At 39.6% G+C, this 72,089-nt stretch overlaps 2 protein-coding genes and 1 pseudogene across 2 annotated transcripts; 1 reads left to right on the forward strand and 2 right to left on the reverse strand.

Moving 5' to 3' along the window:
• Positions 1-2,133: 2,133 nt before the first annotated feature.
• Positions 2,134-5,994, reverse strand: LOC119540529 (annotated as a pseudogene).
• An 11,191-nt stretch (positions 5,995-17,185) lies between these two features.
• RFPL4B (ret finger protein like 4B) lies at positions 17,186-17,983 on the forward strand. The gene is made up of 2 exons (XM_037844633.1): positions 17,186-17,347; positions 17,432-17,983. The coding sequence occupies exons 1-2, from the start codon at positions 17,186-17,188 to the stop codon at positions 17,981-17,983; spliced, it is 714 nt and encodes a 237-aa protein (XP_037700561.1).
• A 36,681-nt stretch (positions 17,984-54,664) lies between these two features.
• Positions 54,665-55,363, reverse strand: LOC119540531 (ret finger protein-like 4B). The gene has a single exon (XM_037844635.1). It carries the CDS (start codon positions 55,361-55,363, stop codon positions 54,665-54,667), a length of 699 nt encoding a protein of 232 aa, XP_037700563.1.
• Between the last annotated feature and the right edge of the window lie 16,726 nt (positions 55,364-72,089).

Here is a 72,089-nt window from a genome sequence, read left to right on the forward strand (position 1 = left end):
AGCTTAAGGAAAGGAGACTGAGGAAGGTCAATGAAGTATGATAGAAGAATATGCCAGAAGCCAAGTGAAGAATCACTTCAAGAAGGAAAAAGTGATCAACTGTATCCAATGTACCAAGGTCCAGTAAGATAAAGATGGAGAATAGGGTAGATTTGTAAAATGGAAGTCACAGGTGGTCTCCACAATAGCAGGTAAAAGGAACAAAAGCCTGATGAGAATTGATTAAAGAGAAAATGTGAGGTGAAAATGTGGACACTAAGAGATATTTCCTTTGAAATGTGTTCTAGGAGGTACCATTCACACAGAATATAATTCTAAGCATATTCCGTAGAGCTGCATGTAGCATGGCAGTACTGAAAGTATACGGGTTCTGGTGCAGGTAGGTTTATAGTTTTGGTGGTGGGAAGATGTGGAGTTCTCTTTTGATTGCTTCCATTTTCTTAGTAAAATAAGAAACAAGCTCATCAGATAAGGTAGAATAGTGAGAAGGGAATGTTGTTTGAGGAGAGAAGAAAATGTATGAAATAGCCCCTCAGAGAGTGGGAGAGCAAAATGGAAGTGAAATTTTAGTGGACAAAACAGAAGACCCATTTGAGATATGCACTAAGGGTTGGCATGGTTTTGCATTTTCCTCCAGCTTCATTCAAATCCCTGAGTTTTGAGAGATGGGATTGGTCAACATGGATTGCGAGGGGGGTTAGGGTACATGCCAGGGAACATCATTAGTGATGGACTATGAAAACCAGGAGGTGAGACTGTGAGGAGGTTCCAGAAAAGGCAAGAAACTATATAAGAAAATTTCAAGCCTTGGAAATATAGGCCTGTGATTTCTCAACACATAAATAATTGCAAGGGCCCCAAATCCAAAGGAAGGTGGCCATGAATAGAGTAATCACACCCCCAGTTTCCAGGAGTAAGTCCCATTTTACACACATTCTCCTGGACTAAAAGTTAACAGCACCCACTTTCACTCTCAAAATAGTCTCTTCTGGATGGTAAATTATATGCTCACCCTAGTGTGGGAAGGACAGCCCACACCAAGTGCGTGCAAAAATAAAAATAGTTGTGTTGCAGTGGAAGAAAGAAGGAGACCTCAAATTTCTTAAATACTTGCAAAGAAACAGAACACTGTACTTGGTGGTTTTCATATTTAATATGTAATTCAATCTGATTTGGTCTTTAAAACAACTCAATGAGAGTAATATTATAGTCCTGATTTTACAAATGAAGATATGGAAAAGGCTAGCCTAATACTTTGCCTAAGTCATAGACTTACTAATCAGAACACTTGTGATATCAACCCAGGTCTGAATGACTCAAAAAAAAAAAAAAATGTGTTTATAAGTGGTATATAGCTAAATAAACAGACAGAGATGTATGCGCAACCTAAAAATTTGTATTTTTAAAAATTTTAAATATTTTCCTTTTTCCTTTAAAACTATTGTTCAACTCTGTTGTTAGAATGTTTCTTATACTAAAGAAGTGGGAAATAGAGGATAATCCCTCTTGACATGGCTTGGAGACTTTAAAATTGAACATAATCCTCAAGAAAACCATCATTGAACAGCTGTCAACCGACAACTGTGGCAGCCTTGGTTTAGGAAATTGATAATAGAAACCAGGTAGTTGTATTTTGCAAGTTCATAGTTTCAATGAATGACTTTAAGGATGAAGAAAAGGTTCACTATCATGCACCATGACTGAGCCATTTAAAACCTACATAGAAAATGTGAATTCAATGAAAACTCCAGAGACCAGAAGGAAGGAACGGAGGAAAGGAGGGAGGATGCAATTCTATAGCAATCCAAATTAAACTTTATTAAGTCAATTATCCCATTGCTGCACTATAACCTTTTTTTGCCTGAGATTAATCATATAAAGATTTTTGTTGTAAGTGAATTTGACTTGTGCAAATTTCTAGTCAAAATATGACTTCCTCTCACATAGATCAGTAGCAGCTCCCATGATGCCAGTTGTCCTCCCACAAAGAAAACTGTGACGCATCGGCACTGAGACAGCCTGCTGTGGGAACTTCTCCTTGTCCCCAGACCCAGTCTCTGCCTTGCTAATCCTCTGCTCACCACAGCTGCTTAGACCAGAATAGGCCCCCCACCCTCCTACAAACTGACCCGTTTACAAGTTCTGCCAAACAGGAATTAGAGTGATTATTTAGCCCAAAATATCTCCTCAGGAATTTTAATATGGCAGGAAATTTTTTAAAACATTCCTCTTTATTTTTATTATTCAAAAAGCTTCTTTTTTTTTTTCTTTCTTTTTAATTTAGCTTTCTGACTCTGGGCTTGTGACTTCAACACTTTCACAACCATTTTCTTCTCCTCAGTCAGGAAAGCAGGCTTGATCCTGCCACGGACACATTCAGCACACATGGAACCACCATAGGCTCTGCTAACGTGTTTTTTTTTTTTTCTTTTCTTTTTTTTTTTCTTATTTTTATATTTTTTATTGAGATTGTTCACATACCATACAACTATCCAAAGATCCAAAGTGTACAATCAATTGCCCACAGCACCACCATACAGCTGTGCATCTATCAACACAATTAATTTTTTTTCAATTTTTAGAACATTTTCACTACTCCAGAAAAGAAATAAAGACATAAAAAGGAAACTCAGGTCCTCCAATACACCTAATCACACCCCCCTCCATTACTGATTCATAGTTTTGGTATAGTAAATTTGTTACTGTTGATGAAAGAATGTTAAAATACTACTAACTGTAATATATAGTTTGCAGTAGGTATATATATTTTTTCCTATATACCTCTCTATTATTAATTTCTAGTTATAGTGTCATACATTTGTTCTAGTTCATGAGAGAGACTTCTAATATTTGCAGTTAATCACGGACATTGTCCACCACAAGATTCACTGTTCTATACATTCCCATCTTTTAACATCCAACTTTCCTTCTGGTGACATGTGTGATTCTGAGCTTACCCTTTCCACCACCTTCACACACCTTTCAGCCTGTTAGTCATTCTCACAACATGCTACTATCACCCTGTCCATTTCCAAACATTTAAGTTCACCCTAGTTGAACATTCTGCTCATAATAAGCAACTGCTCCCCATTCTTTAGCCTCATTTCTATATCCTGGTAACTTATATTTCATGTCTGTGAGTTTACATATTATAATTAGTTCATATCAGTGAAACCCTGCAATATTTGCCTTTATGTGTCTGTCTTATTTCACTCAATATAGTGCCCTCCAGTTTTCTTCATCAACACATTTCTTTTAAGATGGTTCTGTTCACACACCATACATTCCATCCTAAGTAAACAATCATTGGTTCCTTGTATAGTCACATATTTATGTATTCAGCACCATCACCACTCTCTATATAAAGACATCTCCATTTCTTCCACAAAGATGGAGGAAGAGTCAAAGAAGGCAGAGAGGCAAAAGAAAAAGGCAAGAGAAAGAGAGAAAAACAAACAAACAAACAAACAAAAACCAAAACCTGATAGCTAGAAAGTGACAAATGGAAAGATAGCATTAACCTAAAGTAGAATAGAGTCAGACAACATCCCCAATGCCAGGAGCCCCATACCTTTCCCCTATTCCCCACCCCCCCATATTCATTTAGCTTTGTCTTTGTTATATTAAAGGAAGCATAATACAATGTTTCTGTTAATTATAGTCTCTAGTTTGCATTGATTGTATTTTCCCCCCAATCCCACCCTATTTTTAATACCTTGCAATGTTGACATTCATTTGTTCTACCTCATGTAACAACATATTTGTACCTTTTATTACAATTGCTGAGCACCCTAGGTTTCCCTGAGTTACACAATCCCAGTCTTTATCGTTCGCCTTTTGTGGTCCCACATGGTCCCAACCTTCCTCTTTCAACCGTATTCACAGTCATCTTTGTTCAGTGTACTTACATTGCTGTGCTACTATCTCCCAAAATTGTTTTCCAAGCCTCTCACTCCTGTCTTTTCCTTTCTGTCTGCAGTGCTTCCTTTAGTGTTTCCTGTAGAGCAGGTATCTTGTTCACAAACTCTGTCGTCTGTCAGAGAATATTTTAAGCTCTCCCTCATATCTGACAGACAGTTTTGCTGAATATAGGATTCTTGGTTGGTGGTTTTTCTCTTTCAGTATCTCAAATATATCACCCCACTTCCTTCTTGCCTCCATGGTTTCTATTGAGAAATCTGCACATATTCTTATCAAGCTTCCTTTGTATGTGATGGATCGCTTTTCTCTTGCTGCTTTCAGGATTCTCTCTTTATCGTTGACATTTGATAATCTAACTATTAAATGTCTTTATGTAGGCCTATTCAGATCTATTCTGTTTGGGGTACGCTGTTTTTCTTGGATCCGTAATTTTATGTCTTTCATAAGAGATGGGAAATTTTCATTGATTATTTCCTCTATTATTGCTTCTGCCCCTTTTCCCTTCTCTTCTCCTTCTGGGACACCAATGATACATACATTCTTGCTTTTTGTTTTGTCCTTAAGTTCCTGGAGACATTGGTCATATTTTTCCATTCTTTTCTCTATCTGTTCTTTTGTGTGTAGGCTTTCAGGTGCCTTGTTCTCCAGTTTCTGAGTGTTTTCTTCTGCCTCTTGGGATCTGCTGCTCTATGGTTACATTGTGTCTTTCATCTCTTGTGTTGTGCCTTTCATTTCCATAGATTCTGCCAGTTGGTTTTTCAAACTTTCAATTTCTACCTTATGTATGTCCAGTGTTTTCATTATACTGTTTAGCTCTTTCACCATATCTTCCCTAAACTTTTTGAATTGACTTATTATTAGTTGTTTAAATTCCTGTATCTCAGTTGAAGTGTAAGTTTGTTCCTTTGACTGGGACATAACTTCATTTTTCTTAGTGTAGGTTGTAATTTTCTGTTGTCTAGGCATTGTTCCCTTGGTTACCCCAATCAGATTTTCTCAGTCCAGAACGGGCTCAGGTCCCAGAAGGAAGAAATATTCAGTATCCAGTTTCCCTGAGTGTGTGTCTTAGAAAATTGGTACACCCTGTGAGGCCTCGGGTCACTGTTCTTTTCTGCCAAGCAGGTGGCACCTGTCAGCCTGTAATTCCAGACTGGTGTAAGGAGGTGTGGCTGTGGCTATTTTCCCCTAGGCTCTGGGGTATGGTTCTGAATGGAAGACGGGTAGTAGAGCTTGGCCACGCCCCTTTCCTCTTAGAGAAGATAGACCTCCTAGGGGGGTGTCATTAACATTTCAATGGTCTCTCTCTGCCTGTGCTATCTCCACCCTTTTCTGGGTCAGAGCACTGGGGACTGAAAATGGCTGAGGCTTTCTCCCCTGAGCTGAAAAAGGAACCAAAATTCCCCTTCAGGGCTAGTTCACAGCAATCCTCCAGCTCTCCAAGGTTAGTCATCACCAAAAGCCTGTGTCTGCTTGTTGGGGATTCGTAGCTCATGAAGAGCAGTTCGCACTCGCTAATGAAAACCCCAGTTGGAGCTCAGCTGAGCTATATTCACTTGCTGGGAAAGAGCTTTTCTCTAGCACATGAAGCTTTGCAGCTCAGGCTGTGGGGGGAGGGGTCTCCTGGCTTGGATCCGCAGTTTTCACTTACAGATTTTATGCTGTGATCTCAGGCATTCCTCCCAATTCAGGTTGGTGTGTGATGAGTAGGCAGTCACGTTTGTACCCCCACAGTTATTCCGGATTATTTACTAGTTGTAAATAATCTATTTCTGGTTTTTTAAGTTGTTCCACGGGGACTAACTGGCTTCCACTCCTCTCTATGCCACCATTTTAGATAGCCATCTAACATGTTTTTATTTTGTTTTTTTTTAGATAACCTCATAAGAACTCTAGGTCTCACAGCATGATCCCTCGACGTCTGCTTGGGCACATGCCACAGGTGAATTTCGGTTCTTTCTCAACCTTCTTGGTATAAAGGTAAACAAATCTATTCCCAGGGGTCCGGGACAGTCTAGTTTTGTTAGAAGCAGAATTGTAGGATAGCCTACGATGCTATATCAAATGCTGGACCATTTTGAATGCCACTAGAAACTGTCCCTGAAAGAGGAAAAAGTGGGAAGAATTTTAATGTGAAATGCAGAAAGAGCTGTAATTAGAAGCAGGTGAAGATTTAAAAACACCAAAAGCAGACATAAAGCAGAGGAACCATAAAGGAACCATAAAGGAGCCAAATTATAATCAAGCAGAAACTTAAAGTGAGCAGCAAATATACCATAGAGTAAAGCTAAATAGTGTAGAGAGAATGGTAATTAGGCAGAAGTAGTAAAATCAGAGAGAACCCAGCAGAGTATTAAAGAACTGCCAATGAAGCTCCCATGAAATGTCCTCTTCCTCAGACTTGCCTTGAATCCTGAATGGCTTTTCCTTCTAGTGAAGTCTGTCAGTCGTGGCTAAAGTGTGGCTTCCATTTCTTTTGCATGATTAGGTTGTTCTTGCTCTTTGCCTTATGTCACACATACAACCTCTTAATAAATTCCCACAGTGTAAAATTTGACTCAACGCTCCTATAAGCAAATATCCTAAATATGTCTTACTCTCTATTTTGAATGGCTTCCACCTTCCCATTGACAGTGAAATACGTAGCAATTGCAAAAGGTGTAATCTTACATTTTGTAGGGATTGAGGAAAAAATTGATGCAAGAATGGGAAAGATGGGTGGGGAGAATGAATGATTTAGGATTTCACGGGTTGGGGTTTGCAATAGGTTTATGGGACTATGTTGTTTATTTGTATTGTCATGTTCCCATTATGCTACTTTTTATTTTCACAGCCAATTAAGCTCTAGAAGTTGGTACAAGTTGCCCGCAAGTAGAGAAGGCACCCAGGTTTTACATGGACCTGGTTTCTGACTCATAGTTCGGACAATGAGTGACACACGAAAGATCTTCCTAATTTCTTTCAGCCTTGCAGGTTTGCTCAGCATCTTATTTTACATAAATCACAGATTGTTTTCTCAATCTAGTTTCATTAGCCTCATGGGTAATATTCTTCACAGATCCTAACAATAAATTTACTGACAGTTCTAGTCTTCTGTGTGGTGGAATTGAATATTTTGTTAAAATGCCTTTCTCTATGCATTCATATGTAAACAATGCAAGTCTCTTGCTCTGTTTCTTTCCTTTCTTTCCTGCCTTTCTTTGGGTCAGGTGGAGGGGATGGGTGGAGATAGTGAGGGAAGGGGTGAGTTAAATCAGTCTTATTCATGAGGTGACCCAATAATCCCCTGTTCACTTGGCTGAGGGATCCTATCCAGGCAAGGACCCAAGGCACCTTCATTCAAGTCAAAATGAATTGAAGAGAGTCAAAGAAGAAGAACGCTGAATATTCCTGAGTCCATGGGATAGAACAGAAGACCCAAGTCCTCCCACAATTGCCCTCTGATGAAGGTTCTGGGGCAACCAGGAACACTCTGCAATTGACTCATGGCTACTTGTCTTCTCAGCTGGAGATGTGTTGCAGTCAGGAAAACTCCATCAGGCAAAGCCTTAGGGCTGATTCATCACATCTCCTGAATGGCGGACCTTTGCCCCTTCAATATTTGGAGCTGCCCAGGGCACCAGCCCTTCAGCAGGGATCCTATTCCAAATTTGGAAACTTCAAGTTAAGTGAGAGAGAAATTTGGAAACATGAATCATTATTTACAATCCACTTGTATTATCTATTGGACTGTAAAACTGCTATAGTCCCCTGAATTCGGCAGTCTAGGCAGTAATGAGGGCAGAAATCCTCAAATGAGTGCTCACCCACCCTGATGTTCACCTCACGTATTTCACTGACATTGGACATTTAGTCCCTTAAGAAGCAATTTCTTGGGTTCTTCCAAAACCGTGACAAATACTAACACACAGTCAAGATTCACTATCATTTCCAATCTTCCATATCCCCAGGCACCCTCTCTGTCAGCCACAAAGTTGGGGCACAGGAAATATCCTAAGGCATCCTGTCTTCTACACCCATTTGCGACAATTATCAGACAAGACCCACTCCTCCTAAAACTTATTCAGAAAACCACCTTCTCTCTATCAAATAGTCAAGAGCCCCTGCCCTCACTGTATGGGGCACTGGTACATTTTCGTGTATTTGCTAAGCCTAGGTTAATCTACACACAACTCATTTGGTCTCGTTTCTTCTGCTGCTTCACAATGAAGGATGGATAATAGAGATTCTGAGAAATAGTTATAAATAATTATTTAATATAGAACTACAAATTATTTGTGGCTTGCAAGTCAATCCCTCCAGACTGCTCCCTCTACAGGCTGGTGTATTGTGATTTTATTCGATATAGTTTAGCTTTAACACAGCTCGCATTCCACTCGTGAAAAGGCAAAGTACCGTATTCCTGGCTCACAGCACCTCTTTTAAACTTAGGCACTGCGAAGCCACTAAAGTTAAAGCTACACTAAAGTTAAAGTTAAAGTTAAAGGTAAGAGAAAAGGTACATCCTCATACACTTCTACTCTCACACCCACCTTCTATCTCACACCTCAATGTTTTAAATTTCAGTGATTTTAATGTAGTAGAAATGAATAAGACCCTAATGACTCTATCACCTCCATTTATATTAGACAAATATACAATCCAATTTACATAAATATGCATACATTCTTTAAAAAGGGAGCAGTAATGTATCATACTAAAAAGAATAACTCAAAAGAGGTATTTTAGGATAATGTACATAAATATGCAACAACCTATCACACTTTATCTGAAATTATCTGAAATCATCAGGCACTCTCCATGTTTAGTGTCAGAGAGTTTCTGAAATTTTGAAGCAAAAAAATTATAACACTAGGGAACACTTCTGACTATTCTACATTCATATTTTTGAAATCTGCATTATCAACCCAAAGTATGCTTTCTTGCTTTTCAAAATCAGGTATTAATTCTCAGGAGACTTTAAACAACTATTAAGATGTGTTTTTTATTTTGAATATTCAGAGTGCTAATGTATGCATTGAATGTCACTACCAGCAATTAATCAGGTCCATGTATCTGCACAGATACACAAGGTAAATAATTCAGTCTCATATTCAAATTGCAGTGCAGTATAATTTGATCTTGAGATTTTAATTAAGACAAGCCCTCAAGCATGAATTGTAATACTTACATTCTTAAATAATCAGAATATAAAAGTCACTGAGTGCCATCAAACCAACCAAAGGGATTCAAAGTCAACTTTGTGTCAAGTCCTTTGAAAAGCATCAATGACTGGTTCTGATAAACCGTACATGCAGAATCAAAATGATGCCAATCTTCCCTTTCAATTTATGCAATTTTATTAAATTGTTTTGACTATATGTACCAGATTGTCAAAAATCTCTTTGATGCCTTATTTAACAGCCATCTGTCATGCTTCAAAGTGATTCCAACTCCAAGTTGGATTTTTCACTACCACCAATATCCAAAATATTTACTGAGGTCTATTGTGTTAAAAGTATCTTTCATTCCGCTATCCTTTACTCTCTTGTTTATAATTTTGGTGGCCAACAGTGCAGGAGAGTTTTCCTATAGAAAATTGTCAAAGTCTATAAGTACTGCCAAATTTCTGTTTTTAAAGAAAGTGAGCTATCAACCTTGTTGCTAAAAGGTGGTTATTTCAGAGTGAAAAAGAATGAAAGGTTTGAAATGACAATGGAAAATATGTTCCCTTTGCCTGTAACAGCTGCACTTTAAGTTGATGTGTATAAGATATATAATATTATATGTATATTGAACTAAGGGGGAAAAAATGCTCCAAATGCAAGGTCAGTTTGAGTTAGTGAACGTCTAAGGCATTTTGTCTTACCAGCACCCTCTCTTTTCCTGGGACATGCTACTGTCTCCACCACCACCCCAACCAGATGGCTACCTGAGGACATGACATATTCCTACCTGATCCCACCTTAACTCCAGGTGATTGGCCCAGGGATATACTTGATTTATGCTAATCCAAGTAAAACTTTTCCCTGGGATTATTTTGGGCTGAAACTGAGAAAGTAAGTTAGCCTTTTATGTTGATGGAGGATATAATATGCAAAAACTCCTGAACTATTAATGCCCCATATTCAACTCCCAGTGGAATAAACTAGAAATGATGGTGATGACATACAGAACCTCAGAGATGAGAGAGATTATATCCTGGTAGCATCCAAATCCCTGGTCCCAGCTGCTTCTAAGGACCAGCTACTTCTCTGAAGCTTGGTTGTTCAGTTCTTCCATGGGTTCCAGCTGGTAATTTTGTGTTGTATTATGGTCAGTTACAATCCAAAGAGCCCAAATACATATGCATGAGTGAGCTACAAAACATGAATTATGTAATTTCAGTGATTCTGCATCCAAGTTAAATGCTCTTTTATTTGCATTTAAAACTGGCAATATACAATATGAAGATGAATAGTAAAATCCATGCTGATGATTTAAAATTTTAGTCTTTTTTTTTCACTTGCAATGACATTACATAAGTAAATTTTTAAAATACCATGATGTCAAGAGGGAGCATAGAATAAAGGAAAAAGCTTTCTATTTTAGTACCCGTAATGGCAATTGTTTCCTGCTTTTTGAACAAGGAGCCTTACATACTCCTTTTGCACTGGACTCCACAGATTATAGGAGGTTAAGAGCCGCATTCCTCTTTGTGGCCATGACTCAGGAGGGTACCCAACTCCCACCCTCTCTTGTCCATTAGAGCTAAGCCTTCTCTTCTCGGTGTGCCATGCTCTAAGGTTCTTAGAACAGAGGTGAGATTTACTTTTCCTTGGCTTATCTGTTGTTCTAGTCGTTTTATCTTACTTAGAGAAACACAAATTAAAATCTGATATAGTGCTAGAATTTAAAATATTATGGCTCAGTCATGTTGATCGATACTGAATTATCTTTACTCAAGACAGAAAATTGTAAATCAAAATGTACTCAATAGCTAAACCCAAACAAATTCATTTTGACTCTTATTTTACTTTTATTTAAAATAAAATATTATTTTGGAAACGTCCAATGCTGACTTGTCCTCTCTAATCTATACTTTGTATCCTTCCAATGTAGACCTGAGGGGAATTTAATTATAGTTGTAGTAGTTGATTTGCATTCAAAAATTCTCTTTAACCAAACAACTTGAAAAAGGCTGAAGATTAAAAGTGTCTCAACAATTCACATCTCTGAAATCAAAAGTTCATAGTTTCTGCTGGGCAAAAAGTATGTTAATTGGCCTGTTAATATCTTGAGGAACACTTTCCCTTCATTCCCCAGTCAGAAGCCCTGATCCAGGCACTTGTTCTTAAATAGTCAAAGAAGTAATTCCAGCGTGGTGCCTAATTCTTACCAGGCAAATAAGGACAAAGCCTATGGTAGACCTTACTTTAAGGTAAACTTGAGTTATATATTAAATTCCCACTCTGGGAGTTAGCAAAATCTGCCTCACTAGAGGAGAGTCTCTCTCTGCAGAAGCTCTCTAAAGAACAAAATGCCTTCTGAGTCCAAGACGTGGAGCAATTTGGGTGTTAATTAAAAACTATAGTGCAAGGCTTTTTTACAATTGAGCAAAGCCCTTTTCTGGCCTGGCCTCATCTCAATACTACCCCAGATATCTTCAAGGCCATTTTTGCCTCTCCACCATGGGAAAGCACAGATAGACTGTCCTGCTAAGGACTCAACATTGAGTAACTTAACTCTAGGGAACCCTCTCTGCTTTTAGTGAAAGGTGATGCAAAGGACCGTAATCTGAGTGCTAGGCCCCCAGGTTGTATCATTCCAAATGAACACTGGTGACAGGTAGTGTCAGCAGAAATAGCAAAGTTTATTTTCTTTTTTTTTTTCTTTTTTAAATGTAATTTTGTTGAAATGTATCATATACCATACAATTATTCAAAGTGTACAGTTGTTCACAGTTTCATCATATAGTTGTGCATTCAACACCAGCAAAGTTTATTTTCACTACTGAATAAGAATTTTTTGAAACTATGAGTTCATGCAGATGCTTTCTATACAATGCATATAGCTATATTCCTTCTCCTTTTTTTAAAATTAAAACACAAAACACACTCAGTCTGTTGAACCTGGATTTTCTGGAGGGTTTTTCCCCTATATGATATACATATATATAAAATTTTCTTCAAACTGCCTCATCTAGTTTCTGCTTGTTCCTCTAAAATGTTATAGCAAATGGTGGGTATTTATTATTTACTAATTTATTAAATTCAGAAACATTCAGCATGTAAGAATATTGACCCAAATAAATTAATAAATATATAAGTAATGGATGTGGGGAACTAGTTCAAATGCCAATATCACCAATTCAGTTTCTTTGGTAGGATTTGATTGTGTGAAAGCAAATTATAAAGAAATATTTATAATATGTAAAATAAAGACTCTTTATTATTAAATTTAACTACTTAAAATTACTTGCAGAATAATTTGAGATATAATATACTCCATATAACTATAGCACTATTATTCAAATTAAAGAGCACTGAATCATTTTTTTTTAAATTGTGCTACCAAGTTTGGTTATTTGGAAATCCATGTGGAAAACAAAATATACCTATCTCAAACAACAAAAAAAATAAGTTCTAGGTGGACTGTAAATCTAAATGTAAAAGTTAAGACAATAAAACATTTAAAAGAAAACATCAGAGGACACCTTCATGATTTCCAAACAGAACTAACAATAATACATATATACATAAATTGGACAATAATAAAATTAAGAACTTCTAGTCACCAAAAAACACCATTAAGACACTATTAAGCAAAAAGGCAGCCCACATACCCACATAATGGGAGATGATATATACAATACATTTATCCAATAAAGAAACTGTATCCAAAATATGTAAAGAACTATGAATGAATATGAAAAAAGACAAACAACTTGATAGAAAATAGAAAAACTGACTTAAACTTGCACTTCACAAAAGAGGCTAATAAATAGAAAAAGTGGACAACTTGTTTATCACATCATGATAATGCAAATTAAAAGCACAACACAATACCACTACAAACCCTCAAATTAAAAATGCAGTCAGTGTTGGCAAGGATGTGGAGTACCCAAAACTCTCATACGGTAATGGTGGGAGTGTAAATGGAGACACACACTTTGGAAAACTATCTGGCAGTGTCAGTTAAGGTTGAACACATGTCTACCCTATGACCCTACAGTTCCACTTCTAAGTACACACCCAAAAGATGTGTGTGCATATGTTCACCAAAAGACACTAAAAAAGAATGTTCATAGCACCACTATTCATAATAGCCAAAAACTGGGAATTACCCAAATGTCCATTAAGAATGGAATGAAAAATAAGTAGTGGTATATTCACCTAACAGAACACTAATCAGTTTTACTCTTCAATGATACCCTTCAGAAGCAACCACAGCCATGCACAACAATATAGATAAATCTTACAAACATAATTCCAAGTGAAAGAAGCCAGATACAAAAGAGTAAATACTGATTTCATGTATATCAAGTTCTTGATTGTTTCTTGATTAGGGTGTAAGTTTACATGGATGTGTTCATTTTGAAAAAATTTCACCAAACTTTGTACTTATAATTTATGCACTTCTCTGTATGCATGTTAGAGTTCAATTTAGACAATTTTTTAAAAAAACTCTGCCACCTGGAGAGTATCTATATTCTTAGCAGAATATTTTAACACTTTGCTGAGTCAAATTATATAACATCATCACTATCTAAAAAAAGAGGTGATTGTATATGTACCGGTGTTTGTGTTTGTATCGGGAGTTGCCTTTCTGTAGGTCTCAGCATAAACCACAAAAGAGCCATTATCCTCAATTCATATCACTAACTCAAGTGAACGAAGTATTTAAACTATTTTTATCTGCCTTCCTTATATTTTCAAAGTTAGAAGCCTGACAGCATTGGAAGTTTAACTTTTTTTTTTTCATTCTGCTTCACCTGTTCTCTACCTTAAATTGACTTGATTTGCAATTAAGAGCAAAAAGCCATTTTAGTATGTGAGTTTATAGAATCAAATACATTTTTAAAGTTCACAATATTTTCAAATTTGAGAAATTTAATGCTGGCCTTAGATTTTTCACATCCAGGAGTCTTAGCTATGAATTTGCTATTCCCTGTCCACACAATTTAGACATTATTCATTTCTGTCAGTTAAATTACCTTGGTTCCACACACTTTCCTATATTGCCCCCAAATAAATAAAACTAAGCCACAAACCCTGATTATCATTAAAATTTCTGGAACTTTCTGAAAGCAAGAGAGACATTTGATTCTATGGAAAGCAAAGATGCCTGGGGAAATGAGGTACATTGGTGGATCCAGGACCAAAGTTTAGCCACGGCTTCTTAGACCTGAGCAGAGTTGGTCTAGTTACCTAAACTATATGAGTTATTCTATTTCTATACCATTTCCTCATTGATAAATTGGTGAAATGATACCTACCTTTCAGCATAGCTATGAGAATTTAAATCAAGTTGGCAAAACATATGGCATTGAGTAAACGTCTGCAAATGATGCCTATTATTTATCCAGTAGAGTGGAAGCTCCTCAAGGCAGGTACCACACATTGTTCAATGTTATCCTCAATGACTAATAAAATTCCTGGCAATAGTAAGTTCTCAAAAATAGTTGTTAAATCAATAGGTTAAAGAATTAAATAATTCTTTAAAATTATGATTTTAATGACTGAAAAATATTCCTTTTTTTTTTTTAATTTGTAACCTGGTTGGTTTTGAAAAGCTAGATAGAACTTTCTTGTTTTCCTGGAGTTCTCTACAAGAGCACACAGATGGAAACCAAAGTACCCCACATTCTAAGTTCAGAGAATGGTCTGCTCTGAGGCCAGTCTCTGTAGTACGGGGCTTTCTGAAAAGGGCCATGTGCTGGTTTGAATCTATTATGTCCCCTACAAAAGCCATGTTCTTTAATGCAATCTTTTTGGGGGCAGACTTTTAGTATTTTGATTAGAGTAGGATGTTTGATTAGGTAGTTTCTATGGAGATGTGACTCACCCAACTGTGGGTGAGACCTTTTGATTAAATTATTTCCATGGAGGTGTGATCATGCCCATTCAGGGGGATTAAGTTTATTTGATTAGGTTTAATTAACACTCAAGACTGTTGATTGCTGGGGGGCGGAGTCTACATCCCAGACCCTTAAAAAGGCCAGTGTACCAGCTCCAGTTCATTGCTGAGAGGAGCAGAGACCCCAAGAGGTAGAGACATGAGACCTTCAGGAACTCGACTGGAAGTCTCCAGCTCAAGGTAAGTTGGCTCTTCAGTCTGGGATATTTCCACTGTCCCATTTCTCTTCTTGGTGACAACTTTCTCAAATGCCTTCACTTTTGAATTTAAGGAAGAAAATTATCTCCGTTGTCGCCCAACCAGACCCCATCAGACTGGAATGTTGTGTTCCGTGTGGGCAGATATCCTGACTATTGTTATACACATTCATGTCTCTGGAATCTAGTTGAGTCTGAGAGCCTGGAAGGCTCTCAAGAGGTAATTTCTGGATGGATATGCATGAACGTTTTTCAGGATGAAGGACACTTTTTTCTTGGCTGGCCGCAGCAGTGTACTTTATCTTTCTGTAATAAGGTTGGGGTTGTTCTGTTCCTTGTTTGATCACTGATTCCAGCCACAACAGAAAGTCTGATTTGTGTGTAAATTCTTAGTAAAAAGGAGGTCTGCTAGTTATTATTCAGTTTGTATCCTTTTGGGGAAGAGACCTCAGTTCCCACCATCTCACAGGTCCTGACCAGCCTTAGATGGCTATCGTGGGCCCGTGGCCCAGCCTGGTGTAACTGGACATTCCCAGAACATCAGAGCAGCTTGCTCAATGTAAGGCAGCCTTCTTAGGAAAGCCCAGAAGGAGGCTGTCAGTGCACCAGAGGTTCTCAAGCTTTGGGAACAGTTGGGGTTGCTGGAGGGCGTTTTCCTTGTCATGAACACCTTTTTGGCCTGAGTTCAGATAGGATTATTTCAGAGAAGCTGAAACCAGTAACTAATATATTTTTAGTAACACTCACTCATTCCTTGGTAGGCTTTTTAAGAGTGTTTTCAAGCATTTAATCTGACTATTTTGTTGATAAAACATTGAGTCTACAATGGGCATCTTATTTTGTAGTGGATTTTGCTAGTTTTACTTGCAAATTTCTTTGGAATTCTGAGGGTTCCTTAGAGTCACCTTTATGTGAAGGATTGACTTTATTCTTATGATTGAATTTAGACATGGAAATTGATCCCTGAATGGCAGATGACGTACAAAGGAAGGGGCATAGACAGTGTTCCTGGATCCTATTAAAAACCCAGTTCAACTCAGCTTCCACAAAGAGAAGCTGTGGTCAGCACAGACAAGATCTCACCTGGTGGTCTCCAGACAAGGTAAGCTACAGGCTCTGAAAATGACAATTTCCACTGTCCTGTTTCTCTTGTGATCACTTGCACCTCTGCAAGAGCCAGCATTGCCCTGTGCTATGTGTCAGGAAACTCAATGATTCCTCTTTAACACAACAATTTGAGTTTTCATATTGACTTTAGGCCTTTTGACATATGTATAAATATTTTTAAATGCTATCAATTGAAAAGTCCAGGAAATTTTGATACATTAATTTTCATTTTTTTACTTAACATAACTCATTCTAGGTTTTGTGCAGTTTTTACAGTTAACACTTGCTTAATATTGCATCATATTGATATATTATTATTAACTTAATCATACTCCTATTTTGCATATAGATTTTCTCCCATTTGGTTTTTCACCAGGGATAATATTGAAAGGAAAAATATTCTTCATGTAGGAAACATTTTTCTGTAGTTGAATTATTATACTGAGTCGGAATTACGCTTCAATATAATATGTTAATAATACTGTTAATAGGTCACTCCAATGATTAAATTATAGCTTTATTCACACCTCTCAGGTCGTAATGAGTCTTCTAGGAATGTTGTACTTCATTTAATTTGGAAGACATTTTTGTCTCTATGGTTGGCTTCTGCCATAAGGAAATCTGTCATTTTACATAGAATTTTGATAGTTTTCTCTCAGATGGTGACTTTGCTATGAATCTCTGGTGGCTTGGTATCACTTTCATGCATAAGCTACACAAAGATTTTAATTATTTAATTTTTGTGTTGGATTTATATACGTTCTGGTTACTAGAAGAGAAAAAGGCTCCCACTCACTTCCAGAAGCCAAAAAAAGGTCAATTTCAGCTCGGTTCTTTCTACTGAAGATGAGTGACCTTCAGGATCAATGGCTAAAAGTATGCAAGAAGAGGCAACATGTCCTGTTTGTCTGGATTTTTTCTGCAACCCCATTTCTCTCTCCTGTGCACATACCTTCTGTTTTAAGTGCATTCAAAATTGGATGCTAGAAACGGAGGGTTTCAAATTGGCCTGCCCCCTGTGTCGAGAAGTAAATGAGAAACCTCCTTTGGAAGAATGGTAAATTCGAGCCTTGACTCTTCTCATCATACAACATGGTCCCCTACTGGATCAGAGTCTGCACATAAGTGATGAAATCCTGAAGTTCCAAGAGTATATGACCCTGGATGCTGCCACCGCCAACTCCTTCCTTGTCCTCTCTCACGACCTAAGGAGCGTTCAGTGTGGGAAGATCCGCCACCACCTAATGGAAGGTCCTGAGAGATTCACCTACATGGCCTGTGTCCTGGGCACCCCCCACTTCTCCTCTGGCTGCCATTATTGGGAGGTAGAAGTGGGGAAGGGCAAGGAGTGGGCTTTAGGCATTTGCAAGGAATCTGTGAACAGAAAGGAGAGGTGCAGTTTATCCTCTGAGCTTGGCTTCTGGATCATCAGCGTGGAGGGAAATGCTATTTCCTGTAGCTCCTCCCCACAGACCAGAATTTCTGCAAGCCCTGACCTTGACAGCGTGGGAATTTTCATAGATGCCGAGATGGAAGAAATCAAGTTTTTTGATGTTCGAAATGATGCCCTCATCTGTACAAACAGTCAACTCTCCTCTTTGGAGACTTTGCGTCCATTCTTCTGTCCTGAGTTGCCTGGAGATGTGACAGTGGTGCCCCCTTGAGCCTCTGCCCATGAGAAACTCAGCTCAGTAGACACAATCAGAGAATGCCAAGTTTCCATAATGGCAGAAAATTCTATATGTCCTGGAGTTAGTTACATAATAAAGAGGGAAATGACTGTTCTGAAGACTGGGTCCCTGACCTGCCCACTAGAAGCAAAAACTCCCACACATGCTAACTCTGAGATACAAGGACAGCAAGCTCATGCTGCAGACTCCCGCGAAGTTTTGATGAGTAAGAATTATCAACCATATTAACTATTCAGTGGGCATCCAGCAAAAATTGTTTTCGAGGTTGCTATTGAATTTACTTTTTCAAGTTAGAATGTTTTATTTTCTTGCAATTAAATCAATAAAATGTTTGCTGTTTTACTTATGTTTAATTCATTCTGTTTGGCATCGTCCAATCTGATGTACATTTCCCCTTTCCGCTGCCCCTCTCCCCCAACACATCCCCATCATTTCAGATTCCAATTTCCCATACCCAAGTCTTATACTCTGTCATGATGGCTCTATTTCAAACTGTTCAGGGCCCTTCAGATTGCATTTCTTCCGATTTACTAAGTCAGCCACTTCTGAATTGACACCTGCCCCACCTTTGCTTTCCTTTCCAAAAAGACCCATAATTGTTATCTCTTTTTTCTTTCCAATGCCATTCGGGAAGGGGAGTCAGCCCCCCTTTTTTTCTTCCCCTGTTCTCATCTGATCCCGAAGATGATTTCAGTTCAGAGGACTCCTTGATCTTCCCTAACACTTGACCTGGGTTGTGTCCACCCTGATCCACCTCAGCAGGTCTTTGTAATGTCAAATATCATTGAGAAATATTTGCAGTATTAGTCCCTTTCATTCTGTAATGGTTACTTAATTTTTTGATCTTGAACTCAAGTAAGAAATACATTTTACATTGCCACCCAATACATAATAAGTACATATGGAACAAAGGTTTTCCAAAACAGTACTTATGCTTATGAGGGGAGACATACTATATATTTTTTCTTTTATTACATTTTATTAGAAAAATATGCTGGTCTCACGCACTAATTTGATTTCACAGCTCACCAACAGGTTGTTCACAACAGGTTGGGAATTACAGTTTGAAAAACTGGAGAGGCACTTAACCTTCTACATCATTTTTAGATCTTTGAATTCTAAAGGGAGGGGCAGCTCCAGTTCCCCAAGAGCAACAGTAAGAGTTTGCCCTCATTTGCGTATTTTAGACCTTTCTCCCAGGGTCTCTTTGCTTCAAGGTACTTTCTATCTCTTATGGAAATTTAAACCCCAAGCTTCCTTTCTCAGGAGTGAGGGACCTGAGATTTCTTTCCTTATACACTAGGGGGAGATGCCAGTGGCCTGTTCCTTTTTGTGGCCAAGGGGATGGGTGGGAAACGGTGATGGGACAGGAGCCCCAGCCACAGGCTCCCCAGGACCCAATGCACCCCCAATGTTGAAGCTTAGGTTTACAGGACAATTTTTATAAAAATTACATGCTTGAAATGGATTGCTCAAAGAAAAACAACTTTTCCTTGAGAGAGCTGACCATACACCTCTTTATTTTGTTGTTCAGTTGAACATATGTGACAACTCTATTTCTCCTGCTCTTTCTCAATTTTTAGTCTGTTTCCTGCCATTAAAATAACTTCAAAAGTTGAAGAGAAAAAGGGAGGGTAGGAATGAGGGAGTTTGGGTGGTTTTAGCTGGGCTTAGATCAGTGTGTTAACAAAACTCTTGATTAGCTCATTCTTGCCTGTTTCCCCACCCCCACAATAGATCACAAGAGTCCACCATCCATTCTGATACTCTAATAGTACCCCAAACTGAAGATAAAAGAGCTGTTCACTATAATGACACAAGTCTGTCTTCTCCTTGATGTTGGGTTTTAGAATTTTCTGCAAGAAAAAAAGTCTTGCTAGGTTGGCTTTTTTCATAGCAATTAGGAAAACCAGTGAAATATTCCACTTTTAGAATTTTGGGCAACTATAAATATTGGCTTAGAGTTTGGTGAATACTCCTTTTTTTTTCCCATAAGTAGCAGATTCTGTCATGGCTCTAAAATGTGTATATTGGAGGGAAAAGAGCTGATAATGCCACGTGTGGCCTGGTCACAGCCTTCAGTGTGGTGGCTTCTAAGAATTTTCCTTAAGGGAGAGCTGGTTCTCTGTCTTTGTCTACTTTTCAGTGTCTTCCTCCATCCTTCTGCCTGGAATGCGGATCCCATACTCTTGAACCATGAGGATGAGGGCTTGGCAGAATGGTGCTGGAAGGACTCTGGATGTTTCTTGGCCACAGAGCCATTAATCCCAGCCCTGGAACACTCACCATCAATTTCACTGATGTGATACAGACATAAAGAGCATCCTGGTTTAAGCCACTACCATTTTGTTTTAGTTTTTACTTGCAGTTGATTTTACTTCAAAGTTATATGAAGGTGTACCAAGATTTCTGCAATCTGGTTTGATTCTTGTGGGTTCTATGGAGGATTCCCCTCCCTACATGCCCTTCTGAAGGCTTCTAGAGCAACCTTTGATGCTCTCATTTATTTTGCCTTGTCCTCATAGGCTCTGGGCATTAGGACTTTGGTGAGTGTCTTCCAGGATTTTGCACTCTCACAGGCAACCCTAAGTTTCCTTCTTCCTTTGTGACCAGCTTCAGGAACTGAAATAGGAGGAGAAAATTGTGCTTCAGCAATTTTTTAATGGAAAATGTCAAACATATACAAAAACAGAGAATAGTATAATGAATCCTTATGTACCTTCCACTCAGCATCAATAATTATCAACTAAGGGTCAGTCTTCCCTATTGGAATATTTAGGAGCAAATCCCAGAATCATATCATTTCATCCATAAATGTTCATAAATATATCTAAATGGTAAGGGCTTAAGAAACAGTGATGATGATATCATCATCATACCTTTAAAAATGATGACTCCTTAATATCATCTGTGATAGTTTGGATATATTATGTTCCCCCAAGAAAAAGTCATGATTTTTTAATCCAATCTCATGGGATATTGGGATTAGGTTGTTTCCATGGAGATGTGACCCACCCAGCTGTGAGTGATACCGTTGGTTAGGGTGTGACCTATGATTGAATGTTTCCATGGAGGTGTGGCCCCATCCATTCCATGTGGGCCTTAATTAGTTCACTGGAGCCTTACAGAATCACAAACAGAAGGACCTCAGAGCTGCAGCGGAGGCAGACATTTTAAAGACAGCCGTTGAAAGCTGACACTGATGCTTAGACATGTTTGGAGTTACGGACCCCTGATGTTAGCTGCAGCCAACAGAGAGATTTTGAAGACAGATGTTGAAAGTAGACTTTTGCTACTCCAGAATTTGCCTGGGAGAAACTAAGAAAATACCCCCAGACACGTAGAGAGAAACATCCTTGGAGAAAGCCATTTTGAAACACAACCTGCGAGCAAAGAAAGAAGATGCAAGGCACATGCCTTCCCAGATAACAGGTGTTCCAGATGCCATTGACCATCCTTCAGTGAAGGTACCCTGTTGTTGACGCCTTAGCTTGGACTCTTTTATGGCCTTAAGACTGTAACTGTGTAACCAAATAAACCCCCTTTAGAAAAGCCAATCCATTTCTTATATTTTGCATAACGACAGCATTACCAAACTGGAACATCATCAAATATCCAACCAGTGTTCTCAATTCTCCCTTTTGACTCAGCTTTAAGTGATTCACTTCAAGTAGCCCCAGATATCCTGAATAGCCATTCAAAAGATACTTCTGTGTTAAGATCTCTAACCTTAAAACACAAGCACTTTTTTCCAACATGCTTTTAGGTGCTTAAGAAAACAACCCTGGCTTTCCTCACCTCCCAACCTCCACCTCCAGCCCCTGCAGCCCACTAAAGCCTGGGGCACCTGGGCACCCTGCCACAGGAACTAACAGGTAGCTGCTTTAAGGGCACCTGTTCTGGTTGGCTAAGCTGCTGGAAATGCAGTATACCAGAAAAGGATTGGCTTCTACAATGGGGATTTATTAGTTCACAAATTTACGGTTCTAAGGCCATGAAAATGTCCAAATTAAGGCATCAAGAGGTAGATGCCTTCTCTGAGGAAAAGTCCAGTGGCCTTCTGAACACCTCTGTCAGCTGGGAAGGCACGTGGCTGGCATCTGCTGGTCCTTTGCTCCAAGTTTCATTGCTTTCAGCTTCTGATTCCAGTGGCTTTATTCTTAAGCATCTGTGGGTTCTCACTTAGCTCCTTTGGGGCAAACTCTGGGCTTCACCTCTTAGCTTAGCATCTCCAAACATCTGTCTCCAAAACGTTTCTGGGCATTTTCTCTCTAAGAGTCTCTCTGAGCTCTCTTCAAAATGTCTCTGCCTTTTATCCTCTCATAGAGGATGCCAGTAAACTGATCAAGACCAACCTGGAATGGGCAGGGTCATATCTCCATGAAAAGAATCTAATCAAAATGTCCCACCCACAACTGGGTGGGTCATTCTATGCAAACAACCCATTCAATAGATCCCACCCACAATAAGTCTGCACCCACCAGAGTGGATCAAAAGAACAGTCTTTCCTGGGGTACACAACAGTCTCAAACTAACATAGCACCCATGATCTGAAAGTCCCAACTTTTAGATTTGTATCTGTCCAAGACATTTTTCACATTCCGATGCTTATTACCTAAACAATATCTCACTCTTCACTAGGAGCTGGAGTAGCATTGCCTAAAGATTATTTCCATTTTCTTTATTAGAGTTTTCTTTGTAATCAGGGACAATTTCTGAGCTTACTGGCCAGATCTACACTTTCAAAAAGTAATTTTAACAGAGAAAATTTAATATAAAGAATTATTAGTTATAACAGGGTATTGTGGTAATGAGGAAATGACTAGTAATCAGTAAAGAGAAATCTAAAGCATTTAGGAATAGGAGCCACAGGTAACAGCCACTACCCATAAGGCTAAGACAGAGCACCTAGAGAAGAGGCCCTATCTCACCCCCTGGGTGAGCTCTAGGCCTTTGGAGAGGACAAGCTTGCAGTTCATTGGTTGACAGAGAAGTTCACTGAGGTGTTTCACCAGCAGGACTCACTGGTAACTTCCATCTGAAGTGTGGGAGGAAAGAACTTCACCAAAGAAGTGTCATGCCTAAGAACTCATTGCAAAACCTTCCAAGAGGGTGATGGGAAGGTGCCAGTTGCCACCAACAACCAGGCCTTGCTGACTACCATGCTTTACAAAAGGAGGGTGCTGCAGAAGTTGTGTGCTCTATAGGAGCCTAGAGACAGGAGCACACTAGAACCTGGAAGGAGAAAAATCCCTTCATCTTCTGGTGTCACTTCAGTTTCCATGACTGACAAATTTAATCTCATATCAGCTGGCAAATGGAAATATTTATAAGGCCCATCTTCATTATCACAGAGCAGGCAACAACAAGTGCATTTGGAACTGAGAAACAATACATGGATAACTGGCATAAGTACTGTTTATCTTTTGTTTTTTTCTACCTCTCTGAATATCTTACAGCTCTTTTATTGGATCTGTTATTTCACTTATTAAATATGTATATGTGTGTGTTTGTGCATGACTATGTTTGTGTGTCTGTGTATATATATGCATATACATATATAAATTTTCAAGATTTCTTCCTTGATTTGTGCTATTATATTTTCATAACCTCCTCTTCTTTTTTTTATAGATACAACATCTAAGATTGTATTATCAAATAGTTTCTGTTCTAAAGTTTTATTTTGTCCCCTGTCTTACTTCTATTTTCTTCAGGTGTTTTCCTTTCCTATTTATTTATTTAGGATTTTCTCTCTCACTTTGGAAGCTTTCCTGAAATGTCAGTTGATCTTTCACTGAGAATAGAAAATTGAAGTTTTATGAACATGGGAAAGGTTTGTCACTAGGCTTTACTATCAGAGTGAAGGAATGGGTAATCACTAATTTCATTTAATGAGCACAAAACAGTATTTGAAGGTCTATTTTCTAGAGTCATTCAATTTTCCTCCACTCTTCTGCCTTTGGTCACTGTGGACAACTGCTGTGTGTCTGATGAGAACTCGAGTAGAGTGATGCTCCACTTCTTTGTACATAGATGTACAATCAATCCCCCAATTTTCACAGTCCTCTGTTATATCTGTGGCCTTACATATTGACTTCTAAGACAAATGGCTTGTGTCTGCCTCTATAAGCACTTAATTTGTGGGCTGCTTCCCTTTGTTAAATCCTCCATCTTTAATTTCTAAAACTTGTTGAAGTCTCTCATGTGTTTTCTTTTCCTCTTCCTTTCTATTCTCTTGGTTCTTGTGGATTTATGATTTTTTATTTCTTTACTGCCACTTACAAGATGCATTTGAAACATCAAAGATCAATGTATTCTCCTATTGTATTTCATTTTCTAATTTATCGTTCTTGCTTGAACAATTATTTATTAAAGCCAAGCTTTCTTAGAAATTATATAGTCACAAATGATAAATATTTTAAAAGTTCATGTTGGAAAAGTATTGTGTGGGAAAATAGAAAGAATAAGTGAATTAGAAAGAAATTGGGTGAGTGTTTTGGTTTAGATGTATTATATTCCCCAAAATGCCATGTTCTTTGGTGCAGTCTTGTGGGGTCAGATGTATTAGTGTTAATTAGGTTGGAAACTATTGATTGTTTCCATGCAGATGTGTATCAATCAACTGTGGGCGAGACCTTTGATTGGATAATTACCATGGAGGTGTTACCCCACCCATTCAGGGTGGGTCTTAATTAAGTCACTGGAGCCATATAAAAGAGCTGGCTTAGCTCAGAGATTTTTTGGAGTTGTGGACCCTGAGGTTGGCTGCAGCCAAGAGAGACACTTTGAAGAACACACAGGAGCTGAGAGTGGATCTGGAACACAATCTGGGAACAGCGAATGCCAGCCACGTGCCTTCCCAGCTAACAGGTTTTCCAGAGGCCATTGGCCTTTCTTCGGTGAAGGTGTACTTGTGTGGATGCCTTAGTCTGGACACTTTCACAGCCTCAGAACTGTTAATTTATAATCTAACAAATCCCCTTTATAAAAGCCAATCCATTTTGTGTATTTTGCTTAATGGCAGCTTTACCAAACTGGAACAGGCCATTTTATCAGAGTCTGCACTAAAATGATGCATCCCCTTACCCCCAGGGCAAGATAGGGGATGAAAGGTTGACTGGATGAGGTGAGTAATGAAGATGCAGAATTTGTGAAACAACACTTTCCTGACTCCTCCCCTTTGTGGGGGATGAAGCCATTCAGTTAGTAACACACCACCCCCGCCCCCGCCATTCCTACAGTATTGTAGGTGCCCAAGTCACTATGTGGAGGAATGACAGTTGTTCCTCATGTGAAAAAGGCTGAGCTTCTGACCTCACATGGTGCCCATCTCCCAAGGCCTGATGCTAGGGTCATAAAGTAAAGAGCAGAAGAGAGAACCCAGAACAGAAAGAGGGCCAGGCTAGCCTGCTCCCTACCATTCGGTGTGTAAGCATCTGTGGGGTTGCCAAGGATAAAATGAGCACTTCAGAAGTTGGTGGGGATTTAGCCATCATACTGGTGACTTCGAAAGAGCCAGCCAACTCTGGGGGAGGTGATCCTAGCCACAAAGGGTGATCTGGGTGACTTGTTATAGGGTCTGAGAGATGAGGAAACACAAGCCTCAGATGTTCCCTCACCAGGGCCCCTGAAGGGGAGGCCCCCCCCCAAAAAAAAACTGAACGTACACTCCACCACCCTGGACATCTGGCATTTGAACACCTGCCACACCTAGGAGACCATCAGCCCCATTTGACTCAGTGACGCACAGCAGAGAAAGAAGACTGCGGACTGTGGAACGTATCAACCCCTCCTCCCTTTTCCTCTCAACTCTAGGGGGATGGAAGGAGGAGGAGAGAGAAGCCATCCCAGTGCCCCCAGCTCCAGGCTGCTAGAGCTATAAGCCCATTCTGCATTGAGGAAGACAGGAACGGAGAAGTGGAGAGGGAAAGCACAATGCTATCTCAATATTTGAAATCCAACTGTCCTAACAACTGGAAGCATCTGAAAAAAATACAGAAATATCTTGAGATTTCATTAAGGGAACCAAAAACCCAACAGAAAAATAAGGATTAATGGACACAGCAGAAGCAGTCAATGGAAAAAAAAAATTAATAAATCTGAGACTCCACAATCAAACCAGGCCCATCATTTATTTAAATGACTTAAATAAATTTATCATTTATTTAAATGATTATTTAACTGCTTCCAATCACATTCGGTTGGTACAGTCTCTAGTTTCTGGATTAATGCAAATAAGGCACAGCCAGTGCTGTGCCAGAATCTTTGGAGATTTTGTATCTTCAAATTGATAAAATAACTAATATCCAGCTACAAAGCTGACCCACAAAGATTCTGTAAGATGAACTTCTAATTCCTTTTGTCCCACTCCCTTGTCAATGTGCTCTCAGCACCATTTCAGCCCTTCTATTCTGCTCCATAATGGACCTGGTTGATCCCTGCAAATTGCATTTCTCAGGTACCTGCCAACTGCCTACAGGTTGGAGTCAGTCAGTGGGAGCAAAGCAGAAGATGGGAGAGTGGAGGCAAGGAGAAGCCAGGATGTTTCCTCATTTCCCTCTCTGCTTTGGGAGCATCCCAGCAGTGGAGGCATCTCCTCCAGGGCTTCCTGCTTCCTCTGTCAGCTGCTGCCTCCATGCTCCCTCCATGATCCCAGGGTCCACCTCCATCTTCCCCCCTTCTTCCATCCTAGACTCAGGAAAAATGTCTCTGGGCTTCTGTCTCTCTTAGCTTCTCTCTCTCAGCCTCTGTGCATCCTTGCTTGTTCTCCCAGGGTGTTTCTCTCTAAGCATCTGTGAGTCTTCTCTCAGCTTCTCTGGGGCAAACTCTGGCTTCATCTCTTAGCTTAGCATCTCCGAAGTCTTTCTGTCTGCATCTCCAAGCTTCTGGTCTGTGTTGGCTCTTAGCTTCTCCCTGGGGCAAACTCTGGATACATAGCTTCTCTGCAAAATGTCTCTCCATGGGCTCTCTTAAAGGACTCCAGTATACTAATCAACACCCACCCTAAATGGGCAGATTCACACCTCCATGGAAATAATTTAATCAAAAAGTCTCACCTATAGTGGGGTGGGTCATATGTCCATGGAAACATTCCATCAAAAAGTCCCACCCCCAAGATTGAATTAAAAGATCATGGCTCTTCTGTGGTCCCTAACAGTTTCAAACCAGCACACCTAGTTTCCATTACCAATCTCAAATTTTCAAAGGAAACATGATAACCATCAAGAACTCCAAGGGGGTATCAAATTAAGTTTTTCAATCATTAGGCTAAATGGACATAACACAGCACTCCCCGTGCTCACAGTTCAAGATGGACACTTTCAGGGATCAGTGTTTCCTTCCAACACAGGGGCATAAGTCCCCAGAAAAGAAGTCACAAAACCAGTTAAATTTTGACTGGAAATTGATTTCTGAGAAGGCAGATTCAAAGAATGAAGGTTCATTTATTCAACAAATATCTATTGATTGACTACCAAGTTCTAGATGCTGGGAATACGGCTATGAATAAAACAGGCAAAATCTCTGCCCTCTTGCAGCTTACAGTTTGGAGCAGGGGAGATTCAAAAAGTAAACAAATAAATAAATGATATTTTTTAGGCAAATGCAAGGGAAGGGGAAGAGGAAGGACTACAACTGGGAGGGAGGTCTCTTGTTGTCAGGGAAGATCCCTGAGGAGGTGAGGTGACAGCAGAGTCTGAATGACGAGGGGGAGTCAGCCATGCAAAGAAAAGAGCAAGGATGGAAGCCCCGGTAGGAATGATACAGAGTGGGTTTGAGGAATTCCATCCTGGCTCCAGTAGTTGTCCTCATAGAGCCTGCATTTTACGGTACATTCAGATTTCCCTAATACCAGTGAAATTATATCTGAGTCATTTTTAGTCTATGTCCAAACATTTCCAACAGACACACACACACATATATGCCATAATTGAAAGTAACCATCCCTTAATTTTTCTGAATAAATTCACTTATAAATGGTTGCAAACATTCCCATCATTCGCCTAGGCTCAGCTGGTATTTCTCTGAGTGATAAATCCCTAAACCACTTGCTTCAGAGTCACTGGGGGTTCCTGCTCAAAGTGCTCCCTACCCATCCTCTGCTTATAGGACTACTGAACCAAAGCCCTAGGCTTGGGGTTTGCAAATGTGTGACAGTCTTCCCATAAAGCATTTATGCACACAGGTCTGAGAATCACGAAACCTCCTGGCCTGCCTCTCCAACTTAGTATTCTGTAGTTGGTGAAACTTCAGCTTGCCAGCAAGTATATAAAATTTCACAGTAATATTCAAATTCATCCAAAAAATCCTATTGAAGTGAAAAGCAAGCAATCAGTATGGAAATGTCCAAACAAAAGCAAAATGCATGATTCACTTGTCATTCTGATTTCAGAGAGACAATTTTTCAAATCTCATTTGCAACTCTCAACTTTAGCAGCCATCCCTCAGTGTGTTTCTCCCTCTAACCTACAAAGAGAGGATTTGGGCTAACTTTTAATATAGTCTAACAAGGTTTCCACTTCTTGATATCTCTGGGGCTGCCACTGAGCTTCTACGGAACTTTGATTAAAAAGAAGCTGCGGTTGTCTCCATTTCTGAGCACACTGCCTTTTCATTGTCCCTTTCTCTACTGCACGCTGCCAGTGCCAATGGAGCAGTCATAGAAGTTGATCCTAACACAAAATCTCCTTTAAAAATTATTACATCTGTTTGGGAAGAGAATAATAATGTATTTGCAAAGCCTCCTTGAGGGACTGGGGAAAAATTGGAAATAGTAAACTTTCCCACCAGGGGAATTCCTGACATTCTCACAAGCACTGGGGACTACCATTGTAGTAGGCCAACCCCTCTATCTTGGGACTTGCCCTTATGAAGTTTTTTTACTGCAAAGGACAGGCTAAGCCTACTTATAATTATGCTTAAGAGTCACCCACAGAGAACCTCTTTCATTGCTCAGATGTGTCCTCTCTCTCTAAGCCAACATTGCAGGTAAACTCACTGCCCTACCCTCTACGTGGAACATGACTACCAGGGGTGTAAATGTCCCTGGCAATGTGGGACATGAACCCCAGGTGTGAGCCTGGACCCAGCATCCTGGGATTGAGAAAGACTTCTTGACCAAAAAGGGGCAGAGAAATGAAACAAAATAAAATTTCGGTAGCTGAGAGATTTCAAATGGAGTTGAGAGGTCATTCTGGAGTTTATTCTTATATATTTTATAGGTATTCCTTTTTAGTTATTAGTGTATTCGAATAGCTAGAAGGAAATACCTGAAACCGTTGAAGTACAATCCAGTATCCTTGATTCCTGAAAATGATTGTATAACTATATAGCTTATATGGTATGACTGTGTGATTCTGAAAACATTGTGGCTCACACTCCCTTTATCCAGTGTATAGACAAATAAGTAGAAAAAAGGGGGACAAAAAGTAAATGAATAATGGGGGGTGGGGAGAGTATGAGATGTTTTGGGTGTTCTTTTGTACTTTTATTTTTATTCTTATTTTCATTTTTATTTCTTGGAGTAATGAAAATATTCAAAAAATTGATTATAGTGGTGAATGCACAAATATATGGTGATACCGTGAACAATTGTTTGTACAGTTTGGATGATTGTATGGTATGTGAATATATCTCAATAAAATTGCATTAAAAAAACTGTAAGTGAATAAATTCCCACTGTTCAACCACCCAAAAATTATTACAAATAATCATTACAAATAATTTTTATAAATCTGATTAATACAAAAAACTTGGTAGATGGAATTATAATCTAATTATAATAATATATGTATATAATAATATAATCTTATAGCACAGAATTCTTTTTAATCTTGCATTTTTATTTAAGAACAAACCAAATAAATTGCAAACATACTGAGCCAAAAGTTTTCCTAATTAGCCAAATTCACATCAATCTTGGTTTGGAGGCTTGGAGCAAGTAATCGTGTGTTTCGTGATTTCAAAAGTAAAACTGCTTGCAGGCCCAGTAGAAATATTAAATGAACACAAAGAGAAAAGACTTTCCCTAATTTCAAAATATAAATTAACATTCCAAATCAAGTAATTAAATTATGTATGTTCAAAGTATCATTTCTAACAATGATATTAGTTTTGATATCCCTGGAACTCTGATTTTTCTCCCAATTCATTTGAATTAATCCACATGTATCACTGCTTTTAGCTGAGAAAAAGGAAATGTGATGCATGAAATTTTTTGAGAGAATATTCATTATTTAAAAATTAATAAATAAAAAGGAACCAATCTCTGCTAGTGCCGGCTTTTAGGGTATTAGACCACCATATTGTCACTTTTTTTGATTGCACATCCTATCTCATTTCATAGAAATATTCTCTCATCCCACAGCCTTCCAGGAGTTAATTGAGAGTGAGGTCATGGAGACAGAATCACAGCATTCAAGAGCAAAATTCCCACTTCCTTTCCAAAACCTGACCAATGCTGTAGGTGTCAGGTGATTTGGGTCTAGTAAGAATTAAAGGAATTTTTGGAAGTTCACAACCACAGTTGTTCTCGTGTTCTTGTATTTCAGTGCCATGATGCCCAGACCCTCCGGCTCTTTTCTGAGAGAAGAGCGTCTCACTAAGCCTCTTCCTTTTTCCCTTAACATTTTACAGAGGACAGCAGGTGAAGCAGCAGCAACTCCACCACCCTCTGTGTACACACACCCCTCTATCAGCCAGTGCCCTCTTTCCGTCCTGGGGTTAGTCTTCCAGACTCTTGGTATAACCACAAAGACAGTAACCAGTACACCTCGGATTAAAGGGAGCTAGTTGTGGCCCGTGTTGCCACCCATAAACTGCCCTAATCCCCACCTGTTCTGCACAATGAAGTCTATGCCACTTCTTAAAATGTCCACTAGGGTGTGCACTTTCTTTCCAGTTTGTTGAGGGTGACTCCCAAGTGATATTAAAGGCAATCCCTTCCAACCCGCATATCCCAAATGCTCCTCCTAAATTAAGCACTCAGTATCAAACATTAAAAAAAAAATAATAGTAGAACAGTCATATTTCATGGGTCTAATGGACATCAAAAGGAAATAGCAGCAACTGCCCACCATTAGTTCCAGTGCACGATAGTTTCCTAATCTGAAAACCCTCAAGCCCAGGGTGAATGTGGCTGGCACCACATGCACCATGATTGGTCTGTGCTGCCTGCTGACATACCCCCCAACACAAACACAATCCCACTTCTGGCAAGGTTCTTGGGGAAAGTTATAGGGGTAGAAATGAATCTAGGAGCAGTACCCAGATAGGATAGATATGACAACTGCAACAGCTCTGTTTGACCACAGGAACTCAGCTCTTTTTATGGTAGCCCTTGTCCATCAGACTGTCTTCTCCTACAAATGAGAGCAAGGCAGTTGCACAATGGTTTTTTTCTCCATGAGCCTGTTACTGCAAAAGCAGGCTTGCTTGTCAATGATGATCAATAGGGTAGACTATTAACTGTTGTGTTTTGGGATTCAGACAGCATGTCCACCCAGACTGAGGCTTTAGTGTTAGGAGATCAGAGCGCCAATGACTCTGTGCAAACTTTGGTAAAGAGAGCTAGGGATGGGCAAACTCCAGGACTGGACAATGGACACCACTGGTACTCATTAGAAAAAAATACAATTGGAATTTCTGCAATAGTAATTTTAAGTGTAAGGTTCACTATCCTGTTCAATCTGTATGATAACCTTTTCTTCGACTGAAAATTTATGTATGTAATACAAATGCCTTGCCATAGTCTGTCAACAACCTTCATGTAACCTGTTTAAAAATATATGTGTGTATCTTTACAGCTCTTGTACCAATACAACCTGTTTCACCTTATGGTATTAACTGACTGTATTTGCCACCACGTGCTCACCTTTATGGCTGACCTCTTTTTACCTTTCAGTGCTACCCCAGGAATCTCTGAGAGCATCACTGCACCCCATCAACTAAGATGTCCCAAGCTTTTCCTGCCCCAAACATAGCAGCAGATGCCCTCAAAGAAAACTTGGTTCATTTTGGGAAAAAGAAAGTACAAAATCCTGAAATCTGGTCCTTGTCTGCATTTTATATTACTTCACACTACCACTGGCAATAAACTGCCTAATATTAGAAGAGGTATAAGTGATTTCAATAACACAGGAAGAGATATTGAACATCAGTATAAGTTCAGATAATCGGATTGCCCCAGGATTTTTATAACAGTGGGTGTTTGCTACAATGAATGTTGATCTCCAATATAGGTGCTCCCCTAAGTTGCAGTGAAGTGAGTTAAAATCCAAGAAATGGGTCCCATAAAATGGCAGAAAGCCATAATGTCTCAGTATCTACACATAGCCAAAAATAGGTTCATATCTGGTTAATTTCTCCTGTATTATCAAGTACAAAACAAAATTTTATTAACCCACTCTGCCAAAATGTCCCTTGGCTCTCAGTTTCAGTTAACAAAAAAGTAATTTAATAAAATAAATTCGATTAGTTTCACTGATCTTAACTAGGCCTACCCTACTGGATGAAATATATGTCCTGCACAGGTGATCAATGGTGGGGAGGGAGCTGGATATTCTTTGATTTTCCCTTATTCCTAAGTAGAAAATTTTATTGAAGCTTTGTTATTTTTCTATTCATTACAAATCAGTGAAAACGGTGGTGGTACATGTGTTGTTTCATCCATAGTTTGCAGAGGAAACTTTTAATCTCATAAATTAAGCTACTTGGAGTTGTTTCTATTACTTAACACCAAAGGGTCTCTTAACTTTTGAAGGTGGTCTCAAGTAATTACCTATTCTAAAATAAAACATTCTTAGCATTTTAATAAAGGAAGTTCATGACTGGAGAAGTAGCTGTTTTCTGACAAGAGTCTACAGGAGTCAGAATTCATTGACACATTTTTAGTAGGTAAATTGAAAACTTTAATCAGTTCTCATGTCTAAGCATTCCGAAAAAGGTAGAGAAGTCAAAGGTGAAAAGAAGTTAAGCCTCGGTTGTGCTTTTCATAGTCTCTTAACTGAATAATTAATGATAGGAGAAGATATTACATGTAAAGACTTTATGGACTTTTAAAAATTCATCCTTTAGTTTTCTCGGGCAAGATGGCGGCATAGAGAGGAGTGGAAGCTAAGTAGTCCCCCTGGAGCAACTACAAAAAACCAGAAACAACTAGTGAATAATCCAGAATAACTGCGGGGGGACAAACTAGACCATCCATTCATCATACACCAACCTGAATTGGGAGGAATGCCAGAGAACACAGCATAAAATCTGTAAGTAAAACCTGCAGAACCAGGTCGGGAGACCCCCTCCCCCATAGCCCGAGCTGCAGAGCCGCGTGGTGCCACAGAGAAGCTCTCTCCCAGCAAGCGAATACAGCTCAGCTGAGCTCCAACTGGGGTTTTAAGTAGCGAGTGTGAACTGCTCACTACAGGTACGAATCCCCAAAAAACAGACAGAGGCTTTGGGTGACAATTGACCTGGGAGAGCCGGAGGGTTGCCTTGGACTGGGTCTGAAGGGGACTATCTGTTTCTTTTTTGGCTCAGTGGAGAAAGCCCCAGTCATTTTCAGTTTCCAGGGTTGTGACTCTGGGAAGGGTGGAGACACCACAAGCAGAGAGTGAGACCATTGAAATGCTAATGACCTCCACCTGAGGGGTCTGTCTTCTCTAGGAGGAAAGGGGTGGGGCCCTTTCTATTCAGAACCAGACCCCAGAGCCTGGGGGAACACGGTCATACCTCCTCACACCAGTCAAGAATTATAGGCTAACAGGCATCACCTGCTGGGCAGAAAAGCACAGTGACCCGAGGCATCAAAGGGTGGAGCAATTTTCTAAGACACACCCGCAGGGAAACCAGATACTGAATATTTCTTCCCTCTGGGACCTGAGCCTGTTCTGGTCTGGGAAAACCTGAATTGGATAACCAAGGAAACCATGCCTAGACAACAGAAAATTACAACCTACACTAAGAAAAACAAAGTTATGGCCCAGTCAAAGGAACAAACGTACACTTCAACTGAGATACAGGAATTTAAACAACTAATGCTAAATCAATTCAAAAAGTTTAGAGAAGATATTGCAAAAGAGATAGAGGCTGTAAAGAAAGCACTGGACATGTATACGGCAGAAATCAAAAGTTCAAAAAACCTACTTGTAGAATCTATGGAAATGAAAGGCACAACACAAGAGATGAAAGACACAATGGAAACATACAACAGCAGATCTCAAGAGGCAGAAGAAAACACTCAGGAACTGGAGAACAAAACACCTGAAAGGTGTTTCTCCATCTGCAAACGAGCAGATGGAGAAAAGAATGAAAAAATATGAGCAACGTCTCCGGGAACTCAAGGATGAAACAAAGTACAATAATGTACATATCATTGGTGTCCCAGAAGGAGAAGAGAAGGGAAAGGGGGCAGAAGCAATAATAGAGGAAATAATTAATGAAAATTTCCCATCTCTTATGAAAGACATAAAATTACAGATCCAAGAAGTACCGCATACTCCAAACAGAAGAGATATGAATAGGCCTACGCCAAGACACTTAATAATCAGATTATCAAATGTCAAAGACAAAGAGAGAATCTTGAAAGCAGCAAGAGAAAAGTGATCTATTACATACAAAGGAAGCTTAATAAGACTATGTGTGGATCTCTCAGCAGAAACCATGGAGGCAAGAAGGAAGTGGTGTGATATATTTAAGATACTGAAAGAGAAAAACCACCAACCAAGAATCCTGTATCCAGCAAAGCTGTCCTTCAAATATGAGGGAGAGCTCAAAATATTTTCTGACAAACAGACAATGAGAGACTTTGTGAACAAGACACCTGCCCTACAGGAAATACTAAAGGGAGCCCTATAGGGTGATAGAAGACAGGAGTGTGTGGTTTGGAACACAATTTTGGGAGATGGTAGCACAACAATGTAAGTACACTGAACAAAGGTATCTATGAATACGGTTGAGAGAGGAAGATGGGGAGCATGTGAGACACCACAAGAAAGGAGGAAAGATAACAACTGGGACTGTGTAACCTGGTGAAATCCAGAGTATTCAACAATTGTGATAAAATGTACAAATATGTTCTTTCACGAGGGAGAGCAAGCAAATGTCAACCTTGCAAGGTGTTAAAAATGGGGAGGCATTGGGGTAGGGATGCAATCAGCATAAACTAGAGACTGTAACTAATAGAATCATTGTATTATGCTTCCTTTAATGTAACAAAGGTGATATACCAAGGTGAATGCAGATAAGAGGGGGGGATAGGGGAGGCATGTTAGACACTTGACATTGGTGGTATTGTCTGATTCTTTATTCTACTTTGATTTAAGGTTATTTTTCCTTTTGCTGCTTCCTAGCTGTCATTTTTTTGTTTCCTCTTTCTTTTGCCTCTCTACCTTCTATGACTCTCCCTCCTGCCTTGTGGAAGAAATGTAGATGCTCTTGCTTAGTATGAGCAGAATGTTCAATTAGGATGAACTTAAATGTTTGGAAATGAACAGGGGTGTTGGTAGCAAGATGTGAGAATAACTAACAGTGCTGAATGGTGTGTGAATGAGGTGGAAAGCGGAAGCTCAGAGTCATATATGTCACCAGAAGGAAAGTTGGAGGTCAAAAGATGGAAATGTATGAAACTGAATCCTATGGTGGGCAATGTCCATGATCAACTGTACAAATACTAGAAATCACTTCATGAACCAGAACAAATGTATGACAATACAATTAGAAGTTAATAATAGAGGGGCATATAGGGAAGAACTATATACCTATTACAAACTATATACTACAGTTAGTAGTATTTCAACATTTTTTCATAAACAGTAACAAACGTACTATACCAATACTAGGAGTCAACAATTGAGGGGGGTTGGTTAGGGATAGGGGAGGTTTAGAGTTTCCTTTTCTTTTTTTCTCTTTTCATCTTTCACTTTATTTCTTGTCTGGAGTAATGAAAAGTTTCTAAAAATTGAACAAAAATTAAGTGTGATGGATGCACAGCTGTATGAGGGTACCCAGGGGCAAGTGATTGTACACTTTGGATCTTTTGATAATTGTATGGTATCTGAACAATCTCAATAAAAATGAAAAAAAAAAATTCATCCTTTATCCAAAGATCAAATATCAAGGTTTATTTATGTGTGTGTATTTTTTATTTCTATTGTTTTAAATAATGTCTTATTACCAAATAAGATTTGTTCCCCCTTACTGCTCCTCATTTTCTAAATTATCCTTGTATTTATAGACTTTTATTCCTCCATATAAATTTGGGGATCAGTTTGTGAGTTACACATGCAAAAAAAAACATGCTAGTATTTTAACTCAATTGCCTTAAATATTTAAACTATTAAACTTTTCCAAACATGAACATGGTTTAGCTTTCTATTTCCAGGTCTTCTTTTCTATGTGTTATTCATAAAGGTGTGACACATTTAAGTCCAAGATACTTTATAGATTTTGTTGCTGCAAATATTGGGATTAAGTACCCAAAAGCATTCAAAACCACTTTTTCTCTTACTTCTACAATAGAGGCTAGAAACTACAATACTGAACTTCTAAACTCTGCTGTAGCATGAGGGTCCTAACCTAGTCTGGCCAAAGAGAGAAAGTCTCTGGGGAGGGGTTTTCTTCCCCAACAAGCCCTCAAAAAGGCAAAGCTTGATGAGGAGAAGGCACCAAAGTTATATCCACCTGAGATTTAGGTAACTTTTTAACATTTTTAAAACACTTGGAGCATAGGGATGCACTCAGTAAAATCCTGACACTGAAATTTCTTCCACCCAGTTTCTTCAACAGAAGAATTGCAAGGGAAAGAGAAGAGGAAACATAAAGATTAAAAGGCACCTTTGGAAACCTATCAGCCAATATCAAGGTTTGGACCTCATTTGGACCTCAATTCAATCATTCAAACTGAAAAAAAAAGTATAAGACCATCAAGTTAATGTGAATATTGGATATATGATATTGCTGAAGAGTTATTAGGTGTCATATAGTATTGTAGTTATTTTCTAAAGGGTTCTTAACTTTTAAAGATAGATACACTGAAATATTTGTAGATGAAATGATATTATGTCTGGGGTTTGCTTCAAAATAATCTGGAGACCACATATTGAAAATCATTGAATTTGGCTGATAGATTCATTGGATTCACTATATGCCCTATTATGTGTATGTTTGATACTTTACTTTCTACAGGAGAGGGTTTTTTTAATGTTATTCATAGTTTTTTAATTACCTCTATTCATTGATGGGCCAGTTTTTTGTTTGATAAACTTTGCTCTTCTTTTCCAAGATGCAAATCTTCTTCAACAATGTCTGGTAAAATTTGCTTGTCTGCTTATATTATGAATGAAGGACTAAATTGATAACTATAGGCATATGACATGAATTTCATCTGCCTTTGGTAGATATGTTTATCCAAAAGTCTTCTTTGATTAGAAAGGATAGCTACAGACTCTATATAGATGGATAAAGTGGGGCAACAGTTGGGCTTCATATAAATATAAGACAAACCAAGAGGCATTCACTTTAGCATATTTCTCTCCTGAGATAAAAATGACCATCCCATAATTTTCCCTGCTCATACATCTATTGTGGTCAACAAGGATTACCATTAGATATACTTTACTCTTCTCTAATTCAAAGACCATTGTAGTAGCTACCCCCAAATACTTTCTTTAATGAGAAATTATTGAGTTTTAACCTGGGTGTATTAGTCAGGATACTCTCGGGAAACAGAATCAACATGCGATATCTGTAAATATGAGATTTATAAAGATGTCTCACGCAACTGTGGAGATGTATGAGTCCAAATTCTGAAGGGCAGGATGCATGAGTCCAAATTCCATAGGGCAGGTTACCAGCTGGCAACTCCAATGAAGGTCTTCAATGAACTCCTCAGGAGAGGCTGGTTAACTGAAGAAGAAGTGAAAGTTCTCTCTCCTCTCCCTTAAAAGTTTTCAACTGATTGGATCAAATCTAGCTGATTGAATTCTCTCATTGTGGAAGGCACGCCCTTCGTTGCTGTAATCAGCCACAGATGCAATCAATTGACACATGATTTAATAAACCAGCCTTCTGGTTTATTAACCAGCCACAAATGTCCTTGCAGTAACAAGCCAACATGTGCTTGACCAGACACCTGGGCACACCATCACCTGACCAGGTTGATACATGAACCTAACCATCACACTGGGTATAGAAATTACTTTGCATTACAGTCAACTTGTGAATACACTTTTAAGTACTCTAATTTATGCCCCATATACCATTCTCATCAGAACTGGTTTCCTCCAAGCTTGGAGCATCTCTGAAGTTCTGTTAGAAAAAAAAAAAATGGTTCCCAACCGTTGCACGTTTTCCCATATGTTTTGGTCTAAGGCTTCCTGCTATACTTTTTTTGTTAAAAAGATCCCAAATGCTTTTCTAAACTCCAAAAATCCATATAAAACATATGTTTCCCATTCCCCATTCACAGAATTCTTAAAAATTCAACCTTTTGGTACTTCTTTCTTGTCATTCTATGAGAAAGTAACTTATACTCTTGGACCATGAACCTGAACCAGATGGCTTTGTATACACCTGTAGATATATTTAGATATATTTTCAAAAAGCAAGGTCTGAGGGTGGAAATCCTTTAACATCCACTTGTGCACTTTGGAGAGGGTGACAGGGGCAGATAATTGCCAATAACAAAATGAGGGCCAGAAAGAAGGAATCTCATAACTTTTAGCACAGCACTGATTAAGAGAATAGTGACGGGCTAGCAGCCTAACATTGGCCAATCATTTATCATCACTGTGGTGATCACGATTTTTATAACACCAAAGTGTTGTTCCCCAACATGGCTGATTACACTTGCCATGCACAGATCAGCAACTCTCTTTATATAGCCTGTAGATGCACTGTTCCAGAAAAGTTGCAAAATAAGTAGTTTATACTGAAAGTGACAAGTAGAGGCTTATAGATCTGGAGAGGTGTCCCTGCATGCAAAACTTAAATGTCAAAACATGAATGTCTGTAAGACAATGCAGGGACAGGGAGGAACTCTGAGGTTTTTTCCTTTATAGATTCAGTAAGAATAAGTAGATGATTAAGCTGTTTTTGAACAAAATGATGGACACCCCAAATTGAACTTGCTTTAACAAAAAGTGGAGATTTTAGGAAGGACACTATGGAGTGTCATGGCAAAACCAAGGAGCAAGCAAAGCCGGGATGCAGCTGGGCCTCAGAACCTCTGGGACTTGAACTCATATATCTCCCACATCTGACTCTCGCTAAATGTTGACTTTCTTTTCCTCCCTTGCCGCTGATCAGACTTCTGCACACGATGGAAACCACAGGCGCTGTCATCCTTAAGGTCTACAACTTACAAGTGCAACCAACACCAAAGTAGCAATGGTCTGGGACATTTTTCCCCCTAAGGTTTTCAATGTGTGAACTCATATGCTCTCCAAGTAATGACAATGTTATCTTTTTTCACTAGTTAGCTTTATTGCCATCTTATAAGTCTGTAGTATTCTAGTAAATGTTTTACAACCTGTTAAGAAAGAAAGAAAGAAAAGGAAGGAAGGGAGGGAGGAAGGGAGGGAGGAAGAAAAAGAAAAAAAGAGTTGAATTGTAGCATTTTCTCCAGTTTCCCAGCGTAAATACTTCAACCATGGCCTATGTGAAGCAACCAACACAATGTCACTGAACTTGGAGTTGGGAAGAGATGTCCATAATACTCTAGCAAGCTGGTACAAACCAGATCCAGCACAGCACTGCTCATAGTCCATTTCTTTGGCACTCTTTGGATAACAATGTTAAATAGCAATGATAGCATGAAGCAGCCTTTTCTTGATCTTGATACTGTAGTATTCAGGGACAAATAGCTTATATCCTGGGTGCTACATTTGATTAAATATCAGTGGGCCCTTGGAGCTCTGTGTCTGGATTTAAAAAGAGGAAGTGTCACCACCAAATAGAAATGTTGGCCAAGGATGGAGGGCAAGGGAGGGGTGTCCCACATCTATCAGTTGAGAATATGGTCTCTGAACCCAAATGTTTGGATCCAGAGTCTTATTTTGTCTTTTTTTTTTTTTTTAGGCTATACACTAGTAGACAACTGATTTAGCCTCCATTTGCCTCAGTTTCTCTATTATTAAAATGGGGGTATTAGAATATATACCTCACATGACTTTTATGAGGATTAAATGAAATAATTCATGTTGCATAATGAATTCTGTGTCTAGCACGCAATATTGATTAATTTGTTTCAGTATCTGTTATAATTATTTGTCTTTTTCTCTTAAATACTATTTTAACCATTGGTTTAACATGGTGTATTAGTTAGGGTTCTCTAGGGAAACAGAATCAACAAGAGATATCTATGAATATAAGATTTTATAAAAGTGTCTCATGCAACTGTGGGTACGCATGAGTCCAAATTCCATAGGGCAGTCAGCAAACTGGCAACTCCTATGGAGGTGTTTGATGAATTCCTCAGGAAACACTTTACTGGCTAGCCAAAGAAGTGACGGTCCTTTCCTTCTCTTCCTTAAAAGTCTTCAACTGATTAGATTAAATCCAGCTGATTGGACTCTCTCATTGTGGAAGACATGCCCTTCGTTGATGTAATCAGTCACAGCTGCAGCCAACTGACTGATGATTTAACAAACCAGCCTTCTGGTTTATTAACCAGCCACAAATGTCCTTGCAGTAATGGTTAGGCCAGTGCTTGCTTGACCAGGCACCTGGGCACCATCACCTGGCCAGGCTGACACATGAACCTAACCATCACACATGTTCTTTATTATGTTTCTAAAATATCCTTCTAGTCCTTGTTTTCTAAGTTCTTTTTGAAAAACAAGGAGCGACTGTTAAATTTTGTCCTTTGCATTTTCAGAGTCTATCGTCCAGTTTCTCTTATGGATCTATGACAGAAGGAACCACTTTCCGTTAATTAGCCTAAGCCAGTAAATTACCAACTCCATCTGTCTGCCTCAAGTCCCCTTTCTCTACCAGCCCTGACCTTTTTCCAGCCCTGCCTCCCTCCCCCATATAAGAGGCCCTCCCCACCCTACATCATCTATTCTATTCCTGGCCACTCCCCCCATGACCTCATTTATAGCCTCTCCCACTAACCCTCCACTGAAGGACCCTTTCAGCCAGCACAAAATACCTTGATCAATCTGCCTCAATTTAATGGAGGAAAGTACAAAAACAAAAACTTAAGCCCTTAGAATATTGTGTTACACAAGTGAGGGAGGGGTATTATTTTAAACCATCCCAAGAAAGTAGAGACCAAGAGACCTAATTTGCTCTGCCTAAAAAAGTAAGAACATTAGTTTTCTAGGAGGACCTTGAGTTTTCTGCAGGGCTGCAGGAGGGAAGGAGGCTGTTTGGAGGTGCAGAGAGGTGGAGAGGCTAAAGCAATAGGTTTGGGCTGGGTTCTAGCAGGGATTATGATCCATTAGAAAGCTTATGAGATTTTTACAAAATCTGAAGATCCAATATTGAGGTTTTTAGCTGTATGATGTGTAATGCCTACCCCATTATCTTAAAAATGTTATCAAATCTGCTATGGTCAGAGCAGTATGTTCAGAATATATTCTAGAAAGAGAAGGGTAGCTGCTCAAAGAGGTCCCAGTATTGCCTTCTCCCAGCTCATCAGGACAGAATAGATGCACAGGTTCCACACAAAAGAGCTGACTATAGAGTGAGAGGACCATCACTAACCTCAAAAACCTCATTTCCTCCACGTCAGCATCTAGAAAATTTCCCACACAATGGAGTAAGGACTGGCAGAAATTCGGGCCTACAGAGAGGAACTGGCCCCCTAAAGGACTAACTGTGCTTCTCCTTTCTGTGAAAGGATGCCCAGCAGACCCCCAGCTGTCCCTCTCTCCCACTTCTACCTCCCAGCAATGGTCACCAGAGGTGGGGAGTGCCCAGGACACAGAACATGTGGGTGAATCTCTTAGGGTCATCAATTAGATATGACAGATCTTGCCACACGAGACCCTCCTTAGGTCATTGGAGAAAACAAGGAGAGAGTTGGCTGTGGTGGTGTTGATGGTTACATCACTCGGAAATTCTGGAGTTGATCAAATGTATTCATAAATATTTCCCTAGAGCAGAGTGCTGAAATATTTGATGAGAAATGCCACCTTTCAGAGCCCTGAATTTGTCCACATTAGTCTCTTGGTTTCTGTCTGACTCTACTGAGTAGGAAAATCCCATTTCTTCCTTTTCCCCCTTCTATACCATGATGTAAGCAAAATTGTACCAGGAGGGAATATGGGGGCTTAGGAAACTGCCATGGTTTGTGAAGTTCTGATGTCTGTAATTTGTCATCTCAGCCATCCTCATAAAAAAAGAAAAAAGAAAAAAGGAGCTCAAATGGACCTTCAGTGCTTACAAAAAGCACAAGTAGATCTGTTTAAAAATATATACAGCAGTCATTACCAAGAGTTTATTTACTTAATCTTCCTCAGTGTGTAACATTGAGAAGGTATAACCGATTTTGAACTTAATAAGGCTTGAGGAAAAGTGTTTGTGCTTCAGAGTAGAACAGATGTTTGACAAAATCCTGTGATTTCTAAAACCTGTATTTAGTTTTTGTCTCAAAAACTCAACCACTCGTCTCATTCAGTGTTTCATCTGAGGAAAACAAAAGTTTCACATGAATAAATAAATAGTTTTAGTAACAACAGTAAAACATCTTCTAGAACTAGTTGTAATAATCAGTCTGTGAGGCATCTGGTCCATTTTAATCAGAGACTGTTAGTGTGAGGTTTCCTAGCTGGAAGAAAAAATAATCTTGGTTCTATTCTTTTGGTTCCTCATCTTAATTAAATCGTTGCTGACCCAAAGGTAAGTAGACAGACCTTTAAAACGATCTTTATAGATTAGTTCAAGGTTCCTCTTCTCCATCTATCTGGAGTATCTGGCATGGGCTAATTATTTACAAGCCAGAAGTCCCCACCTCATCTGCCTTCTTTTGTAGACCCTCTGCCAGATCCAGTTTTAAAAACATCAACAGCTTTTACGATCGACTTGCAGGGGATGCTCTGCTTACAAGCCTCGCTCCAGGTCACAGGCACTGCCTGCCACAGAGCTTCCTTCCTCATTTGGCCACAATTTGGATTCTCCAGAGCCTGTTAAAGGAGAGCATAAGCATCCCTTCCTCTATGAAAGCATTACCATCTTCCTGCTTACCTTTCCATCCTTGTTTCCAGGGAACCTCCTGAGATGGTGCTCAATGTCCTTTCACAAATCTAAGGCTCCAGACTTAAACACCACTTTTATCATATACACAATAATATGTGTTTTAAAACCAAAATTAACTTCTCATTTGAAGGATTTAGGGCATGAAATCAGTCTGTCTTTACTGATAATTTATGGTTATTAGATAGTCTAGCAGTTCTTTGATGACAGTTATGGTGGCAGGCATTTTGAAGCAAGAAGTGCTGACAACTTCTGGGGAAAATCAAAGGGGACATCTACACTTATAAATCTGATTGGGAACTGTTTTCACAAAATTGACTGATCAAATTGATAAGCAACAATACAGGAAGTCCTCATTATCTGAGTCCTGGGAAAGACCATTTAAAGCAAATGTCTTTAAATGTTCTCACGTGGAAAAAGCAAGGTACAAAAGAATGTATAAACTAAATGAACATTTAGGCAAAATATACACATATACACGTGGGGTAACTCTGGAAGAGTCCCCAACAATTGGAAACAGGAGTTGTTTTGGGAAGAAAGAAATAGAGGGGAACAAGAGTGCCACGAGATGTGCCTACTTGAATTTTGTAGCAAGTACATTTACGATCTGGTTAAAAAAATCTAAAGCATAAATATCTTAAAATATCCAAGGGCCCTGTCAAGAATTGTAAATATTTGTAAAAAAATAAAGTTCACTTTAAAGGAGAATTTTTCATAGCAAATGATGGTAAGAGTTATTTCAAATGCTGTCGAGAAAGATGAAATTAAAGACTAATGAAAATTGGTTTAATTTTACATAATATAGAGCAAATGTTAGATTGTCATTGCAAATATGCAAAAATTCTTCAACCAAGCAAAGACTGATTCAAGTAATTTTTCTGACAAAATTGTATTATAAAACCTCTGACCCTCCCTAATTAATGCTTAATTTTGGTGCATGGCCATAAAGAAGAGCCTTTTTGCCAGAATATTCTACTTTTCCCAAGGGCATCTCTTAATCTTTGACCCTTATATCATTCTCCTAGGACACCTATTTAGAATCACCTTCCCCTTGCTATTGTTTGCATTGCATTGCAGCTTGCTATTGATTACTGTAGATGGACCATTTAGCAAGATATTGATGGGATAAAATGTTGACAACAAGGTCTGGGGACTGAACCATGGTGGGACTGGGAGTTAATGGAGATGTTTTATTAGTGTAGAGTTTCATGGTTTGAGGGTTTTTTCTTCCTTCTGCACTTTCACAACTGTGAGTACCTGGAAAATGAATATCCATTTTAATCAGGACCCCTACATATTCTTTGTTATTATGTAAATATCATTTCCCAGCACACAGAGCTCAAGAATTTGCAAGCATGGCTCTTAAAGTTGCATATTTCCTTCTTTTCACCATGGCTTAAATAGAAAAGAAATAGTTATGCAATTAAGTCTCTCATGTTGGTCCATTTTTGGCAACTAAAATATTTTGGCCTAATCTACCCTCTAACGGTCTCTACCAAACCTACAATCAAATGCTTTTCAATGGATGAAACTGTCTGAGCAGTGAGCATGAACATTCAGATCCTCTGCACACCCAGTTATAAAAAATTCTTCCTCTTAAGGGTTTTATCCCAAAGTATTAGCTGATTGCTCATGGTGTATGCCCTTTTCTGTTTGCACCCTGTGGTTTTTCCCTTCCCAAAGCCACACCGACACACAAAGATTCAGAGGCTGCTGACATATATGCCAAAAGAAGCTTGCTTGTAAGAAACTAGGAAAGACTGGATATGGAAGCCAGAGAGAAGGCAGAGTAGCTACTAAAACATAATTGAGAGGGCAGGTAGTGGGGAGACAAGGGCAGAATGCCCTGGGGGCAAAGAGAGATTGACTCAGGGTTCTAAGCATGGTGATGCTACCCATCACCAGGGATCCTAAACCATTCAGCAGAGTAGGCTCTTATAAGCCTTCCTGAAGAGGGGGGCCAGCCCGAGGGAGGCTGCCACCCTCTGATTAAGGTGGAACTGAATCAAAACAGTGGGTAAAGTCCCTGTGATCAAATCAGTAGTGGGCACGCTGCCACTGTTAGATTTAAGGAACCTGTCTGAGACACGAACAGTGAATCTGTTTGCAATATGGGCTTGGAAAAACCCTACACTAGAGCTAAGAGGATCCCTCTTGATTCTTTAGCATCATCTAAGATCAGTACCATTATGCTAAAAGAATGTTAAATGGGGCTAAATATCAACCTATAAAATGATTGCTAAGGGTGGGGAAAACCACTGTACCCCAGGAAAGGCTTTGAGATGTTATCAAAACCAATCGTAACCTTCATGCTATAGAGAGTGGGTCTCAGACACTTTGGGTTATTAATCCTAAGAACTTGAGGAGAGGATGGATTTGGAAAGTGTTGGGGAAATATAACTAAACATGAAATCTTCTCCCAATCCAGAAAACATCTCCACAAATGTAGAAGGGAAAGAAAAACAATTTTACTATTGAATTAGCATTAAACCAGAATGTGAGGTATCTGCTAAGGAGATTGCAAAGAAAGAAATCTCACCCTTTTGTATAGCCAAGCAGATGCAACCCATTACATACATGTTTTCAAGCAATAATAACAATATAACAATATATTATAATATATTATACAATATATTATATAATATAATACAATATATTATAATAATAATAACAAAATAGTTCTCAGGCAAAGGGATTTGACAGCATTTTCACATATAGTTCATCTTAAATTTTCCTGGTAATTGGGGTAGTCTTTGCGTTTGTTGACTTTCTATCTAAAGGAATGAGAAAACTTCTCACATCTCTATGACAGGAATATAGTTACAAGGTGGAGCCAAACCACCAAGTTAAACTGCCCTGGAGATGGGGAGATAAGGATGCTAACTTCCTTGATGTTTATATTTCCAAAAAGATGGCATCCAGGTTCTTGAGAAAGACATTTCTGGGTTGCAAAGCTGGCAAAAGACTTATTTAGCTTTTTAAAAATATTTACATACATCTCGAAGGGGTGGACAAAAATATTACAATTACAGGGTTTCTGAAGAATTCTCCCAAAAAGGGGGAAGGTGGGGGAGGGAGGAGTGGGTCTATTGACCTCTTTGCACTAGGGAAAATTGATAAATATAATTTGTAGTTACCCTTACAAAAGTAATTCACAAACCTATGTTCCCAGATGCAGTTTCTTAAAAAAAGGATGGTTTCACCCATGAGGGAGAAGGTCTGACCTTGGCTGATCTGCCCAGACTCAATGAACTTTCGCCCAAAAGTTCAATGGAGAGTAGATCTGGGCTGCAGAAAAGTCTTGAAAGAATCCTTCATGTTTCTAGACTAACCTTTCCTCTTCCACTGTGCAGATGAGGAGATCCACTGTGCAGATGAGGAGCTTGCCCAGGGCTTCACAGAAGGGGAGACACAAACTCAAAACTCAGATTCTGGCAGTCCAGTGTCCTTCCCACCACACCCTTGTGTCTACTGATGTGAATCATTTATTTCTTGTTTCATTTTTTCCCCATTTACTCTCCCAATTTCTTTCCCATTCATTTATTCTTTCTTTCTCCTTTTCCACACAGTAAGTTTCCCAACATGAGTTTTTAAAATATTTGTCATTTGTGACTATACCATTTCTAAGAAAATATTTGGCTTTAATAAATGACTGTTCAAGCAAGAAAGATAAATTAGAAAGTTAAATACAATAGGAGAATACATCAATCTTTGATGTTTCTAATGCAGCTCTCAAATGACAGTAAAGAAATAAAAAATCAGAAATCCACAAGAACCAAGAGAATGGAAGAGGAAAAAGATAACACATGAGAGACTTCACCAAGCTTTAGAAATCAAAAATGGAGGATTTAGCAAAGGGAAGAAGCCTACAAAGTAAGTGCCTATAGAGGCAGACGCAAGCCATTTGTCTTAGAAGTCAATATGTAAGGCCACAGGTATAATAGGATTGTGGAAATTGGGGGATTGATTGAACATCTACGTACAAAGAAGTGGAGCATCACTCTACTCCTGAGTTCTCATCAGCCAAACAGCAGTTGTGCACAGAGACCAAAGACAGAAGAGTGAAGGAAAATTGAATGACTCTAGAAAATAGACCTTCAAATACTGTTTTGTGCTCATTAAATGAAATTAGTGACTATCCATCCCTCCACTCTGATAGTAAAGAAAGCCCAGTGACAAGCCTTTTCCATGTTCATAAAACTTCAATTTTGTATTCTCAGTGAAAGATCAAACTGACATTTCAGGAAAGCTTCCAAAGTGAGAGAGAAAATCCTAATAAATAAACAGGAAAGGAAAACACCTGAAGAAAATAGTGATAAGACAGGGGACAAAATAAAACTTTAGAATAGAAACTATATGATAATATAATCTTAGACACTGCACCTATTAAAAAAGAAGAGAAGGTTATGAAAATATAACACAAATCAAGAAAGAAATCTTAAAAATTTATATACATGTGTATGCATATATACACACAAATACACAAACATAGACATGCACACACACATATACATATTTAATAAGTAGAATAAATTCAATAATATAGTTGTAAGATATTCAGGGAAGTAGAAAAAGACAAAAGATAAACAGTACTTATGCCAGTTTTCCATGTATTGTTTCTCAGTTCCAAATGCACTTGTCATTGCCTGCTCTGTGATAATGAAGATGGACCTTATAAATATTTCCCATTTGCCAGCTGATATGATATTAAATTTGTCAGTCATGGAAACAGAAGTGACACCAGAAGATGAAGGGATTTTTCTCCTTCCAGGTTCTAGTGTGCTCCTGTCTCTAGGCTCCTGTAGAGCACACAACTTCTGCAGCACCCTCCTTTTGTAAAGCATGGTAGTCAGCAAGACCTGGTTGTTGGTTGCAACTGGCACCTTCCCATCACCCTCTTGGAAGGTTTTGCAATGAGTTCTTAGGCATGACACTTCCTTGGTGAAGTTCTTTCCTCCCACACTTCAGATGGAAGATTCCAGTGAGTCCTGCTGGTGAAATACCTCAGTGAACTTCTCTGTCATCCAATGAACTGCAAGCTTGTCCTCTCCAAAGGCCTAGAGCTCACCCAGGGGGTGAGATAGGGCCTCTTCTCTAGGTGCTCTGTCTTAGCCCTATGGGTAGTGGCTGTTACCTGTGGCTCCTATTCCTAAATGCTTTAGATTTCTCTTTACTAGTTACTAGTTATTTCTTCATTACTACAATACCCTGTTATAATTAATAAGTCTTTATATTAAATTTTCCCTGTTAAAATTATATTTTAAAAGAGTAGATCTGGCTAGTAAGCCCAGAAATTGTCCCTGATTACAAAGGAAACTGTAATAAAGAAAATGGAAATAATCTTTAGGCAATGCTACTCCAGCTCCTAGTGAAGAGTGAGATATTGCTTAAGTAACAAGTATTGGAATGTGAAAAATGCTTTGGACAGATACAAATCTAAAAGTTGGGATTTTCAGATCATGGGTACTATGCTGGTTTGAGACTGTTGTGTACCCCAGGAAAGACTATGTTCTTTTGATCCACTCTGGTGGGTGCAGACTTATTGTGGATGGGATCCTTTAAATGGGTTGTTTCCGTGGAGACGTGGCCCACCCAACTGCGGGTGGACCTTTTGATTAGATTCTTTCCATGGAGGTGTGACCCTGCCCATTCAAGGTTGGTCTTGATCAGTTTGCTGGCATCCTCTATGAGAGGATAAAAGGCAGAGATATTTTGAAGAGAGCTCAGAGAGACCCTTAGAGAGAAAATGCCCAAAGACATTTTGGAGACAGACGTTTGGAGATGCTAAGCTAAGAGAAGAAGCCCAGAGTTAGCCCTGGAGAAGCTAAGAGGGAACCCACAGATGCTTAAGGAGAAAGCCACTGGAAACAGAAGCTGAAAGCAATGCAGCCCAGGAGCAAAGGCCAGCCATGTGCCTTCCCATCTGGCAGAGGTGTTCGGGATGCCATCATCTTTTTCCTCAGAGAAGGTAGCTGCCTCTTGATGCCTTAATTTGGACATTTTCACAGCCTTAGAACTGCAAATTTGTGAACTAATAAAAACCCATTGTAAAAGCAATTGCTTTTCTGGTATATTGCATTTCCAGCAGCTTAGCAAACCAGAATAGGTGCCCTTAAAGCAGCTACTTGTTAGTTTCCATGGCAGGGTGCCCAGGTGCCCCAGGCTTTAGGGGGCTACAGGGACAGGAGCTGGAGGTTGGGAGGTGAGGAAAGCCAGGGTTGTTTTCTTAAGCACATAAAAGAAGGTTGGAAAAAAGTGCTTGTCTGTTTTAAGGTTAGAGATCTTAATGCTGAAGAATCTTTCGAATGGCAGTTCAGAATATCTGCGGCTACTTGAAGTGAATCACTTAATGCTGAGACAAAATGGAGAATTGTGAACACTGATGGGATATTTGGTAATATTATGGAGTCATCATTTTTAAAGGTATGATAATGGTGTCATCGACACTGTTCCTTAAGTCCTTTACATTTAGATGTTGTTCCGGTTTCTAATGCTGTCATTATGCAAAATACCAGAAATAGATTGGCTTTTATAAAGGAGGTTTATTTGATTACAAAGTTACAGTCTTAAGGCCATAAAGTGTCCAAGGTAAGGCATCAACAATAGGGTACCTTCACTGGAGAAAAGCCATTGACATCCGGAAAACCTCTGTTAGCTGGGAAAGCACATGGCTGGCGTCTGCTTGCTCCCAGGTTGCGTTTCAAAATGGTGTTCTCCAAAGTGTCAGCTTCAGCTTTCGATGGTCGTCTTCAAAATGTCTCCCTTGGCTGCAGCCAACATCAGGGGTCCACAACTCCAAGCATCTCTGAGCTAAGCCAGCTAGCGTCTGGGTCTGTGACAGTGTTTTTAAAGGACTCCAGTGATTAAATCAAGACCCACACTGAATGGGTGGGGCCACGCCTCCATGGAAATAATTCAATCAGAGTTATCACCTGCAGTTGGGTGGGTCACATCTCTCTGGAAACAACTTAATCCAAAGATTCCAACCTAATCACTGTTAATACATCTGCTCACATAAGATTGCATCAAAGAACATGGCATTTTGGGGGACATAAGGCATCCAAACCAGCACAGATATATTTAATAAACATTTATGGATGAAATGATATGATTCTGGGATTTGCTCCTAAATATTCCAATAGGGAAGACTGACCCTTAATTGACAATTATTGAAGCTGAGTGGCAGGTACATAAGGATTCATTACACTATTCTCTGTTTTTGTATATGTTTGACATTTTTCATTAAAAAAATTGCTAAAGCACAATTTTCTTATCCTATGTCAGTTCTTGAAGCTGGTCACAAAGGAAGAAGGAAAATTAAGGTTGCATGTGAGAGTGCAAAATCCTGGAAGACACTCACCAAAGTCCTAATGCCCAGAGCCAATGAGGACAAGGCAAAATAAACGAGAGCATTAGAGGCTGCTCTAGGAACTTTCAGAAGGGCTTGTAGGGAAGGGAATCCTCTGTAGAACCCACAAGAATCAAACCAGGTTGCAGAAATCTTGGTACACCTTCATATAAGTTTGAAGTAAAATCAACTGCAAGTAAAACACTAAAACAAAATGTTAGTGGCTTAAACCGGGATGTTCTTTATATCTGTATCACATCAACAGTGTTGATGGTAAGTGTTCCAAGACTGGAATTAATGGCTCTGTGGCCCTCAGAAATCCAGGCTCCTTCCAGCACTGTTCTGCCAAGCCCTCATCCTCATGGTTCAAGAGCATGGGATCTGCCTTCCAGGCAGCAGAATGGAGGAAGACACCAAAAAGTAGACAAAGATGGAGAACCAGCTCTCCCTTAAGGAAGATTCTTAGAAGCCACCACACTGAAGGTTGTGACCAGGACAAACATGGCAACACCAGCTTTTTTCCGTCCAGTATGCACATTTTAGAGCCATGACAGAATCAGCTGTCTATGGGGGAAAAAAAAAGCAGTATCCACCAAACTCTAAGCCAATATTTATAGGTTGCCCAAAGTACAAAAAGTGGAACATTTCACTGGTTTTTACTAATTGCTCACTATGAAACAAGCCAACCTAGCAAGGCTTTTTTCTTGCAAAAAATTCTAAAACCCAACATCAAGGAGAAGACAGACTTGGGTCTTTATAGTGAACCGCTCTTTTAAATTCACTTTGGAGTATTATTAGGATATCAGAATGGATGATGGACTTTTGTGATCTATTGTGGGGGTGGGGAATAGGCAAGAATGAGCTAATCAAGAGTTTTGTTTAATACACTGATCTAAGCCCAGCTAAAACCACACAACCTCCTTCATTCCTACCCTCCCTTTTTCTCTTCAACTTTTGAAGTTATTTTAAAGGCAGGAATCAGACTAAAAATTGAGCAAGAGCAGGCGAAATAGAGTTGTCACATTTTTTCAACTGAACAACAAAATAAAGAGATGTATGGTCAGCTCTCTCAAGGAAAAGTTGTTCTTTTTTTGGACAATCCATTTCAAGCATATAATTTTTATAAAAAATGTCCTGTAAACCTAAGCTTCAACGTTGGGGGTACATTGAGTCCTCTACTCCAGTGGTTCTCAAAGTGTAGTCCCCTCCAGCAGCCTTTGGGAACTTGTTACAAAGCAAATTCTTGGGCCCCACCCCAGACCTACAGAATTCATCCAGGAAATTCCTGTCCCTCCAGGGCATTCTGATGATAAAATTTGAGGCCTCTGCTCTAGTCCAGTGACTCACAATCCTGGCTACACATTGGAATCACCAAGGAAGTTTGAAAGTTAGCAGATTCTCATTTGATTGGATCAGGGTGTGGTTCCCCAGGTGATTCTAATGCTCAGCCAGGTTTGAGAGGCCTTGCTCTGGCCTGTAGCTCATGTTAGAATTTGTGGTCAAAGAAAACCACTCAAATTGACTACCTTCCAGGACCAGTGGAGAACTAACATGTATACTTTCCAAAATCTGTAGAGATTCTGGAATTCTGCAGTAGAAGGACCATTGTATAAAGAAAGTATTCTGGGAGGGCTATTTGGGGGTAGGCAGAGGCAGATGGGGATATGACGACAGCAAAGTATTCGTGGAGAAATGTTTCATCAGGGCATCCCAAATGAGGAAAGGATAAGTTAAGGCCTGGAAAGCTGAAATTTGAAGAGGGATGATGGAAGGGAGATAGAGGGTGCTGTGATAACAGAATTGTAATTTATTCCCACACTACTATTGACTTCTACTGTACTGCCAATTAATACCTCACTGTATTCATCCACTACTATTTGGAGGGGGAGAACAAAGATCGAACAGGATGTAATTGGCAGGGATGGATGGAGGATGGGAGCCCAGTGATGCTTTCTTCTATCAATCCATAAGTAACACCAAGCAATCATTTTGTTACTAAAAAAATTAGTCAAAATGCAATGTCTCCTCCTAAATATGTGTAAACATTTTAAAAACTAGGACTAAAATATGTTTCTCATGTGATAAAGAGTATGTTAAATTAACAGCCAACCTCACACTTAATCAAGGAGCAATAACAATAATAGTAGACGAAGTCAATAACTGACTGCAATTATTTAGCACTTTGTATGCTCAAGGCTTAGAACTAAACAATCAGTGTGAATGATCTCATTTAATCTGCACAACCATCTTACAGGTAGGGCTTATTATTAACCCCATTAATCTGTTTTTACTGATTAGGAAACAGGAGCACAGAAGTTAGATAACTTGCCCATGGCCACATAACCAAAAGTGACAGAAATCGAATTTGGGCCCCAGGAAACTGATTTCCCCAGTCTGACAGAAAGAAAGTTAGTGTATCTGGATAGGAGTAACAGGGAGAGTGGGGGCGAGGGCAGGAGATGCTGTCTGAGATTTCCTCTACCTGGCCTGTTAAATCTTTGCAGGATTGAGACAGGAATGACCCGATTGATTGATCACTTTGGTTTCTGGTGGAAAACGAACTGTGAGAAGGTGGGAGTGGAGCAGGGTAGAGTTAGGAGGCTGCTGCACTTGTCCAGGTGGGCATGAGAGTGGCTTGGATTGGGTTTATAGCAATGGGGATGTTAAGGAGCTGGACGTGTGATTTATTTTGCTGAGGATAAACAACTACTGGTGAGCATGTGGCTGGAGCTCCTGTCCCATCACTGTTTCCCATCCCCTTGGCCACAGAAAGGAACAGGCCACTGGCATTTCCCCCTAGTGTATAAGGAAAGAAATCTCAGGTCCCTCACTCCTGAGAAAGGAAGTTTGGGGTTTAAATTTCCATAAGAGGTAGAAAGTCCCTTGAAGTGAAGAGACCTTGGGAGGAAAGTTTAAATATGCAAATGAAGGGAAGCTCTTATTTTTGCTCCCAGGGGAACTGGAGCTGCCCCTCCCTTTAGAATTCAAAGATCTAAAACGGGATGTGGAAGTTTAAGGCCCTCTCCAGTTTTTCAAACTACAATTCTCAACCTGTTGTGAACAACTTATTGGTAAGTTGTGAAATCAAATTAGTGTGTGAGACCAGCATATTTTTCTAATAAAATGCAATAAAAGAAAAAATAAATGGTATTTCTCTCCTCATAAGCATAAGTACTGTTTTGGAACACCTTTGTTTCATATGTACATATTATGTATTGGATGGCGATGTAAAATATATTTCTTACTTGAGTTCAAGATCAAAAAATTATGTAACTATTCCAGGATGAAAGGGACTAATACCGCAAACATTTCTCAATGATATTCGACATTACAAAGACCTGCTGGGATGGATCAAGGTGGACACAACCCAGGTCTAGAGTTAGGGAAGATCAAGGAGGCCTCTGAACTGAAATCACCTTGGGGATAAAATGAGAATATGGGAAGAAAAAAGGGGGCTGACCCCCCTTCCCCAATGGCATTGGACAGAGAAAAGAGATAACAATTATGGGTCTTTTTGGAAAGGAAACCAAAGGTGGGGCAGGTGTCAATCCAGAAGTGGCTGACTTAGTAAATTGGAAGAAATGCAATCGGAAGGGCCCTGAACAGTTTGAAATGGAACCACCATGACAGAGAATAAGACTTGGGTGTGGGTAATCGCAATCTGAATTGATGGGAATGTGTTGGGGAAGAAGGACAGGAGAAAGGGGAAATGTACATCAGACTGAATGATGCCAAACAGAAGGAATTAAGCATGAGTCAAACAGCAAACATTTTATTGATTTAATTGCAAGAAAATAAAACATTCTATCTCTAAAAAGTAACAAATTCAAAAGCAACCTTGAAAACAATTTTTGCTGGATGCCCGTTGAATAGTTAATATAGTTGATAATTCTTACTCATCAAAACTCCACGGGAGTCTGCAGCATGAGCTTGCTGTCCTTGTATGTCAGAGTTAGCATGGGTGGGAGTTTTTGCTTCTAGTGGGCAGGTCAGGGACCCAGTCTTCAGAACAGTCATTTCCCTCTTTATTATGTAACTAACTCCAGGACATATAGAATTTTCTGCCCATTATGGAAACTTGACATTCTCTGATTGTGTCTATTGAGCTGAGTTTCTCATGGGCAGAGGCTCAAGGGGGCACCACTGTCACGTTCTCCAGGCAACTCAGGACAGAAGAATGGACGCAAAGTCTCCAAAGAGGAGAGCTGACTATTTGTACAGATGAGGGCATCATTTCGAACAACAAAAAACTTGATTTCTTCCATCTCGACATCTATGAAAATTCCCATGCGGTCAAGGTCAGGGCTTGCAGAAATTCTGGTCTGTGGGGAGGAGCTAGAGTGAATAGCATTTCCCTCCATGCTGATGATCCAGAAACCAAGCTCAGAGGATAAACTGCTCTTTTCCTTTCTACTCACAGATTCCTTGCAAACGCCTAAAGCCCACTCCTTGCCCTTCCCCACTTCTACCTCCCAATAATGGCGGCCAGAGGAGAAGCGGGGGGTGCCCAGGACACAGGCCATGTAGGTGAATCTCTCAGGACCTTCCATTAGGTGGTGGCGGATCTTCCCACACTGGACACTCCTTAGGTCATTGGAGAGGATGAGGAAGGAGTTGGCGGTGGCAGCATCCAGGGTCATATACTCTTGGAACTTCAGGATTTCATCACTTATGTGCAGACTCTGATCCAGTAGGGGGCCATGTTGCATAATGAGAAGAGTCAAGGCTCGAATTTGCCATTCTTCCAAAGGAGGTCTCTCATTTACTTCTCGACACAGGGGGCAGGCCAGTTTGAAACCCTCCGTTTCTAGCATCCAATTTTGAATGCACTTAAAACAGAAGGTATGTGCACAGGAGAGAGAAATGGGGTTGCAGAAAAAATCCAGACAAACAGGACATGTTGCCTCTTCTTGCATACTTTTAGCCATTGATCCTGAAGGTCACTCTTCTGCAGTAGACAGAACTGAGCTGAAATTGCCTTTTTTTGGCTTCTGGAAGTGATCAGGAGCCTTCTGCTCTACAAGTAAGCAGAATGTATCTAAATCCAATACAAAAATTAAATAATTAAAATCTTTCTGTAGCTTATGCATGAGAGCGTTACCAAACCACCAGAGATTCGTAAGTCATCATCTGAGAGAAAACTATCAAAATTCTATGTAAAATGACAGATTTCCTTATTGCAGAATCCCACCATATAGACAAAATGTCTTTCAAATTAAATGAAGTATAACATTCCTAGAAAACTCATTATGTCTTGAGAGGTGTGAATAAAGCTATAATTTAATCATTGGATTCACCTATTAACAGGATTATTAGCATATTTTATTGGCACATAATTCTGACTCAGTATAATAATTCAACTACAGGAAAATGTTTCCTACATGAAGAAATTTTTTCCTTTCAATATTATCCCTGGTCAAAAACTAAATGGGAAAAAAATCTATACACAAAATAGAAGTATGATTAAGTTAATAATAATATACCAATATGATGATATATTAAGCAAGTATTAAATGTAAAAACTACACAGAACCTAGAATAAGTTATGTTAAGAAAAAAAAATGAAAATGTATCAAAATTTCCTGGACTTTTCAGTTGATAGCATTTAAAAATATTTATACATATGCCAAAAGACCTAAAGTTAACACAAAAACTCAAATTATTTTTGTTAAAGAGGAATCATTAAGTTTCCTGACACATGGCACAGGGCAATGCTGGCTCTTGCAGAGGTGCAAGTGGTCACAAGAGAAACAGGACAGTGGAAACTGTCATTTTCAGAGCCTGCAGCTTACCTTTTCTGGAGACCACCAGGTGAGATCTTGTCTGTGCTGACCACAGCTTCTCTCTGTGGAAGCTGAGTTGAACTGGGTTTTTAATAGGATCCAGGAACACAGTCTACGTTCCTTGCTTTATATGTCAACTGCCATTCAGAGATCAACTTCCGCGTCTAAATTCAATCATAAGAATAAAGACAATCCTACTCTCATCTTCACATAAAGGTGACTCTAAGGAACCCACAGAATTCCAGAGAAATCTGTGAGTAAAACTAGCAAAATCCACTACAAAATTAGATGCCCATTGTAGACTCAATTTTAAGGACAAAGTAAATAAAGCCAATCAAGGCTTGAGTGAGTGTGACTAAACATATACTAATTACTGGTTTCAGCTTCTCTGAAATAATCCTATCTGAACTCAGGCCAGAAAGGTGTTCATGACAAGGAAAACGCCCTCCAGCTACCCCAACTGTTCCCAAAGCTTGAGAACCTCCGGTGCACTGACAGCCTCCTTCTGGGCTTTCCTAAGAAGGCTGCCTTACATTGAGCAAGCTCCTCTGATGTTCCGGGAATGTCTGGTTACACCAGGCTGGGCCATGAGCCCACAACAGCCATCTAAGGTTGGTCAGTGCCTGTGAGATGGTGGGAACTGAGGTCTCTTCCCCAAAAGGATGCAAACTGAATAATAACTAGCAGACCTCCTTTTTTACTAAGAATTTACACACAAATCAGACTTTCTGTTGTGGCTGGAATCAATGATCAAACAAGGAACAGAACCCTAACCTTATTGCAGAAAAATGAAGTACACTGCTGCAGCCAGCCAAGAAAAATTGGTTACCAGAAGTGTCCTTCATCCTGAAAAATGTTCATGCATCTCCATCCAGAAATTACATTCCAGTCTGATGGAGTATGGTTGGGTGACAACAGAGATAACTTTCTTCCTTAAATTTAGAAGTGAAGTCATCTGAAAAAGTTGTCACCAAGAAGAGAAATGGAACGGTGGAAATATCCCAGAATGAAGGGCCAACTTACCTTGAGCTGGAGACTTCCAGTTGAGTTCCTGAAGGTCCCTTATCTCTACCGCTCTAGGTCTCTGCTCCTCTGGGCAACGAACTGGAGCTGGTACGCTGGCCTTTTTAAGTGCCCGGGATGCAGACTCTGCCTCCCAGCAACCAACAGTCTTGAGTGTTAACTGAACCTAATCAAATAAACTTAATCAAGCCTACTCTTTTTAATACCTGATGGTGGCATTAAAACTCTCCAAATTTCATAGCACAGTTTTCCTCTTTGAGTTAAGCTAGCAAGCCTGAAAGTGAATGATTTTCTCTAAATTTAGAACTCAACTTTAAAAAAACAACGTGTTTTACCATGCAAATACAGAAATGCACTGTTGAAACCTAATCAGATCTTGGCTAATATAATCATTGGCGTTGATGTCTCTGATATAATTAAGAGTAAACAATCTCACCCAGCTTTCATATCCTTTGACTCAGCAATTCTACTCTTGAAGGTAGTTACGGGACAGGATAAGAAAGATGTTGGCCAGTTTAAGCCTGCTGTCCTTGTGTCATTATTAATAACCTCCCCTTTTGTTCTCAAAAGTGTCCCAGTTTGGACAATAAATTATATAGTATCTTCATTGGAAGTAGAAGGAACATTAGAAGTCATAAGGAAGGAGGGCTAAAACACAATTATCAGAAAAGGGGGTTGACAGACTAGTTTAGTATCATTTGTATTATTGAAGCAATATCAGATTAAGGTCTATAAATGCCACTAGGGATGTGAATGTCTCTACATATGGATCCCAAAGAAATAAGAATATTAACTTATGATTATTAATAGACTTTGTATTTTCCCTTTGAGATGTATTAATTTGTCTCTAAGAGGACTGAGGTTAAAAAGAGAAGAAACTGGGAAACACAAGATTGCTGTTACTTCAGTGAGTCTGGCCACAAATGTGATTATTAAATTGTATACTCATTTGAATAAAGAACTAAATTTTAAAGAGTGAAGGGCAGTTGGCAGATCAAAGAATTCCTGCTGCTGAAGGAGTCAAGAATAAACCCTTCCCCCTGAGATGCACTCCATTCTGGAAAACCTCCTGGTTCTCATCTTCACAAGGCTTGGACCAGGGCCGCTGTTCCAACCACACAGCTTTTACTGTATTTTTACCTCGTGGCTGTCTCCATTTCCATGAGTTTCAAGCATTTTTATTTTAATCTCAGGACCCTTTTAACTCTTAAAACCGAGGACTCAAAAGCTGCTTTCTTATATGAATGATTTCTCTCCATATTAAAAATTAAAACAAAACCTGGAAATATTTGTTTAATAAATCACTTAAATAATAAAGGCTTTAACAAATATAACATAGTTTTTAATGAAAATTAACTTTATTTTCCAAAACAAAAAGCAGTGAGTGAGAAGAGTTCCATTGTATTACATGTTTGTAAACCTCTAATTCCTGGCTTAGGACGGGGCAAGCAGATTCTCACATATACTTCTGCTCAATCTGCTGCAATACGTTGTCTTGGTTGAAGTACGTAAAGAAAATTCAACTTCCCATGGCAATTTAGTTGGGAAAAGGAGGACCCTAGAAAGTTTGGGACTAAAGTTTAGCTGAGCATCATTGTTCTACAATGAATGCCAGATCCAAGCAGACACATCTTAGCTCCTTGGCACCAAAAAGACCCTAATGACACCCCTGGCCCACTTTTTGTGTGGCCTCTACCATCTCATATGCAGTTCATAAAATGGAACTAAATACAGAGCATTGCCCTTCCTTTTCCCGATATTTACAAGATTATTTTCACTTTTTTTCCATTTAAGTTTTTTAACTACAGCTTTGATGCCAAATCAGGTTGCTTTCTGTCTAGAGCTACCTAGAACCTAAGAGGCCCTCGATGGATGTTTGAAAATGGTTCAAAAAGCATCATTTTCTCATTGATTTTACATTTTTCACCTAGCTCTGATTGTGGCTTGAACTTACGCTGACTCGCTGCTGCTGAGCTTTTGTATGCCGGGAGAAATGTTTCTTTTCCAAAAAACCTCAATTTGATTCCCAGATTTTCTACTACTATGGTAAAGCTGAATTCAAGAGGAAATGTCTTTTTTCTAAGAGCTGGAAATATTTAGTTACTTATCTGTAATATCTTAACATCACAATGACAACATACACATGATTTTTATTTAATTTTTAGATTAATTTTTAATTATCATTACTGCTCTCACGAGTTAAGATTAAATCAAGGATTATACTTGTTTCCATAGCTTCCTGGCTAAAAATGGAATCGCCTTTCACACATGCCAGTTAGATAAGATGGTGGGGGGTGGGGGGAGTAGATAATCAGCCCTGTCAGACATTTAAGATCCCTACAAGGGGATGATGTGTTTGCTCAAAACACAGTTTACATTTTTTAAAAGGCAGCAGCTGTAGTGGGACAGCTTTTTACAATTAGCTTCCATCTCCCGTGCTGGTTGGCAACCTCTTCTCTCTGTCACTCATCCTCACCCCCTCTCTGCTGCCCTGTTATTTATACATTATGGCAGACTCTTCTGTGTATCTGGGGAGAAAACAAAGGGCACTTCCCTGAATTATCACTATCAAAGCTGGCTAATGGAGCTCCCAGTCACTCCTCTTCAAAAGGAGCTGTGTTATGAAGACCTGGCAAGCTCCATGAAAACAATATTTTTGAAATTTAGAACATCTAGAATGTTCCACTTCTAGTACACTTATTTTAAAGGGTTGATTCTACAAAAAAGTCATGGACAATTAGTCTCCATAGTTACATAGTTGATAATCTGAACTCTCCATGTGATACTGTAATCCCTCGGAATGAATCTCTTCCCTTATGTCTTATTCTTCTGAATTGTATTTTGTCAAAAATATTTGGAGAAAATACATTGAATAACGTTTGTGGTTTTTTGTTTTTTGTTTTTTTTTTTTACACAAGGTGTGTTCAAATCCATATAAGAACCAGCAACAGATTTCCTTTTCTGAAACAAATTATCTTTAAAAATAATAAGCTCTAACCATGTACCTCCAATGACCTGAGGCCACCATGAAGGAAAGAAATAGTGCTCAGTTACCCCAAGTTGGCTGATGTTCTTTCATCCTGTGGGTCCCAGACCTGAGCAGAGGTCAGAGGGGCACGGATGACTCTGAGTGAGTGGCACAGGTACTGGAGCAACACATGCTGCCCCACTGGCATATCTATGTGGTTCCTAAGCCAAATGTAAGTATTTTCAGATTAGCTGTGTATCCTCTCTGGCTTAGGGCTATTGAATTATTTTTGTGCTGGTGAGGAAGGCTGGGTCAAAATAAATTTCCTTTCCACCTAATTATCTGACATCCAACAGATTATTGAACGCAGACTGCAAATCTTTTAGAACTACTGGGGCTCCACCCCCACATCGGGCACTGCATCAAGGCAAGTTGCCCGCCGTTCCACAGAGGCTCCTTTGCCTCCTGAGGATCCCAAACGGCCAAGTTCAGGCAACCAGGCGGAGATCCAGCCACAGTAACCTCCCCCTCCACTACTTCCCCCTCTTCAGGGGCTGCTCAAGTCTCCTCAGATAAACACCAAAACCCCTCACATGTCCTCCTGGCCCCTGGCCCCTTCTCCAGCCTCTTTTTTCTGAAATCCAGACACAGAGCTTGCTCTCCTTCCTTCTCCGTGCTCCCTTCCAATTCAGGGTGGTTCTCTCTGACACCAACTCATCTTTCAGAAGCAGCTGGGGTGTCAGATCCTCAGGGAAACATTCCCTGAGCCCCCAGACTAAGTCAGAAATCCTTATTACATCCTCTTACATTCAGGTTGCAACCCTGACCTTCCCCTGTGTGAGCTAACACAATGGTAATTATACATTTCTTCATGTGATCACTTGATTAATCTGTGGCTATCTACATGATAATAAATAATATTTATTGAGCACTTAATAAGTGCCAGCAGTTTTCTAAGTACATCGCGTATTTTATATGATTGCATCTTCATAGTTCTATGAATAGATGCTTCTGATGGTTAGGTTCATGTGTCAACTTGGCCAGGCGATGGTGTCCAGGTGTCTGGTCAAGCAAGCACTGGCCTAACCATTACTGCAAGGACATTTGTGGTTGGTTAATAAACCAGAAGGCTGGTTTATTAAATCATCAATTGGCTGCAGCTGTGACTAATTACATCAACAAAGGGTGTGTCTTCCACAAGGAGAGAATGCAATCAGCTGGATTTAATCCAATCAGTTGAAGAGTTTTAAGGAAGAGAAGGAAAGGACCTTCACTTCTTCTTCAGCTGACCAGTGAAGCATTTCCTGAGGAGTTTCATCAAACATCTTCTTTGGAGTTGCCAGTTTGCTGCCTGCCCTATGGAATTTGAACTTGTGTGTACCCACAGTTATGTGAGACACTTTTATAAATCTTATAGATATCTCATGTTGATTGTATTTCCCTAGAGAACCCTAACTAATACAGTTCTGCTATCATCTTAACCTCTCAGATGATGAGTTTAAGGCCCAGAGAGGTCTGGTGCTCACTGAGGTCACAGAACTAGAAAATTGTGGAACCAGGATTCAAACTCAAACAGCCTGTTTCCAGAGCTCACACTCCTAACCACAACACTAGGAGCAGGCACACCAGCTGTCTTGCTTAGCATCCTATCCTCAGTCCCTGGGAATAGTAGATACTCATTAAAAATGTGTTGCTGTAATCCAGTAAATGTTTTGGGGGTGCATTTACTTCCTCTCTGCCTTGGCTACCTTAAGTTCTCTCCCCAAGCTTAACACAGACTTTCAGCCATTTGCCCCCCTCCCTAGAAACTGATACGTGCTCCTACCACTTCCCTCTGCAAAGGCCTGGAGATTCAGAGTGGGTCCAGGAGTCACTGAATCAGGTAGAGGACAGAACCAGAGCTCCTATAGAAGTTGAAGTCTGGGAGGGTCAATTTGGGGCAAGAGGTCATGATCAAGTTAAAGTCCAAGAGAGAAGATGGGTTTGCCGTCATGGGTCAGGCCAGGCGGATGCTGTGGAACAGTGGTCTGCCAGTGAGGGGCCTCAGGGTTCTTCAGCCTCTGTTCCCTGGCACTGGCCCACAGGAGAAAGGAAGAGAATCTCCCTTTATCATCCTGGGTGGTATCCACCTGAGGAGTAAACTAGAGGTGTGTCTGCTCAGGCTGGGAATGTCAGGGAAGAAAGGCCAACTTGAGTTACCTTTCAACATCTTCTAACTCAACCCTTGAAGGTATCGGGAGCAAGATGTTAGGGAAAGGGGGGCTGTTATAAACTGAAAGAGCAAGGGGGCCTGGTTTATTCTCAAAGTGCTTCATCACTAGGGAAGCTGTAAGGGACCAAGAATTTGGTCCTAATCAAGGCCTAATGTATTTCCGTACTTTTAAACACAGATTATCCACATGGCAATGAAAATTAAGCTTGTAATAGTGTCTTTAAAGAAATCTTTCCTGGTGCTTTGCAAACAAGAAGGGCAGAATTTTGGAGGTAGGAGTCTATCAGTGACACCTATGTGGTAATCAACTTGGTTGTGCCCCTTTGGGATGGTGTGGCCTCAGAAATATTTGACACAATGGAATATTTTTGCTCCACAAATAATTTAGCCCTGTTACTGATGCTGATGAGTATTGTAATTATAATGCTTTTATGTTATAGACTCGAGTCACTTAAAGAAATTCTTTCCTTTTTTTCTCTGTTTTTTCTGAGGGGGCAGATGAAGGACTCTGTGGCAGAGATTTCCAATTACCTACTGCAATACCCAATGTCTATCTTTTCTATATGTTCTAGTTTGCTAATGCTGCCAGAGTGCAAAACATCAGAAATGGACTGGCTTTTATAAAAGGGGGTTTATTTGGTTAACACGGTTACAGTCTTAAGGCCATAAAGTGTCAAAGGTAACGCATCAGCAATCGGGTACCTGCACTGGAGGATGGCCAATGGTGTCCGGAATACCTCTGTTAGCTCAGAAAGCATGTGGATGGCGACTACTCCAAAGTCCTGGTTTCAAAATGGCTTTCTCCCAGGACGTTCCTCTCTAGACTGCAGTTCCTCAAAAATGTCACTCTTAGTTGCTCTTGGGGTGTTTGTCCTCTCTTAGCTTCTCTGGAGCAAGAGTCTGCCTTCAACAGTTGTCTTCACATCGCAGCTACTGTAGCTTCATCTGCAGGTACTCTCAGCTTCTGTGCATTCTTCAAAGTGTCCCTCTTGGCTGTAGATCCTTTTCAAAATGTCACTCTCAGCTGCACTGAGTTCCTTCTGTTTCTCAGCTCATCTATATGGCACCAGTGATTTAATTTAGACCCACCCTGAATGGGTGGCGTAACACCTCCATGGAAATTATCCAATCAGAGTCATCATCCACAGTAGGGTGGGGCGCATCTCCACGGAAACACTCAAAGAATTACAATCTAATCATCACTGATATGTCCATCCACACAAGATTACATCAAAGATAATGGAGTTTTGGGGGACATAATACATTCAAACCTGCGTACTGTATTAGGAATCCAAATTTTAAGTAGGCACGTGGCATCTAGCATAAGCCTATATTTCTCAGCATCGTTTGCAATTAGTTGTGTCCATGTATCTCAATTTTAGCAAATGACATGTAATTAGAATTGTAGTGTGGGACTTCTGGTAAGGATGCTCAAAGAGAGATGATTCAGTTGAGAGGGCCTCTTTAATTGACTTCTCATTTTGCTCCTTCTACTGGCCTACTAACTTAGACTTAATAGCTGGAGTGCCAGCAGTTGTTTGGACTGTGAAATGACACTGGCCTTAGAAGCCAGACAATAGAAAGGTAGAGCTGAAAGACAGGAGGCTAAGAAGATAATTTCCTCTAACCACAATTTCATCTCCATTGCCTACTTCTGGTTGTCCTTTAAACCACTCTTGTTCTGGTTTGCTAAGCTGCTCAAGCAGATACTGTGAAATGCATTGGCTTTAACAATGAGAATTTATTAACTTAGAAGCTTACAGTTTTGAGGCTGAAAAAAATATCCAAATCAAGGCATCATCAGGTGATGCTTTCTTCCCAAAGACCACTGCCAGCGATCCTGGACTCCTGTTACATGGCAAGGCACATGGTGGTGCCTGCTGCTCTTTCCCTTATCTTACAGGTTTCTTTGCTTTCAGCTTCTTGCCTCCATGGCTTTCTCTCTGTGTCTGTATTCATCCTGTTTGTAAAGGACTCCAGTAAGAGGATTAAAACCCACCATGGACCCTGCCTTAACTGAAGTAACCTAATCAAAAGGTCCTACTTATAACTGGTCCACACCCACAGGAATGGATTAACTTTAAGAACATACTTTTCTGGAATCCATACAACTTCAAAGCATCACAACTTTGTTTTAGAATTTTTTTCTATTTTATGCATTCAATTTAATCCAATTAAAACAGGTGATAATCTAATCTTTTTAGTTTCTGAAACTATGAACCCATGCTATCTTGACAATCTGTGTAACTTGTCAGAGTTTATCCAGGGCTCTGGAAATGATCTTCATTTTCCACCATTTATTTTTCATTTTATCAATAGTTTATCTCCTAACTGGAGAGACAAGTGAGGCTCGTTGGCTCTGCTATACTTCTAAATGTCTTTGTCAGTACTTGTCTGCCTGGACATTAGCTTTTCAGTTTTCTAAAAATTCTAATAGTGAATCCCTTAGCATAGTTAAATGCAAAACAAGAAAAAATAATGGACTAGTTAGCAGAGTCAGCACAGACCTGTGAACTCAGCAGAGGGTTGCCTTTTGCAGTCAAATATTTCAATTAACTATCATCGAAATGCACCATCTTAGCAGCATGCTGGCAGTTGTCACGTGGTAGGGTAAAATAAACTAATCAAAATAGCTATCCTCTTTCAGAAGTTGCCAGAAGAGCCAGCAACAACCCCAAGCCATGCACACAAGCATTTACTGTGTGCCCACTATCTTTGAGGTTCCCTACTAATTATTGAGGAGACCTCCTCCACCCAAAAAAAAGGATTGACACAGCTCATGCCCTTTATGTTATGGTAAATTAAGGGGAAGTAAGAAAAATACATGACAGGGTAAGTAATGTCATGAAATAGACAAGTCGGCCTGTGATATGTAATGGAATGCTGGTTACACATATATCTTGTAAACCACATCTACATATAGAAAACAAAGGACAAGTACCCATCACCCTGACTATGCCACAGGAAGTGTCCAACAAATGTCATGGAATGAGAGTTTGCAATGGATTTATTATTCATTCATGTATTCCTTCCACAAATAATGTATTCCTATATCCCTGTATTCTATTACCTACTATATGGGAAGCAATGACCTCAGTAATAGAGATAAAAAGATGAACAAGCTAGACACAGCCAAGCCTTTAAGGAATACGCAAATAGGCAAAAGTAATCTCTTCTACGAAGGTTATAGTAGGAAAAGCATAAGGTGCTATAGGAGCATGAAAGGGTATTCGTTCGAGTTTGAGAGGGTCAGGATAGGTGTTCCTGAGAAAGCGGCAACTCAGTAGAGGTCCAGTGGGTGAGAAGAAGGAATCCAGGGGAAGGTAGGTGGTGAGGAAGCACAGAGGAAGGCTTGGTGGTTTGAGCGTGGTGTCTGAGGGGAAGAGTAGTGAGAGAAGAACCATGACCCCTGAGCCATGAAGGAATTTTGGCTTTTCTCCAAGAATAACAGTGAGCCATCGAAGAGTTTTGAGCAGGAAAAATGATGATAGTATGAGTATTTGAGGGATAGCATCCAACTACAACATGGGGAATGTATTGGAAAGAAGCAAAGCTAAAGATAAGGAGATCAGTTAGAAGGTTGCTGTAGAATTCCAAGTAAGGAACGATGGTGGTGAGGTATAGGGTAACAGCAGCAGAAATGGTGAAAAAATAAAATAATGGTTTTCCAAAATATTTAGGAGCCAAAACCAACAGGCCTTGGTTATTGTTTGGAGGAAGAAAGGATCAAGAATGAATATGTGATTTCTGGCCTTGACGCAGAGATGAATACTGGTTATCAGTCACTGAAGTGGGATAAACCAGAAGAAGAACAAATAAGTGGGAGAATGGATGAAATCTTGGTCGTAGGATCTTTTGGGGTGTCAGTGAGGCAGCTAGTGTCCCTACAGAAGTGAGGCATCGACAGTTCTGAAGCTTGGGAGAGCCATCTGGGTTACAGGATGAACATGGAAGTGATCAGCATGTAAATGGCAACTGGGGCCTTGAGCTGGTTGAGTTGCCCACAAAAGCTGAGCAGTGAGAAAGGAGGGCCTTTTCTCGAACTCTGAGAAACAGCAACATTTAAAGGAAGGGGAAAAACAATTCTTAAAAGAGACTGTGTTGCCGGTACTGAGGATACAGACTCCTACAACCAACAACACAATTTTAGAGTTTAAAGACCTCCTGTCCAATGGAGGTGACTCTGAAGAGTTCAGTGGTTTTGCATAACTGGTGCTTGGGTGCCAGCAAAGAGAGTCAGTCCGGAAAGGTCAAGAATAGGCCCTCCAGGGGATTGCAGAATTGGATGGAGTTCTGAAATCTAAATAGACAAAGAAGTCAGGAAAAATAAATATGATGTAGCATATTAGCCCAAGTGAGAAAGGCCAGGCAGACCACACACACTGCAAACCCAGGCTCAAAGCAAAGCCCCAGAAGCAAAGATACAAATGCAGACAGGCAGGAAGGCTTGAGCAAGTGTGAGTGTGGGTGTGTGTCTATTTAAATTATTAAATCTCAATGAAATTAGTGCTATACATAATTTACATAAAACATCTCTCCTTTCCTAGAGGAATTTCTATTTTAAGGAAACTCTCCTTTGAAAAATACCTGTTACAAGGGCTGACCAATGTCCCCTTTGCTAGTGTTTAATAATGACCATCTTATTAGAAATGATCTGTTTGCTTATTAAGGAAGTCATCACAGTTTTAAAATCTTCAGCCTGTCTCTTCTGTAATAAAAACATGTAACTTATGTAACTTTTAGGGCTATTGAAGAATGATTACTAATTTTTATGTGAAATTTTATGCAAAAATACAAAATTCTATAAAAATTGCTTCAAAATAACCAAGGAATACAGTCCCCTAATTAAATGTGGCCTTTGAGAATATACACTGATATTCAGATTAATCTGGCCGTGATGCTGAAAAGCCAAACCAAAAGTCTTTATGTTTAGTGTTTGCTTGTACAAAATGCTTATCTGTAGGTTTTCTAGGGTGACTTTGTTTTAGGGATTAATAAAATATGAAGCCCAGGGAGGTTAGCACATCATATAACTGAAAGATTATGCCATGCACCAAAGAAGAATTTTGAAGTATAGATTTTCCAGGCTTAGATGAAGGAAGCTTAACATCTCTGCTATCAAAGAAGTTCAAAACAACTTCAGTTTACTGATTCAGCCAAACCAAGTTTATGGTAGAGAAACTGTTTCCTGGGAGGACAACCTCTTCCTCTGGCTGAGCTGGGAAAAAACAGCATCCGATCCCAGAGAGTCAATCTGTTCCCAGTCCGTTGCCCCAGAACGCTGAGACTTTCTGGAATCTGTGTAGGACACTGCCATCTGCCGTGCCTCTGTGGGAACTGGAGCTGGAGACTGAATTATTTATGATCCTAGAACTTGCTGCAACCAGTCAATAAGCATCACTTTCCTTTTGTCTGTGGGCGGTTTTATGGCTATTAGAAAAGAATGCAAATGAGAGGCGTATATTATGGAGTTAAATTCACCGAGATCCATAGGATGATGAGTTTAGGAACTGTGGGGTAAAATTAGACAGGAAGTTTTCTCACAGAGGAGAAGTCAGTTTTTAAAATTTGTAACCACTTCTCTTGGCATCACTGAGAACAGACAAAAAGCCATTCTGTTTTTGTTTTTTTTTTTTTTTTTATCAAATCCCAAAGCAGAAAACTCTAAAATGAATAAATTATGCCTTTGTGAAAGGAAAGAAAATATTCATGTAGGCTTTTCTTCTTGTTTGTCAGGCATTAGTGGTTCAAAGATCAACAGACTACATTTGGTCCATCCTCTCTATTTTTAATCTTGGTACCTACCTTTCAGCTGTTTCTCTGCAAAATGGAGGTGAAAGGAAAGAAGATAAAAGAAAGGGGTCACATTGAACTGTCACACAGTCTCCTTAGTTGCCCTCATTAGCAGTTCTGATGAATCAGTTGGGGGAGAGATTTTGAAACTCAAATAGGATTCCAGTGTGGAATTAACTCACAAACACTATGCCTAATCTTCAATACCATTAGTGATTGAATACTGGATAGGTTTCAATTAAATAGGTGGGTATAACCTGTGCCTAGTGTGTGGCTGGCACATAATTGGTACCTAACACTAGTGCCTCCTTGTGAGACTAGCTTTGCAAGGAGTTGACTGGCTGCTGAGAGGCTCTGTGCATTTGCACAGAGCTGGAAATGCCACAATTCCAAACACTTTTTCCTAATATGATAGATGAGGCCTTGTGAAAATTACTCTGGGGATAGCAGCAACTTGAGATGGATATCTTGAGCAGGTAAGTAAGACTTCAGTCCCTGAGAAACAGAAGCATCTGAACAGAAATAGAAGGTGCAGCACAGTGGGGGTAGGGAAGGTGGGGAGGGCCCCAAAGAAGCAACTTCTGCAGTGGTATTTTGTGCAGTCTTGGGTCTTACCCTGTTTCTCAGTCCAAAAATTCCTTTACGATATTTTAGTTGATTATACCAAGGTAAAAGGTTGCATTGTTTTGGTTTGGATTTTTGTTGTTGTTGTTTGGTTTTAAGTTTTCAGATCTCTTTGGATCTTCCAGCATATATTCTGAGCATTCTGTTTAAGGAAAACTACCAGTTGTAAATGCACAGCTGTCCCTGAGGTAAGGGAGTGTACAGCAAAATTTCTGTTCTTCAGCTGTTCTAGCCATTCATTTCCCCCACCAGACTGATCCAGAATTTCAGAACAGCCCGGCTCCTATAGAGTTACAGGAGCCTTCAAACCTCTAATTTTGACCACCCACAGCTCTCTCTACTCCAGGGACTAAACAAAACCACTGATTCCTCTCTCCTCCTCAGTGAGATGGGTTTTTAGAAGAGGGAATTTTTTCCATCATCATTTCTCATGCCCCCCAAATGTATTTATCTCATTTTTCCACCTAGGAAGGGCAAAGCCAAACAAAACATCATCTGGGCCCCTAATTTTAAATATCCCTGCCTAGGCCTTGTGCAGACAAGTTCAGCCAGGAGCTCTCTGAACCTTCTCCCACTTCCTCCTCTCTCTTCGTGTGCCGGCCGAAGAGCTCACCTCTCACAACCATCTATATCTTTCCACCACCTCAGCCACTATCCCAGGCTAGGCCACCATTATCTCTGGCCCCAACCACCCCAACAGCCTCCTAACTGGTTACACGGCATCCACTCTGTTCTCCTTTCAGTCTTTTTGTTACTCTGACCTGCCACTCTCTGCTCCTTGGTTAAAACTCTTTAGTGGATTCCCATTGTCCCTAAGGTAAAAACCAAAATCCTTACCAGGCCTACAAAGCTATACATTGCCACTGTCTGGACACTGTCTACTTTTTTGGTTTTATTTCCCAGCACTCTCCACTTTTATTCTGAAAACACAGTCCTTCTTTCAGTTCCATGATATCCCTCCTGCCCCCTGTCTGAGCAGGAACTGATGTGATCCTCTTTGGGCTGTGATGTCTCCTCCTTCCCTTTGTCACTTAGTTTATTTCTCTCCATCCTTTAAACGTAACTTCTTCTGAGAATCTTTCCCTGAGCCCAAGTCTAGGTGTCATTACTTCGATAAACTATTTTATAGAACCTCATAGTTTTCCTTGAGATCACTTACATAATGATTATTATTGTTGTTTTTATTATCAAGTAATCAAATTAGTTGATGGGACTCTTGGTTTATAGTCTGTCTTTTCAGATTATGAGTTCCATGGGGGCAACAGCAGTTGCTGCTCCCCATTATATGCCAAAAACCTGGCCAGGGCTGGCTTCATGGACATGCGATCTGTGCAGCCACAAAGGACCCACAATTACAAGGGTTCCAGGCTTGGCCTAATGTTCTGCTATTGCTGTCTTGAAATTCCTATCAATTTTTGAACAAGGAGCCACACATTTTCATTTTGTAAAGGGCCCTGCAACTTACGTATCCCATCCTGTATCTAGCATAGTGCTTGACACACTGAAGATGCTCAATAAGTATATCTTGAATGAATAATAAATGAATAATTCTCCACAGCATAATTAATACACAGGTGACCAGGCAGACAATCTTACAAAAGATACATTATCATGAATTTCACATGCAGTGGGAAGCCCCACCTCCACCCCAATATATCTGGCTCCTGCTAACTCACATCTGTGATCCTCATAGCATAGTCACAACATTTTATTAACAATTAGGGAGAAGCTAAAACTGCCATTTTCCATGAGAGACGTAAGAAAACTCTCTCACTCAGGTATACAGATCTGACATAAAGACACAAATAAGATAAGACTTGGTGAGGGACAATGGAGAGAATAAGGGCCGTCATCCTGCACTGAGGACCATTGCAAGGAGAGGCTAGCAGTGCCGAAGTCAGACCTCATCTACTTCCCAGGTTCTTGTGAAAGTACACAACCACACATCAAACACATTCTACCACTAAATTCCATGATTAGGTCAATGTCAGACATTGATTTTGTTAATTTCTTAAGTTTGTGTGGGTATTTTGTTCATGGAGTGAGATATTTGGTTTTTCCCCCATGTATCTCTTCCTACCTGTGTGAGGAACAAGTTATCTAACCCTCTGAGACAGTTTCCTCATCTGTAAACTAACGATAATAAAATTTAGCTTACGCTGCTGTGATGATTAAAGGTATGTAGAACACCTACTATTCTGCCGTGTAGTTGCCTGCCACTCAAATAATCTCAATGGTTATACCAGGAAGAGGCAGAAGTCACCAGTGGAGTTTATATATTTATTACCATCTACTTAACATTCACTCAAAGACAAGTGTACTTTCCTTCCTTTCTTTACCATTCACTCTTTGTACTGAGTACCAGGACTTATAAGTCACTTAAGTGCTTTAACCTCTTGATATTTAACTTGAGCTGGCTCTTAATTACATAAATAATGTTATTATTAACCCTACTACTTTAGTAGGGTTAATCCTTTCCCATCTTATCCTTGCAGCCAGATGGACTTGGAATACTTTGTATTTTAAAAAAGTTCAAAAAACACTTTATAGCACAAGAAATAAGTATGATCCTTTGAACCTAAGCTTTATGTCTCTTTATTAGTAAATAATTGTATTACAATCTCCTTATGAACTATAAGAAATGAGCAAGTAGCTCTGTGGTGCCAGAATTGAATCATTGACCTTAGATAGGGCTTGCCTTTTGGGGATTTGGTGAGAAAACTATAAAACTGGGCCAGAAATTGAGAAGGTACTGAGTGGAGTTATAGGAGTTAAGATCATGATGGTGGGAGTAAGGATACGCCCTGGTATTTTTTTTTTCCAGTTTTTCACAAAGGAAAAGTAGCAATAAAAGATAAAAATGAGAGAATTGAATTCCTTTTCATCATCCTCATCATGATGATCTCATCCCTGGGTTCACAAAGCAATATCAATAAGAAACTGAAACCAAAGAGCTCCAAACTCTGAAGTGTGCATCAGTCTGATCATGTTAGAACTTAGAGACACCCAGGCTTTTGTGATGACCGTTCATCGTCCATCTGTCCATTCTTTTTTTTTCTTTGCTTTAGAAAAAAATTTTACTTAATATTTTGATAAACCCACCCCACATTCCTTGTACAGAAGTACAAGTGTTAGTT

Source organism: Choloepus didactylus, chromosome 7, assembly GCF_015220235.1.
Source record: "Choloepus didactylus isolate mChoDid1 chromosome 7, mChoDid1.pri, whole genome shotgun sequence".
Classification (NCBI taxonomy): domain Eukaryota; kingdom Metazoa; phylum Chordata; class Mammalia; order Pilosa; family Megalonychidae; genus Choloepus; species Choloepus didactylus.

What these genes read in the sequence shown, in the direction of transcription:
- LOC119540531 (XM_037844635.1), bottom strand. Translation starts at nt 55,363, where the DNA reads ATGCTAGAAACGGAGGGTTTCAAACTGGCCTGCCCCCTGTGTCGAGAA.
- RFPL4B (XM_037844633.1), top strand. Translation starts at nt 17,186, where the DNA reads ATGGCTAAAAGTATGCAAGAAGAGGCAACATGTCCTGTTTGTCTGGAT. An exon ending in CCTGCCCCCTGTGTCGAGAA is followed by an intron (nt 17,348 to 17,431) that starts GTAAATGAGAAA and finishes CTACTGGATCAG; the next exon opens with AGTCTGCACATAAGTGATGA.